General features: G+C 40.0%; 2 protein-coding genes across 3 annotated transcripts in view; one reads left to right on the top strand and one right to left on the bottom strand.

Moving 5' to 3' along the window:
- Nucleotides 1-728: 728 nt before the first annotated feature.
- On the bottom strand, nucleotides 729-38705 carry KCTD20 (potassium channel tetramerization domain containing 20). Of its 2 annotated transcripts, XM_065912488.1 has the most exons (9): nucleotides 38552-38705; nucleotides 18091-18144; nucleotides 14930-15135; nucleotides 11709-11982; nucleotides 8763-8865; nucleotides 8276-8396; nucleotides 7026-7223; nucleotides 5551-5661; nucleotides 729-4273 (listed from the first exon to the last, which is right to left on the bottom strand). In XM_065912488.1, exons 3-9 carry the CDS (start codon nucleotides 15087-15089, stop codon nucleotides 3981-3983), a joined length of 1260 nt encoding a protein of 419 aa, XP_065768560.1. In that variant the 5' UTR covers nucleotides 15090-15135; nucleotides 18091-18144; nucleotides 38552-38705; the 3' UTR covers nucleotides 729-3980. The 2 variants fall into 2 exon arrangements, with proteins under 2 accessions (XP_065768560.1, XP_065768561.1); XM_065912489.1 differs by lacking the exon at nucleotides 18091-18144.
- A 14771-nt stretch (nucleotides 38706-53476) lies between these two features.
- The window catches only part of PXT1 (peroxisomal testis enriched protein 1), a 17417-nt gene continuing 9813 nt past the window's right edge, over nucleotides 53477-61080 (top strand). The window contains exon 1 of the mRNA XM_065913297.1: nucleotides 53477-53648. Coding sequence (XP_065769369.1) covers nucleotides 53477-53648 — 172 coding nt within the window. The remainder of the gene's footprint in view (nucleotides 53649-61080) is intronic.

Raw genomic sequence — 61080 nt, 5'->3', positions numbered from 1 at the left:
AAGAACTGGCTATTCTACCCTTTTGGGATTCCCAGGTGACCTCAGCTATTTATGGATCCGTCTTCTCCACGCAATTATAAAAGGCCTCTGAAGGGAGGAACTGTGTCCTACACAGTGTGTCCCCATGATTAAGCAGTGTTTGCCCTCGAACATACTCAACAGGCCATGTCTTCAGAGCATGTTCTGAACCTCTGCTGCTAAGGGCAGGCCTGTCAAGGGAGGCCAGCTTGCTTAGCACCCCTTAAGTCGTCACTATCACCAATAAGCTCCAAGGCGAAGTGAGTGGGAGTCCAGGAGGCACCGGAGTGGAAGAGGCCGAGACAGAGCAGAGGAGGAGCAAGGTGCCCACAGCAGTGCTTTCCAGGGACCCGCCTTCTTACCTGCCTTTCACCCCTGCCCTGTTTCCTCACTTGCTCTAAACCAAAATTAGAGCAGAGATATGAGCTGTCTTACCTTATTTTACATTTGGCTTTGTGGGGTCCTACTTAGTTGGATTTGAGGGTTCAAGTGGTCTTGAATGCAAGTTAACCAGACACTTGAGAAGGCAGACTGTTAGGGCTCTGGACCCTACGAATTACAAGGAACCGCAGGGTGGCGAAGCAGACATGGGCTGCAGGTGAGCTCCCAGCTGCCGCAGGAAAGGAAGAGACCCTCCGGGACAGCCTGTGTGCTGCTATTGTCAGCTCCAAACCCAGTCTCTGCTAAAAACAGCAACAACAAAAACAACATGGACACAAACGATAACATTTTATTATAGAAAAAGCATCCCAAATATAAGGATTTTGTAAACACTGGTAGGTGAACAAGTGCAACTTTAAACGTAAATACAAAGTAAAGAGGCAAAACCTACAAGCATTTTGCCTTAAAGAGGAAATGTCATGTTCTGCAGAGGGTATCCCGCCAGAGCACGAACGTGGCTCCATCTCCCACAAAGGCCTCAGGTCTGCTTGCTGAACTATGCCCAGTTTAACAATTTCAAAATGATGGCAAGAAGTGGCACTGAGTAAATCACCAAGACTGACTCTTAACTTTCTATTGACTATTACTCAGTAAAGACTCCCATCACACTCTGGCTGTGTTTCCTCAGAGGAGGACCAGCTGGAACACTGTCCATCCTTCCTGGGCTTATTCCACAGTGTTTTCACAGATCTGCATACATTAGGTTACCACACAGAATTTAGTTCAAAACAGCACTGGCTATTGCATATTGTGCAATAAATAAGCTACTTTCTAGCGCCCTTACCCTTTTTTCTGTCTTTCTTTTAATACCTTTTCTCCACTTTGGAGAAACCATTAAGTCATCTCAGACACATTTTAACAGTCTCCAAGCCTGCATCCAGTTCCTTAATGGCAACTGTTTCCTAATCAGCTATATATGACCCCGATGCACACACAGACTCAGATCCTAAACCTCAATTCAGGTTTATCTGCTTGCTGACACAGATACCTCTGAATAAGACAGTCTGGGCAAAACCATTTTCTTATGAAAATGTTTCTGTACAAACAGTCTGGCTTTCTTATTTAGGCACTTAGGAAAAAAACACCAAACCTGAGTGCTACCTTTTTCATGAGAAACACCTCTTGCCCAGCTGGCCAGTAGCTGACTCCTGACAGGAGTGACTGTAACCCAGCTCTTGGCCCTGCGAGAACTGTGAGGTCCTGCCACTGCGGAATGTCCTGGCCCTGGGGACAGCAGCTGTGGCTGAGAGGAGCCACCGAATCAGAGCGATGCTTCACTCCAGGCCGGAAGGGAGGGCCACCGAAGATACCCTCTCCACCAGAGGGAGCCTGCAGGCCCAGCTTGCCTCCCAGCCACCACCCCCTGGTGACACCTCCACGCATTTCCAGCTAGCTTACACCCCAAGTGCTGGGTCCAAAAGCACGTCAACCCAATTCTGGGGGGAAAAAGACCTAGTTTTTAAAAGCCTGAGGAAATTAAATTATTTACACAGAGCAGAGTATTAAGTACAAGCCATACTTTCATACTTAGCCTTTTACCTAAGCAAGGGCTAATTGTGTTAGCTAAGACATGTTTACCCTTAAATGTTAATATGTAAGCTATAAAACAGAAATTACACATAGTTACTACAGACTACACAAAAGTTTAACTCCAGTTTCCTTTGTGATGGCATGGAGAAGTCAACTGTAAAGGAAGCACCATTAAACAATCTGGGCTGGTCAACTACTCATGCGTGTAAATGTAGTCCCAGGAAGGTCAAAGCCAAGCCTGACCTCACATGTGAGCCAGTTCTTTTCACAGAATTAAACCTACCCTCTGGGCTACAAAATAACACTAACCCTCAACAGCAACCCTGGCCATCAGCCATACAAACAGATGCCAGTGTTCATCACAGTGACTCTGTAGCTGGGGGATGGCTCAGTTTAACCCCTTGCTACTAATTTTCCTGAATAACAACAGAGCACTGATGTGTGGTCACATGCACAGAACACACGCCTTAAGAACACTCTTGTTCATCAAGCCTGGAAAGAGTAGCTGTCGGCACACTCCTGACTTTACCTTTGGAGGACTGTGACTAGGGCAGTCATAAAATGGCATTGAGTAGCTTCCCTACTAGCATCTTATGGAAATATGAGACACAGTATCATATGGAATTAAAAAAAACAGGCCTGTTCTTAAAGAACTTGAAGGAAGCTGTGTCCCTTCTTAAATGCTCAGGCTCGGGGACTGGAAGGCCAACCTCTACCACAAAACGGGAGAAAGTCTCAAGATGTGTCTGGCTGTAAACTCTGAATCGAGCTCTTCAGTTCACAGCCCCGGGGACATCAGTACAGAGAGGAGTGACCATGCTCTGTTAACACAGAGCCGACAGCAATCAGATCACTGAGCTGGATTCCCTTCTACCCGTTCTTCCTTTGGGGTTGACACTGGTATGGTTTTCCTACCTAGTGTGTGAGCAACTGACAGGCTGTTTAAAAAATCAAAATACCTCGATACCTAAAATATTCCATGGTATGAAATGAACATACATTGAAAAACCCTACACTGGGACAAAGCCTAACCAGATGACGTTTCCCCACTCAGATTCACCCCCAGTCCTTCTTCCCAAGCTCTTACTAGTCTTTCTGTTGAGAAACTGAGCACTTTTGGAAACTTACTGCTCACATCTTAAAAGCCTGTTAAGTCATATCTGAGGTCTCCGAGACACACCCACAGCAACATGCTAGCCTAGGGTGAAGGCTACAGCTTCACACCAGATTCCAAGCCAGGAGAATCAAAGTGGTCTGATCTGGAGAGCTTCTTCAACTTGGGTTGTGAATTTCATTCCAATAATAATCTGTTTAGGCTCAAAAACCTTGCAGCTAAAAAGGTTTCATAAACACTGTTACGCATTATCCTTCCTGTCAAAGAATCTGTGAGGTTTTAGATTGTTCACTGCTATAATGAAAAACAAAACTGAATTGAAGCTCTTAAGAATTTCCTTTTGAACATTTTGAGTAAGAGCCTATTTCTTCCCAGATGCAGCCTGGGCACAGATGCCACCAGGATGGTACCTTCACTAACCTCTAATGGGCACTCTATCAGTGTGTGTTTGTAGAAGGTACAGATTGTCTCCTTTTAAGTTTGGTCCCTTGCTGCTAAGTAATTTGCCTGGTATTAAACAAAACAACAACCAAGAACAAAGTGTGAGGGACGAGAACTGCTTTGCCAAATATGAGGCAACAGGAGTCCTGACTTCCTTTTCTGCTTCCGCAGTTACGCAGACTTGGTGAACAGCACCAGACCCCAAATTTTCAAGTTTCCAGGGCTGCTGCAAAGCTGGTAGTTTAATTACCAGCGAGTGCTTTTTCATCCTCTGCCGGAGGCACAGGCTTACTGAAAAGGATACAGATTAATTATGGGAGAAGAGGAAAGGATGGGGGAGAAGCATGTCTCCTACTCAGTGAGACAAACAGGGGAGTACTGGCTGGGCATCCCACACAGAGACAAGGCCTGCAGAGGGACAGACCCACAGCCGGCCCTAATCCTGAAAGTCATTAGAAGCCATCTGAGAAAGTGGGGCATTCAGCCGGTCAAGTTCATCCACTTGGGGTGGATGGTGCATTAAGATTTCTTGGTCCTCCAAGACATCTTCTCCAGCAGCTACTAGATTTGTGAGGGATTTGCTTCTAACACACTGGAAATCCACATGGCGACTCTTTCCTTCTTCTTTTTCCCATGACATCTGGATAAAGGGGCGCTGCACATAATTATAGATTACTTCAGACCGGCCGCCAGGTCTCCTCTTAATTTTTTCTTTACAGGTAGGATAACCTGAAACGGGGGGGAAAAAAGGCCATCATAACCCCAGAAAATCGCTCACTCGAGTTCCCATACTTCCTTTTTTCTAACCACATCAGTTTCCTCCCAGGTCTCAAGACCATGTGAAAACCACAGGGAGGAGATCATATTCCCCAGCCCCAGCTGCCCAGGTTAAGTAGGTCTTGTCCCTGAAAGGGAAATAACAAAAACTGTATTCTTTCTAATGGAAGGGGGAGAACCCTCTTACTAATTTCAGAAGTCTTTCTTTTACTGGCTTCAACACTATAGAACAAAAATCTTACTGTGGCATGGCTACTATGGCCCTCTCATTCTATGGCCTAGAGGGCATCCTGTATGAATAGGTAAGGAAATGTGAAATGTTTAAGCCTAAAGGAAAAACTGGGATGCTGCCTACAGTATCTAAAAGGCTGTCACATGGAAATGGGAGAAATCTTATTCAACTTCGCAGACTAGAACTAGATGGAAGACGGAGGAGGTCATCTACTAACTGTGGAAGAATGTTCTCATGGTAGGACAGTATGATGGGCTACTCTGCGAAATGGAGTGATCCCTCTCCCTCTGGAGTCCCTATAGTTATCAAAGAGATAAAGGAGGACATAGTAGAAAGAGGTTTAATAGATGATCTCAAAAATCTCTTCCAACATTAAGTTCCAACCTAAGTCAGACACAGTGACAGGTTCTGAGGGCAACACTGAGACAGCTACAGCAGCAAAACAAGTGTCAAAGACCCACGGAGGGGAGACCAGAATGGCTTCCGCACTCTCTCAAGTCAGTCTCCAATATGCTTCCATGGAGATCACAGGTTGGGAGCCACTGCTCAAATCACTTAAAGCAGGTCTGTCAATACACCCAGACATTCCTCAGAGGTATGCAATAGAATAAAACGAGTCTCTACGTTTTCAGAAGGACCCTTTCAGATCCCAGAAAGGTCCTCACCAGACTGCTGACTAAACAGATGACCCTCCCATGTGGTGAGCCCACGAGCCCTGCATTTCCCTCCAGTGTCCTTCGCCCTGACTGCTCTGTATCTTCAGGCAGTCAACTGGAACTTATTCCTACAGCTGCTTTAAAGCATTTTCAACTGGAAATGAAAAGAAAATGTACGGGCAAAACAAAAACAGGAATTTCAAACTTGGGTAGGAATGTGGTTTCCATATGCGTCTATTCTCTAGGCCCTCAGAAACCAGGTTTTAATGACATAAGATAGCCACATATCCAACTATATCCACAAGCCATGCAAGCTGGATACTGACGGGGTTGTTCTTTACCTTCAATTCCAATGCGAATGTTTTTCAGGCCCCGTTCCTTTAACACTGTTTTAGCAACATCCCGATTCTCAATGTATTTGAAAAATCTGTAAAGCTTAGAGCTATAAAGAACTAGAAAAGAAAAAATAAGTCTGGGGTTAGTCATGGAGTGAATACCTCTGTAAGAGAAAGGAGATGAGCTAACAGATTCAGACTAATGAATGACCTGAGTCCTGATGCCAAAAAAATTCACATGGATCACAGAGTAAATGTTAAATAATAAATCAACCATAAGAAACCATGTTAAGAAATTTTTATAGTCTCAGGGTAGGAAAAGCTTTCTGGATATGACATAAAACCTAGAAGTCATAAAGGAAAAACTAAAAAATCTCTGCTTACCCAAAACCAAACAAAGCTGAGAAAAACATCTGCCACTCTTATTACAAAGGGCTAATTTCCTTGATATCTATAAAGAGAGTAGTCACAGACAGCTTTTACAAACCACTAAATAAAAGACTAACAATCCAACTTTGCAATGGGCAAAAGGCATGATTACAGTTAACAGAAAAGGAAATTAACATGGCTTTTAAAAAGACGTTCAGTCTCATTCATGGACTAGGAAATGCAAATTAAAACTCCAGCAAGATGCCGTCTTTCACGTGCCAGAGTGGCAAATATAAAATTTCAGTAAAACTGTGTCTTGGTGAAAAATGGAAAATAAACTCATCATATATTGTTTTGTGAGTTATAAACTGGCTCAACCTTTAGAGAAAATAATTTGGCAAATTCTATTAAAATCATAAAAGCACAAAGGTTTTGATACAGAAATTCTATTTCTAGGAATATTATTCTACAGAGATGTACATGTGTGAAAAGACTTTCTTTAAAAAGATAATTCACTGGAGCATCAGTCATAATTTATAGCTTAAATGGTCATCAAAAGGGCTGGTTAAATCAATTATGGCAATCATGTAATAAAATACTATACAGTCATTAAAGAGATGGTAGAAGCTTTTTAATATAAGACATGATATAGAATAGCCTCTACAATATGGGGAAAAAAACATGTACATAATTGCTTATGTATGTGCACTGAATAAATCTGGAAGGATATAAAAGAAACTGAAGAGGAAAACTACGTGGATGAGGCAGGGTGGGAAGAAAACTTCTCAATGTATATCCTTTTGTATTTTCTGAATTTTGAATCACTACCAATTCAAAAGGATTTAAAAATGAAACAAGTGGAGAAAAGAATGACAGCACCACTTAACGTGTGGCCTCGGTGTGACCCAGCAGGGACATCAGGGGCAGGCGCGGGAAGCAGGCACGCTCACACACTCCCCAGCATGGAAGACCTGCGTCACCAGACTGACCATCCAGGTGAGTGTGCTGACCACCAGCTCCCCAGTGACAGCCCACCGGTTCTAAGATCTAGCTCTGACTCTGGGCAGCACGTTTCTTGCTGAAAACATTGACATCATGCAGGGGGCTCCTACTTTGAGAATATTCCTCTCCCATGGGTGGGGGGTGGTCTTCGTCCCAGTCCACAGAATCCTCATCCGTCAGCACGACAATGTGGCATTCTCTCTCCCCTTTCTTGGCACAGCCCACCATGATGGGCAGGATCAGCTCTTCGAGGTAGTGATCAAACTGCTTGTGAGCACCATCATTAGACAGTTCATGCAGTAAAGCACCTGGGAGACAAAATGCAAGTGAACATCCTCTCTGCTCAAATGCAGGTATTACTGGAGTGAAAAGATTATGAGGTAAACGGCTATTATCATTGGTAAGGTCCAGAAAAGTGGCTCATTTCAAGGCAGAGAATGTTTCCTGCTCTGAGGTGATAATTAAGCTGAATTTGTTACATGCTTTACATATTCTACCAATCTCCTGTTTAATAAACCCTGAGCATTCTGAACAGTTGAGGTTGTTTCAACATGCAATGTCAGAACATAAGCATTAATTCTATAAGAGATAAAACCATCATTTGGGGATGACTCTTTATAGCACCTCTTCTGAAGATGCTCTGGACTACAATTTAGAGTACCATAGGAGAGGAATAATCTAAGGTTTGGAGACACCAAAGGACTTTCTCTAAGTGGGTACTAGACTCAGTGGAGAAACCACACATCCAGAGAACGTCATGGAATATGAAGGAAAATGTATCATGAATTTTAAAGAATTTTAAAATCATTTTACAAAGCTTAGATAATGATAAGAGCATTCAGACAATCAATTATCCCAGCTTTAAAGTTTACAGCTTTGAACAAGCCAACTTCTCCATTTTTTCATTTGTTAAGTGAGATTATCACCCGTCTTTCAAGGGTTAATTGTGAAAATTAATGCAAGTTCACATCTATAAAGCACTTCACAAACACTAAGTTAATGATAAACTGTAAGACGTACCAGCCCATTTATGTCCTGTGACTATCAGCGAACCTTCCCTCACATCTGAGGATGAGCATCCTTATTTGTTAAAGAGTTGAGATACCAAGGTCCCAAGAGAAGAAGCAATTAGCTTGGTGACTCACGGGGTCAAGCTAGCCCTAGAACCCACTCATGTTCTTGTGTTTACTTCCTCACAGTTTTGAAGCAAGAGAGGGGATGGTTAGCACCATGTCTCTTTTCTGCAGATGATCTCCAACCCACACTTGAAATGCTTTCTGTTTAGTAATAAAAATGTCAATTCTAAGCAAATTCAAAGTTTAGCTCCTCAAATGCAGTTGGCAGCTTGTCCTGTACTCACTCAGATCTTGACATCGGATAGTGTTGAAGTCAAAGTTAATGCAGAGATAATCACACGTATCTCTAAGGTCTGGTATAGAGATGCCATCAGGACAATTGATGATACCAGTTTTGTAATAATCCTATAAAGAGATTAAAAAGAGGAAATGTAGTCAAAAAACAAGATGAAAGCATCCCTCTTCAACCCTGACTCATTCACTCCTGGTTCAGGTAAAGTGCTGGGTTACTAGAGCTACCACCAAGTTGGTGATTCATGAGACAGTAAAGTGGCTCCCGGCCATCTTGACAGGTTTAATCACAACTTGATACCTGACTGAGCTCACACAAGCAAGAAGGACTTTAGAATTACAGGAAGAGAAAACAAAGCAGGAAAGGCAATAACTAGAAACGACAAACCCTGAAGTCAGAGCACAGTCTGATGGAGCTCTGAAGGCTTCTGACTACACACGCCCCCAGGGAAGGGGAGGGAACAAGAGGTCGCTACGCACCAGCACCGTCCGGAATACAGTCGCACTGATTCCTTCTGCAATCTCATACTCGCCCTTCTCGTTGGGACGTGTGAAGTTGTACTCTCTTCCTGGTCCAAACATCCTGAAAGATACCCAGGCAACGGTGTTACCCTCTCCAGCAGGATTCTCCACAGATGAAACTTCGCCCTTCTTCACCTTATCCTGGAAGACTCCATTCCCCTCTTACAATATAACTTTAAAACCGAGCACCAGGACTCAACCCCTGTAAGACACACTTAAGTCTTAGGAAACTCCCTTCAGACAGAGAAAGAAGGCAGCAGTTGCTTTTAGTGTTTGACTGCAACGAGGAACAAAGCGGCCTCCACAGGTCACCGGCAGTGAGCTTCTGACACACAGCGGCACCCGTGGAGCTGGTGCCTGGAAAGTCTCCGGAGCACCGGGCTCCTGGGTGACAGTGTCTCCTGCCCCGAGGCTTCCTGCTCCTCCTCCTCACCCACCAGCATGCACCCATCCAGCACGCCAGCCTCGACGTTTCTGAGTTTTGCTTTTCAACATCTAATCTGATGGACGAATCTGTATTAGTACATGCAAATGCTAGTGCTGTCCCTTTCCTGGTACATTTTAACAGCCGAGCTCTGGGAAAAATGCCCTTCTTCAATCCAAGGAGTAACTCATGATGGGAATTTCAGGTCAAGCCGAAAAGGAGAGGAAGAACTGGATCATCAGCAGTTTGACATGTTTCAGAGAGGCAGGCCTGCTCAGGCCATGGAGGTACGGGGAGGAAGCCCTGCTTTTATACTCGTCTGTCCCATCCCTCCTCCCTCTCTCAGATCCCTTCCAGAAAAACTGGCCCCATGACTCCTCCGCCCCTGCGGCGTGTCTGCGCAGGAGCCGTGGAAGGAGAAGCCAGCACAGAGGACAGGGCGGGCGGGTGGGCTCGTCAGTCCGCCCATGGGGACTCACTGCCTTTCCCTTCCTTAACCTGATGGGAAGCCCTGCTGTCCGGCTGTTCAAAACTGTTATGCTCCACCCTGAACTGGCTGCTTTCCAAGGTCTGAAAAAAAGTCACATGCTCTCCAAATCTCTAAACTGTACATAAAAAATCCATCTGATAAAAGTAGTCTTCAAAGAATGCTGACTTTTTTCTCGAATGTTTTGGGTGAAGTGTAGCTGAGACAGCAATGAATCAAAATAGTAAACAACATGCCATAAATATAACCCCACCTCAGAGCCATTCATCCAGGAGTGGCATGAATCTCCATTAATCATTCTGTTTCTCAGCTTGCCCCCTGTGACTAGTGGGCCACATCTGATGCTGAGTGGCCAGGGATATGAATACTTTATGTAGCCACAGGACAGAACAAACCCAAGAAACTCTCAGAACTCATGGCCTCGGCTGACTCACTGATGAGCCACCTAGATAAAGGCATCTATTATCCAGAAAACGCTTGCCTTTCTTTTCTTGAGCACTACTTTTGGAGGCAGCCTACTTCAGACAGACAGCCTACCCTAAGGAGCACTTTTTTGGGGGGACCTGGGGAGAAGTGGTGGTGGAGATACCAAGACTGAAGACATGAAGTCAAGTCTGATGGGCCAATTTAGAAAATGTTTTAATGTTCTAGCTTAATCTTCAGTTCAGTTCAGTCGCTCTGTCATGTCCGACTCTGCGACCCCATGAATCGCAGCATGCCAGGCCTTCCTGTCCATCACAAACTCCCGGAGTTTACTCAAACTCATGCCCATCAAGTTGGTGAAGACATCCAGCCATCTCATCTTCTGTCGTCCCCTTCTCCTCCTGCCCCCAATCCCTCCCAGCATCAGGGTCTTTTCCAATGAGTCAACTATTCGCATCAGGTGGCCAAAGTGTTGGAGTTTCAGCTTCAGCATCAGTCCTTCCAATGAACACCCAGGACTTATCTCCTTCAGGATGGACTGGTTGGATCTCCTTGCAGTCCAAGGGACTCTCAAGAGTCTTCTCCAACACCACAGTTCAAAAGCATCAATTTTTCAGCGCTCATCTTTCTTCACAGTCCAACTCTCACATCCATACATGACCACTGGAAAAACCATAGCCTTGACCAGACGGACCTTTGTTGGCAAAGTAATGTCTCTGCTTAATCTTAAGTCATATGTTTAAGAAATATATAGGTTTGACTCCCGTTAAAACTGGCTGGTTCATCATGAATTTGTATATATGTAAGTAGACACGTATTTGAATAGCTAGATTTCACTTAGCCTAAAATTCAGCAAATGGTGTGGTCCATTCTGATTTCTAAATCAGTTAAAATCAGTTCAAAGTCTGGAGAGAGGTTAAATCTTTAGATAAGATCCACTATTAAGTACTAGATGAAAAGTCAAATGTTTGTATGCGTATACACTCAAATTATTTTACTCTTATCCCAGTCTGCTCTACACTGGGCAGAGCTTAAGTTAAGGTGTGTAGAGCTGGCTAGAAGGAGAGCTCCTCACTCCCAGCCCAGGCTCTAAGAATACTTCTGGGACGGTAATCCTCCTCAACAGATGCTTTCCTTTTCTTAAACTCGGGTCATAAAAAGCTGGAGGCAGGAGATGCTGAGGGGAGAATAAGACTACATTCTGAATGAAGCAGCACAGAGAATGGAACATGAAGAAGGGAGAGAGCCATTATCACACAAAACAGTCAGCTACAAAGGTCTAGTTTCAGAAAACTTGATTAGTGATGGAGGTCTTAGAAACTGATGCCACCTGGACCTTTTGCACTCCCCTTTGTGGGGGCTCATTTCTCTATATTGGCTCTGTAAATGAAACTACCTACCCCCCAAAATCACCAACACATGTAAGGTTTTTATGCTGTTTCACAAAAGTATCAAGGTAGCAAAGTAAGCAATTCAGTGTTTTCATTCTCACATCTAATGCAAGGCAAACAGCAGGTATTTCTATTCATAGAGAACAGAGTGAATTTGGAAGGAAATTATTATCAATTACCTGCCCAACATGGTATCCGGATGAGCAGTGAAAATTTGTGGGTTGACAACAAAACGTGTGCCGTCTACAAGAAGTGTCACTTTCTCTGGCGCCTGAGAGTGAACGTTACAGCCAAAGCCCACAGTGCTATTTCCAAATCGCTCTGGAGCAATGAAGGGTTCATGGTTCCGTTTATTCCCACTTTGGAAGCAAGAGCCTTTGACATCTTCGGGAAGTGACATCATGTGAGGGAACGGAAGATTTGCTGGCTGAGAGGCAGAGTCAAGTGGAAGGTCTAAAAGATCAAAGGACACAAACAAACCAAAATAACTTGACAGCCAGCAAAAAGCCTCGGGAGAAAAACAAACCTTGTCCTTTTAAAACAACAAGAACAAAAAACATTAAACAAAAAAATCCCCAAACTTTTAGGTATCCAAAGACAAAAACTCTTGTCTAGAGCACTTAAAGAAAAAACAAACTAGAAACTCATACTGGATGCCCATCAGCTTTTTCTTGTGTTGTGTGTGTTTCTGTGTGCTGGGGAGAGTGCAATGAAGGCAGCAATGCCCACCCTCTAAAAATGTAACTATCAGGGAATTCCCTGGAGGTCCAGTGGTTGGGACTCGCTGCTTCCACTGCTGGGGGCCCAAGTTTGATCCCCGGTTGGGGAAGGAAGATCTTGCAAGCCATGGGGCATGGCCAAAAAATAAAATCACTGAACACTGGAAAAGAATTTCTATGGGAAGCAAGCAATCCTCTGCCATATTTTTAAACTTCAGCTAGTCTTGTTTCAGAGGCACTTTATTTTCATTTTCACTTCTATCTCTAAATACCACCCATATTTCCTGCATTTTATTTAAGAAACTTGATAACTTCATTAGCCAACACTATTAGTTTCCCACATTCTTAAAAACATTTCTAAGTTTTATTTTCCAAAAAGGATAGTGATAGTCTCTAATTACTCCACTTTTCCTAGAAATTCATTGAAAAATGCATTTTTCATTATGCATAGGGGAATCGTAACATTACCAACACCATTTTATGAACAGACAGATCTTGCTCTCAATGGAAAAGTTCCAATGCAAATGGTCTTGGATTAGAATTCATTCATGGAATCAAAGTTTTTGTTCTAGTGTCACCAAAGAGCCATTTCCTTAAAGAATCTGACTTTTCTAAACCTGATTCATTATCTGTAAAGTGGAAATAACGTTCACTCCATCTACCTCACAGGATTGGTTTGACTATCAACTGAAATAAAGTATGCAACAGCACTTAAAAATGTATAATACCACATCATGCAAACAGGCTGAAAACTAGATATCTGAAATCTGGCTGTATACAGAAGACGATAAGGAGAAAATATTTTTTTTTTTCAGAAAATATTTTCAAAAGGATTACCAGAAGATTCTTTAAAAAATTTTTTTGGCGACACCATGCAGCATTTGAGATCTTCGTTTCCTGACCAGGTATTGAACCCACAGTCCCTGCAGTGGGGGTGTGGCGTTTTAACCACTGGATGGCTGGGGAAGTCCCAGAAAATTCTTTTAAATAGGGAGCTCTCCTAGTATATTTTATGTTAATGAAAAATAATGTGTTTTTTTAATGAAAAATTTCAAATATATCAAAACCTAGAGTTAATACAGTATGTATACATCACTTGGATTTGGCTAGTTAACATTTTCCTAAATTTTCTTCAACTTTTTTAGAAAGAAATGTTATGTTATAGGTAGAATTTAATGTCTCATTCCCACTTCACGTCTTGTAAATTTGTTTACAATAATTCATGAACAGGGTTACTGCCCATGACCTCTGAGAAATTAGTTTTATTTCAGGCACTGAAGATAACCAAATAAACTGTTAGCTAGAGTATACTTGATTTTTCCCCATTTACTTCTAGAGAAAAGGAAACCAAAATTTAGACCAAAAGCCTGTTTAGGGTTCACATCCTATAGCCTCTGGTAAATTTTCAATGTGGCCCTCTGTTTGGATACCAAGAGCTAAGTTTCTACGCAATCCTTGGGCAAGCTTGTAGCAAGAAAAACTTTAATCACCAAGACAGGCTTTCAACACTGTAAGTGCTGTTTTTAAAAATGAAACTAGGTACCTAATTTAACTCAGTTCTGCAGAACACTGATTTTCCCCCGGCAAAGAGGCAATTAAATTGGACTGATTCCTGAAAGATGCCTCAGGTTCCGTCCTACTTAACTGGGTGAGCAGGAGGAGATTCGCTGCATAAATTGTCTGTAACGGGCACTCTAGGGTGGCAGGTACACTCTGCTTTTCTGTCAGCAAAGGCTGGCCAGAAAGACACAGGTTTAACTCCCAGTCCCCCACCTCTTAGCAGTGTGAACCTGAGCAAGTTACTAATAACCTTTGAAGCTTCAGCTTCCCCATCTGTAAAAAGATTAATCTAAGCAGGGATCAACAAACTTTCTGTGAAGAGCTAAAAAGTAATTATGTTTGGCTTTGTGGGTCAGCCTCTGCCACAACGCAGGAAAGTAGCCACAGGTAGCATGTAAACAAATGGGCACGATGGCTGTGTCTCAAATTTTATTTATAAAAATAGGCAGTGGTTCAGAGTTGGTCAGTTTGCCACCCTTGATCTAAAAAAAATAAACTTTTACTACAGTGAGTGCTCAATAAACGGTAACTGCTATTATTATTGTTGCTACTGTTTTTATTAAAAGTTAAAAAGAACCTAACAACTTATCAAGAGCCTTGACATCCATTAACTCACTAGTCTTCTAGTCTTGCGAGGTGAGGAGAATACTAACATCCTTGTTGTCTAGATTAAAAAAGCAGGGCTCAGAAAGAGTAAGGCGCTCATTCATGGTTACAGCTAGAATGTGAATCTCCAAACCCGAAACTATTTTTCTTATACTATTATCACCAAGTTAGATGTACTAAACTGATTAAGTAAATGGAGATTTTAAAGTAACTATATTCCAATTTAAAAAAGGACTTCTCTGGCTGTCCGGGGGTTATGACTCCGTGCTTCCAATCCAGGGGACACAGGTTCCATCCCTCATTAGGGAACTAAATGTGCCACATGGCACAGCCAAATAAATAAATTTTTTTTTAAGTGGAGATTTTTTGGTAATAGCTTTATATAATTGTGATATGTAAGCTAAGCCAATTAACTGGATATATTATTTAGAGTAAGAACATTTATGCCTTCTGGGAGAACAGGTGCTCAGGTGTCAGAAAGCCCTCTAGACGAAATCAGAAGCTAATCATCATACCATCATTCCTGGGACCTAGAGGATAAGTGAGATTTTGAAGACCAGAGGAAGCTGGACTATTTGCTTCTTTTTCTTGAGCTGCAGCTGAAGCTTCATCCATCAGGCAGCTGGCCTCCTGCCGCAATAACCTGTCGCTCTCAGTGCCGCGGTGAACATTCATTCTTGGACTGTGTATCCCGAACTGTCTGCTTGATCAAAGAGAAATCCTGGAAGACAGGCATATGCATGATTTAGGACTAGAGAACTCTCAGACAGTTCTTATTCTTGTTTTGAGAAGAAATACATCTTAAACATTATACTGAGAGGAACTGGGCTGACTTAAGTTATCTTTACCAAATCACTAAGAATACTGATAAACTTGTTGCTAGGGAATAATTCTCTGCATTTTAACTGGTGGCAAAATAACTTGGTGGTGTTTATACCACAGATTCACATAAGGGACAGAGTTCAATCTGCCAATTAAAGAAAACTAGTCCATATGTCTCAAAAATTGAGACATACATTCCCGCAACAGTTAAGCACTAGGATATGAGAATCACAACTACAATGGTAGTATGACAGTTGAAATCGGAAGTCATGGGTACTAAAAATAAGTTTTTTGAAATAATAAATTTACGTATGGCGCTCAAGTTCTCCTTTATAAGTTCTCTCTTTCACTTTCTGTACCTTATGCTTGACCCCTATCTCAAAATTACACCAAGATGTCACTGGTTATAAGACTAACTCTCCCGAGCAGTGCACAACCATCGTGAACACCAACTCCTGAGGGAATGCCGTGTGCCACGCATTCGCTGCTTAGGCAGAATGGCTGCCTCACACCTCTCTTCAAGGTAATCACCCTGCCCTGCAGCCTTTCCATTCTCTGGGGCTGCCCAACTGCTGAAAACATTCCTGAAATTCACCCTACTTAGCACTTTCACAGTTTATACTATACTAGGTTCCACCAGGTATTCTAGTAGAAGAAACATATTACTAGCAACTTTTATGCATATGGATTGCATGAAAACAATACAGGAGGAAGAAGTTATGTTTTAGGAAGAAGTTTTGTCACTAAGATCAGTAACATGTTTTAATAATACTCTGAATTTCCTGACATGCAAGCATGTAGAGGTGCCAATAAACACTTAAAATGTACATTCAATTTTGAATAACTTCATAATCTATATTAGTACATTTTTGAGCAAAAAGTTGATTGATCACTTAGTCCTGTTTTAACTTGCATGAATTATCAATATAATAATGAGCCCTTTTTAAAAAAGGAGCCAATACAGATGCCTGAAAGTAAATAATTTTAAAGAGACACTTTCACAGTTGATGAAATCTTAAAATTCTCAGACAAAAGCTCTTACAACATAAGGCACACTGAGGAGATAAAGTGAACGTTCTGTTGGAAAACCTGACATATGGCTACAGCTTTTTCCAGATTACCCTTTCTTAAAGAAAAATGTATTTATGTATTTACACAAAAAATGAGGCCCCTTAAAATTGATCCCTAGCAACTGGTAAAGTCAAATAGAATCACCAATGCCTTCAAGTTTGACACAGAAGATGTCAAAATGAAAATCAAGTCTAGAGAATAGGATAAAGAAGACCCATGAAAGTGGAAAAAGCATTCGTTAACGCCGGAAGGACCAAAAGGCGGTCTGCCTCTGTCAGCTTAGCTGGTTCTGAACCATGTTCCACTCTGTCCACTTGCGCTCCTTAACTCTTCATTAGCTGCTCCAGAACCAAGTTCAAACTTCTTTCTGTTGCTCTCCAAAATATCTCTTGGAACAGAACAACTTTGAATAACCTTATTTCTTGAGAATTTGCACAGACTAGACCATTATTTAAGTTACTTCACTGATTCCTTACAATGTGTGAGAAAGTTTCATTATAATAGACTATAATGAAAATCTTTTCTTCCCAGTCTGTAAATACCAGGGGCTCAAAATTCAGTTTAACTTACAACAATGAATTAATAAACAAAAAGATATGCTTGAAAATTATCAGAGGCAGATATATCTCCAGTGAGGAAAAAGAAAGTAACCTGCTAAGCACTCAACAAGCATTTTATTTGTATTTCAGTTCAGTTCAGTTGCGTCCAACTCTTTGTGACACCATGAACCGCAGCACACCAGGCCTCCCTGTCCGTCACCAACTGCCGGAATCCACCCAAACCGTGTTCATTGAGTCAGTGATGCCATCTAACCATCTCATCCTCTGTTGTCCCCTTCTCCTCCTGCTCTCAATCTTTCCCAGCATCAGGGTCTTTTCAAATGAGTCAGCTCTTCGCATGAGGTGGCCAAAGTACTGGAGTTTCAGGTTTAACATCAGTTCCTCCAATGAACACCCAGGACTGATCTCCTTTAGGATGGACTGGTTGGGTCTCCTTGCAGTCCAAGGGACTCTCAAGAGTCTTCTCCAAAAAAAAAAAAAAACAAAAAAAAAACAAAAAAGAGTCTTCTCCAACACCACAGTTCAAAAGCATCAATTCTTCTGCGCTCAGCTTTCTTTATAGTCCAACTCTCACATCCATACATGATCACTGGAAAAACCCTAGCCTTGACTAGACAGACCTTTGTTGGCAAAGTAATGTCTCTGCTTTTAAATATGCAGTCTAGGTTGGTTATAACTTTCCTTCCAAGGAGTAAGCATCTATAGTTAACTTTTATTATAAATAAAACATGAAAATTTTCCCTCTTAAAAATCCATCCATGTTACAAGACACATCTATCCAGTTCACTCTTTTTAACTGTTGTGTAATATTCTATGATTCTGCTCTCCTATCTCTGAATTAAGTTGTTTCTAACCATTACAATGTTTCAATAAATAGGATCAGAGTGTACCATGGAATTCCAAGAGAGGACCTAATTTGCAGCTTCCCCAAAAGAATCTGGCCTAGAAACATTTTTCCCCCAAGAAATCTCAGGATTAATGCTAAAGGGTACGTACTTTAAGAAACCACCATCATTTCTCAAAGTCCCTTATAAACTAATTCTTCTATAATCCTAGAATGATAGAAGGAAACTGTTGATCTATGAAACCTAAGAAGCAAACTGACAGACACTGAATTCTTCAACAAATAATGGGGCAATGAGTTTCAACATTATGGTAAGGGTCTGCTCCCCTTCCAGGATAGATGTTTCATTCAACTTTGAATGAATATTTTTATTGCCTACCATGGCTCATTTCTGTAACCATCCCCCAAATGCATCTTGGTCCTCAGAACAGATCTAAGGAAAAAAGAAAAGAAAGAAAGAAATAAGCAAAGCACTTGAACAGTATAGTTCTCCATTGCTACAAAACTATTTGTGGCCAACAGAGATCTAAAAGTCATAGCACTGTACAACGACAAGAACCGAAGGATCATGACACATCCCTGGTACACCTAACAGAAACTGAGGAGACTGCTTCAGAAAAGAACTAGGAATTAGAGATATATAAATAATGGAACTCTGACTGTATACCTATGAAACAAAACAAACATCCAGCAAGCCAGCTCAAGCATCACTTCCACACAGTATGTGAAAGCATTTTTTAAACACTCTAAAGAGCTACACAAATATATATATTATTTATCTATTCCATAGGTCTCCTGTAAAGGCCCCTATTTTGTTAAGTGTTGCTCTAGCTGACCCGGAACAGCAAAACCTTTATTATAATCTCCCCACCTTGGAAAATTTGCGTACAATCTTTGATGGTGGAATTTTCTCCATATAGTCTTTGCACATAAAAAAATGACATGTTGGTTTCTCCCTAGAACATAGTCATCTCAAGTATTAATCCATAGTAAGTATGTACTTTCTTCTTTTTACTTGCAATTCCCTCTAATCAATTATTTATGATGAAAACAAGATTATGGAAATGTGATTTGTGTATGTGAGTTCAGATCTTGCAACTGAACTATTCAGATTTTGAATATGTAGTTAGAATGCCTATGGGGCCAAATTTCACATGGATATATCTCAAAAGCATAATGCTTTCAGACTGCTAATGATACAAGGGTTGCTAATGATACAGACTGCTAATGATCTTTTACAAAATAGGATCCTTTTATACTTCAGGACCATGCCTCCTCTCTGTGTAAAAGCTGGATGGTAAAGATGAGGCAAGATGCCACAGAATTTGGTAAACGAACCAATCTACCCTTCATCTATACTCCACACTTAAATTCAGAAAGTAATTACATCTTTACCAAACCTTCATTCCAGACTGACAAATCCTAGTCCTTTCAGTCTGCTCTTATGTGAAAACCACTACATTTGCTTAACTATGTTAGCTGCTTATCATTGACTTTGTTCTAGTTCCATTATGCTTTTTTCTTACTTCACAGTAAGGAGAACTCTGCTAGTGTGTTTTATTAAAGGGGAATAGGTTTTCCAGTCTTGCTTCACATATGTTCTTTGGTGATGACACCCAGGATCTCTGGGAATAGGTTAAAAGGGGTGAAGGTGAGAGGAGAGACAACAGAAGTGATAGAGAATGATCTAAAATGTCCACATGATCTCCTTCTAGGATGTTACTGATGGCTAAGAGCCTGCCATCTTCAAGATGGACTCTGGGTGGATATATGTTTAACCCAACTCCACTGAAGATTTTCTGTTCACTTCCTCTGCATGTGTATTCTTAATGTTCAAATCTCAGAAGAAATTCTGTCTTCTGGTTTTTCTTTTTCTAGATTATTTCTAAAAATATTGATACCACTCCAGTATTAATAAGCCCATATAAAATCTATCCGTATGATTTCTAAATCCTACAGTTTCCCTACAGTATGTTCCCAAACCCATAATAATTTAACAAAGAAAAGAGACCTTTGTTGCTAAGTTATTTCCACTGGGTTCTCCCTTCCCTCATACTTGCTGTCTTCATCAAAGAAGTCTAGCAGACTGCTGAGATGAACACTTCTTAGAGACCTCTTGCTACACTGCTCCCCAAATATGATTCTCTATCATGGCTCCACTTCTTACAGCTGTTGCCCTGGGCAGGCTTCTAGGTCTATGTCTCAATTTCCTCACTTGTAGGAGAGGATGATAACCATTAACCACACAGGGCTGATACAAGGCATGAAATGAGGCAATTTCTTATAGTGCTTAGTACAATGCATGGCACATAATACTCAATAAAGTTGACTATCGTTATTCCCAAGCCACAGAATCTGCAAAGAAACTTTCAGAAATCTAATCTTCTTTGAAACGGAAACAACCCTCGGAGAAAGACAGTAATTATCTTCACTTCACTGCTGGAAAAAAAAACAACAGGCTTTAGAAAAGTTAGCAGCTTTGCCTAAATCACAACTGCAGCTAAGAAGCAGGGAAAGATTCCAAATCTAGGTCTTTTGATTCCCATATTCTTTTCATCTAATCATACCGCTTCCCCCAAATCATCCTGCCTTTCATCCAGTAATGATTCTAGAAGTTTTTCCTTCTATAGCTTGTCAGAAATTAAAGAGAAAATCAGTAGTTTCCAGGGTCATTGTTGGCTGTAGTTCTTATCAAATAGGAGTTATAGTCATAATGCAAGAATCCTGTGATAGAAAGATTATATTTTTCCATAAATAAAATAGCATCAGTGTTTCACTGCTTATAAAAGCAATCTATGCTCAATAAAAAAAGTCAATTAGAAAGATATAAATACTTTAAAAATCAAAGCTGTGGTAAAATACATGCACATATATCTTTGGGCACATATTCCATTATATCCTTAGAATAAACTCCTAGAAATAAAATTGCTATGGAAAAAGGTAAATAAGTTTTGATGTATACTGTCAGACTGTCCTTTATAAACAGCAATTTATACTCCTTCTGGCAGCATGGAACATCCAATCTCCAGAACTCTGGCTAACAGTATATCAATCTTCCTCATCTTTGCTAGTTAGAGTGAAATATGATAGCTCATTTTAGCATGGTCATTTAAAAGTCATTCATTCTCTTTAAAATTTTAAAGATCACTGCTTTACAATATTGGGCTGGCTTCTGCCATACATCAACATAAACCAGCCAGAGGTATACACATATCCCCTCCCTCTTGGACTTCCCTCCCACCTCCCACCCCATCCCACCCCTCTAGGTTGTCACAAAGCAAAAAGGATTCAATTTCATCAACACTTGGAAATTTTCACCTTGAAGAGCCTTAAAAGATTTCAGTAGGCAGGGGAAAAAAATCCCATGCTGGGTAAACACTGGGTAATAGTGATTTATTCATGTCAAGTTTGTCAGGCTTGATGAGAATCACTGGATGTTTCCATGGCTTGCTCTCATCTCCCTGGAAGTATAAATGACAAGGTGTGATGACAAGACCACCCACTTGATTGAGGCAAAGCGGTCTCTGGCTTTGGTGTTGTTACTATTGATAATTAAGCCTCACCACCAAGAAAATGTTCTTTAAGCGTCAGTGTTTTCATCCATAAAAATGGAATGATATCAGCCACTACAAAGCTAGATAATCTTTTCTCAATTAAGATGTATGGGGGAAAAAAAGCATGAAGTGCTATACAAAAGCAAGAGACACATTTGTTATATGAATCTCCCTTATACAACTGCTTAGTTACCATTTTTTGGGCTCTTTAAGCACATCACACCCATCCTCCACTTTTGAATATACTTTTTATGTTCTACTGTATAGTCCTACTGATTTCAGCTACATTTCTCTTTCTGATTCAGCAAAATGACACATGGTACTGCTTTGGGGGCTTCCCTAGGGGCTCAGCAGAAAAGAATCCCCCTGTAATGCAGGAGATGTGGGTTTGATCCCCAGGTTGGGAAGATCCCCTAGGGAAGAAAATGGCAACCCATTCTAGTATTCTTGCCTGGGAAATCCCATGGACATGGGAGGAGCCTGGCAGTCTATAGCCCATGGAGTTGCAAGAGTTGGACATGACAGAGATTAAACTACTACTACTTTCAGAATTCTCTGAATTATTTTTTGCCTCAGTTGCCTAACTTGCCTTTTGAACCTGACCTTTTGTGTCTTTCCACTTTCCCCTCAGGAATTTGTTATTGTTTAGTTGCTAAATCCTGTCCAACTCTTTGTGACCCCATGGACTACAGCCCACCAGGCTCCTCTGTCCATGGGATTTCCCAGGCAAGAATACTGGATTGGGTTGCCATTTCCTTCTCCAGGGGATCTCCTCCACCCAGGGACTGAACTGTTGTCTCGTACCATTGGCAGGCAGATTCTTTACCGCTGAGCCAGCAGGGAAGCCCAGTTAGTACAGATCTAACAAAATCCAAATGGCTAACCAAAATAACTGCCTTAATACATTCTGAAGAGTCTGTTTTTTCCCACACTGATTTGAGATGGCACTTTAATCAAATACTAACATAATTTATGCTTGGTCTGGTTTTTAAACTCTGTTTCACTGATTAATCTTATTTGTCAATACAATGTCTAATTTAACAATCTTGATATCATTTCTCTATGTCATTTATCTAGAATTTCTAGAATGGTTTAAAGTTGTCAACAGGGAAATTTTTTCTTTAATCTTTAAAATTATATCTTAACCACTCATTTTTTTCCTGCAGTGACTGCTAGTTTAGAATTATGAAGTTTCATAAAGCATTAAATTTAATGGAGATGGCAGTTGCACGCATACCAGTTTATTACTCATAATGTAGCCTTGTTTGCTGTCTTACTATATGGACGTAAAAATTTGCTTTACCTAAAAATATTACTGCCATAGTTCATTCCAATGAAATATTTTTTAAATGTGTGGATAATTAGAAGTATTAATACTAGAGCATTTTTGCTATTTATTTTTAAGAGTGTTTAATCAAGTTTTTAATTCAAAGTGAAAATGTTTATTTCAGCTATTTTAATATACATAAATACATTATATACTTTAAAGATGGGTTAGGTTAATATTGCAGCTATAATAGAATACTTTTCTGTGCAAGATTTTGCTTTTCTTGAATACTGGTCAAGGTTCATACACCTGCCTTTTTTTTTCTTGGGTATCATCAGACTTTTTTTTCATTTATTTTTATTAGTTGGAGGCTAATTACTTTACAACAGTGTAGTGGTTTTTGCCATACATTGACATGAATCAGCCATGGAGTTACATGTGTTCCCCATCCCGATCCCCTCTCCCGCCTCCCTCCGCATCCCATCCCTCTGGGTCTTCCCAGTGCACCAGCCCTGAGCACCTGTCTCATGCATCCAACCTGGGCTGGTGATCTGTTTCACCCTTGATAATATACATGTTTTGATGCTGTTCTCTCTGAACATCCCACCCTCGCCTTCTCCCACAGAGTCCCAAAGTCTGTTCTGTACATCTGTGTCTCTTTGTTTTGCATATTGGGTTATCATTACTATCTTTTAAAATTCCATATATATGCATTAGTATACTGTACTGGTCTTTATTTTTCTGGCTTACTTCACTCTGTGTAATGGGCTCCAGTTTCATCCATCTCATTAGAACTAATTCAAATGAATTCTTTTTAATGGCTGAGTAATATTCCATGGTGTATATGTACCACAGCTTCCTTATCCATTCGTCTGCTGATGGGCATCTAGGTTGCTTCCATGTCCTGGCTATTATAAACAGTGCTGCGATGAACATTGGGGTGCACTTGTCTCTTTCAGATCTGGTTTCCTTGGTGTGTATGCCCAGGAGTGGGATTGCTGGATCATATGGCAGTTCTATTTCCAGTTTTTTAAGGAATCTCCACACTGTTCTCCATAGCGGCTGTACTAGTTTGCATTCCTACCAACAGTGTAAGAGGGTTCCCTTTTCTCCACACCCTCTCCAGCATTTATTGCTTGTAGACTTTTGGATAGCAGCCATCCTGACTAGCGTGTAATGGTACCTCGTTGTGGTTTTGATTTGCATTTCTCTGATAATGAGTGATGTTGAGCATCTTTTCATGTGTTTGTTAGCCATCTGTATGTCTCCTTTGGAGAAATGTCTGTTTCGTTCTTTGGTCCATTTTTTGATTGGGTCATTTATTTTTCTGGAATTGAGCTGCAGGAGCTGCTTGTATATTTTTGAGATTAATCCTTTGTTTGTTGCTTCGTTTGCTATTATTTTCTCCCAATCTGAGGGCTGTCTTTTCACCTTGCTTACAGTTTCCTTTGTTGTGCAAAAGCTTTTAAGTTTAATGAGGTCCCATTTGTGTATTACCTGCCTTTTGTATATACTCTTCCTGTGGGTCTAAGCAACTGTATAATTAGTCCCTGGTAAAGATCAATTCCCTTCCCCTAACTCCTTTCTCGGTTTTTCTCCTTCTCAAAGAACTAATGCTATGACATGTCCTCCTGTTTCCCACACCACTTCCTCACTAAGTCTCAAACTAAGGGAAGCTACATTTAGTCACAAGCTACCCTGCTTCCCGTATTTACCAGCAAGCGCTCTGGAACCCACACCGCCTGGTTTGGCTCTTGATTCCACCACGTACTAGCTGTGTGAATCTAGGGACACGACAGACGTTTCTGAGAATCAATTTTCTCATCTCTACATCAATATCTACTTGGAAGACCTGTTTTAGGGATTATGGATACTTCAGCTAAAGCAATCTATGGCTTGTATAAACACTAAAAACAAAAATGTTAGCCATTATTACTTTTTATATACTCAAAACCAGCTTCAAGCCTATAAAAATCTTCAAAGACCTTATTTTTTAAATCTCTAACTGTTTCTTCTTTCGTGCATTAACCCTAACCTCAACCTTCATTCATTATCTCAATTTCAATACCAAAACCTCTCAATTATCCAATTAAAAAAATCATCTTAGCATTAAAAAAAAAAAAAAGGTACACATTTAGAGTTATAAGATAAATAAGTACTGGAGATGTACAACATGATACAGATAATTAACACTGCTTTCTTTACCTTACCTATGAAGGTCCTTAAGGGAGTAAATCCTAAGAGTTCTTATCACAAGGGAAAAAACTCTTTTTTTCTATTTTTGTAATGTTTCTATAGGAGATTTATGTTCACTAAACCTACTGTCATCATATGTATCTCTGGGTATCTGTATATTTATAGAGATCAAGAACTAGAGTCCTTATATTTGCAGAGGTAATAAAACTCAACTATGATATCACTGTTAACTCAATTCCAAACATTAGCTGGTAACAATCATGTCATTTCTATAAACCAAACCTGTAGTTTTAGAATTAAAAACTATACATCTTTCTAATGGACCTTTTGTACTGACTAAGTGCTTTTATCAGCTAGGTTTCTTCTTTTTTTAAGTCTCTCAAAACCATGGAGAAGTTTCTGGTAGTCTCTTCAGATTATCAGCAGATTAGTCCCAACATGTGTGTTATAGTCAGCATATATTTACCAAAACCTACTGTGTGGAAGGCACACCGCACTGTGCGCCAGCACTGAGCAACACAGATGACTGAGCCACGTTCTCAAGGGTCGGCCCTAGGCTCCCCCAGAGTAGGTGGGGCTATGTGAAAAAGACAAGCAACTCTAGGTAATAAATACAGAACAGGGGGTTCAAACCAGTGGTTCCAGATTCTCGGGCCTAGTCTTACAGTGCGTCTGGAATTTGTAATTAAAAATTAAAAAGTCAACTTCTTAGGCAGCTCTTATGTGGCACTCAGGTTTAGGGATTATAAAATTAACACAAAAGTTGGGAAAGCAAATCACCTCTAGACAGTGTGGTTGGGAAAAGGAAGTCTTCATATGAGATAAAATCTGAGCTGGGCTCTGAAGCAAAGATTTTCTCCTCAACTTTTTATTTTGAAACTTTTCAAATCTACAGCAAATTGAAAAAATCATTACAACCAGTAAAATCTTATATATCCTTCAGATTTACCAATGATCATCTGCTCCTCTACCACACAAGTTTTTCTGAATCACTTAAAATTTAACATTACAACACTTAACCCGAGTTACTCTAGCAAGCACGTTCTGAGAATGAGAACATTCTCTTAACACACAGCAGTATCGCTCTCACATTTAAGAAAATGAATGTTTGTATAATACTAATATATAATCAATAATCAAGTTTACTCAATTGGCCTACTATTTCCCTGCATAATCTTTTTTGGGATCCATAATTCAATCAAGGCTCATTCCTTATATTTGGCTGTTCTTTTTTTTTTTAATTAATTAATTAATTTATTTTTTATTAGTTGGAGGCTAATTACTTCACAACATTTCAGTGGGTTTTGTCATACATTGACATGAATCAGCCATATAGTTACACGTATTCCCCATCCCGATCCCCCCTCCCACCTCCCTCTCCACCCGACTCCTCTGGGTCTTCCCAGTGCACCAGGCTCGAGCACCTGTCTCATGCATCCCACCTGGGCTGGTGATCTGCTTCATCATAGATAATATACATGCTGTTCTTTCGAAACATCCCACCCTCACCTTCTCCCACAGAGTTCAAAAGTCTGTTCTGTACTTCTGTGTCTCTTTTTCTTTTTTGCATATAGGGTTATCGTTAATCTTTCATATTCTGCACCCTGCTGTCCCTACCCCCACAATTTGGGGGACTGTTGTTTTACATGAAATTGACTTTTTTTTTAAAAGTCAAGAGAAGGGAACCCTCCTACACTGTTGGTGGGAATATAAATTAGCGCAGCCAACTACGAAAAACAGTATGGAGGCTCCTTCAACTAAAAACAGAGTTATCATATGATCTAGCAATCCCACTCCTGAGCATATATCCAGAAAAGACAAAAACACTAATTCAAAAACACACACACACCCCAATGTTCACAGCAGCACTCTGTACAATAGCAAAGACACGAGAACCAAGGGCCCATCAACAGATGACTGGTTTAAGAAAATACGATATATAGATACACACACACACACACACAGAATACTACTCAGTCATAAAAAAGAGTGAAATATTACCATCTGCAGCAACACAGAGGACAGACCTAGAGAATTTCATACTAAGTCAGAGAAAGACAATGATGATACCACTTACATGTGGAATCTGAAAAATAATACAAATGAACCTATATACAAAACAGAAATAGACTGCCAGACGTGGAAAACAAACTTTGGTTATCGAAGTGGAAAGTGACAAATTAGGAGGACAGGATTAACAAATACAAACTACTATACATAAAATAGATAAGCAACAAGGATTCACTATCTAACACATAACTACATTCAATAGCTGATAATAATCAAATGGAAAATAATCTGAAAAAATACATAACTGAATCACTTTGCTGTGCACTAATATTATAAATCAACTATACTTCAATAAAAATAAAAATTATTTTAAATTAAAAAGTCTAGGTTAGTTCTAACATCCATCTCGTTGTTTCCATGTGATGAGGTACAAGTTAAATTTTCTTTAAACAAGAATACAGTTGTGTCCTTCAAACTGTCATCACATCAGAGGCACCTAATGCCAGGCTACCCCACTACAGGGAATGTCTGATTATGTGGTTAAAGCGGTGACAACAGGCCTTTCTATTGTAAAGAGAGATCTGATATCCTATCTCCCAATAACTTTTCACCCAGTGGTTTCAGCATCTATTGATGATTCTTGCCCGAACCAATTTTAATATTTGGGACTACAAAATGATGACTTTCTAATTTTATCATTCTTCCTACATTTACTGTCTAGCATTCTTCTGTTAAATAGAACTACTACTTCACTCTCCCTTTATCTTCCTTTTTAAGTATAATTATGAACTCAAAGATTTATTTTAATCTAATGTATTAAAATGATCTATTACCATCTTTCTTTTTTTTTTAACTTCTCCAGTTATGGGTTCAAATTATCCCAGGTATGGCTAGTGGGATTCCCTTCAAGCCTTCATCTGTCATTTAAACATAATTCTACTGGTTTTTTGAGGCTACTTCCTATATAAGTTTTCTAAGCTCATCTTTCACCATCTCTGACTCTGACTTACAATCAGCCAATTCTCCAGAAGCCTTGCTTCTTTTTAGTGGACAAAAGCATTTATAAATCAAGATCTGATCACCAGGTGTCTTATCTATTGGGGTGTCAGTCTACTGAAATGGTTTAGAAGCAAACCTGAAGATTTTTTAAAACACAAACTGATATTTTCACCTCAGATTTGACATTATGGTTTTTCTTTACTTATTTTATCTTAGTACTATATCTTTTCTCTCACAATGAAAATCTTGGTTCATAATTCAGTTTTAAAACTATAATATTAATGTTACTAACATTTAAACCCACTAAGTTTAAGTGTCTTTTGGGGGCTAATTTTTTTTGTCCTTGAATTACATTTCACTAGGGATGTAGAGTCAGCATACTATGTATATTTTTAGTTATATTATTTTATTCTGTATGTCCTGTAATCTAGGTTCATTTTTGTTTTTTAATCATTCAGTTATAGCTTATTTTTCATTATTTTAATTTTTGATTATGTAAAACATTTACAAGGTTCAAGTTAGTGTTACAAAAAAGGAATGCTCAGAGATGTCTCTCCCTTCCCCTTCATTATTTTCCTATCTATTCCCTACACATAACTACTTTTATTAATTTGTTTATCCTTTGTGTTTCTCTTTATAGATAATGTGTGTACATACATATAAATTCTTAATTCTTCTGTTTCTCATACAAAAGATAGAATACCATATCCAGTTCTGTACTTTGCTATTTTTCTTTATATCTCAAATTCACCCCACACGAGTGACTAGAAATCTTCCTCATTCTTTTAATTTTAATACTCAACTCTTAGATGTTAATAGGTAGAACTTTAGTTAATTAACTTTAGTTAATAGGTAGAACCTTTTAACATGCTCTTTTTTGTTTTAGTACTTCAACTGCCTACCAAGCCAATCTTAAAGTACTCAAAAAACCTTCATAAATCCTTAAACTTAGATTCATTAATTTATCTGAAGAAGTTTTTAAATACCGCAACCCCTTTCAAGATGCAAAGTTTTCTTACATCCTTAAATAACCAAATCTAAACCCAATTACTCAAGAACACATTTTACATTAGAATCACTAATTAATCAGTTGAGATTCAATATGCCAAATTACCACAGTCCATCTTAAGTCTAACTTTTGTTGATTTTAACATATATCATCTGCTACATGTTATTCTAAGTACTTTAAAAATGTCATTGAAATTAATACTAACAAAAAACCTTTATGAAGTAGCTGCTATTATTATCCTCATTTACAGATGAGGAAACTGAGAAATAAAGAAGTTAGAAGTTCTCACAGTCACACAGCTAATAAATAGTACAGCTAGGCTTCAAACACAGGCTTCTGGCTTCAGAGTCAAACCATGGTACCCTTAAACTGTGTTATCTCTGCCTATCGGAGATTTACTTCTGACTTACTTCATGAATTCTATGTTAAGTTTCCCAAGTTTGGAGATATGATCTCAAGTCAAAGATATGGAGCCAAGACATATCACCTTTCTGTGCCAGTAATGAACACTCCTAGCACCTTTTCTGTTTAAATAGTTGCTTCGAAACAACCTCTAAATCAATTAACTCCAGACAGCGGTTGATTTTACAGTCTTGAGTTCCTGAGTTCAGTTTAAGACCTTACTTAATTCTGCTATAACTCTCAACTTTATTATCTAAAAACAGAGTAGATCAAATTCTGTAATTTCCACACAGGGTGCTTCTATCTTTTGATGGATTCAACTAGTTATGCTCATTCTCATGACAACTTTAAGCTAGGAACAATCCAAGGTATATAACAGGAAGAGACACTGAAGTTAAGATTACTTAATGCAAACTTCCAGGAAATTTCCAAGAGCTATACTATTAGCAGTAATGTCTTAAAACAGTACAAGGGAGTACAATTTTTAAATTTTTAAATGTATTATTCAATATAGTAGGCCATTTGATAAGAAAGGCTGAGTTCTTGTACAGCAAGATCTGAAGGTCTTAGAGGACAGATCTGTGAAGCAGTACTGCAGCAATAGAACAAATGCTGAAAATTCTGGAGACAATCCACAGTCACTGTATCAGAAGATGATTCAAGGACCAGTATTAATCAGTGTTGAAAGTTTTCACTGACATACCAAAAATGAGGGCAATGGAGATAATGTAACACATGCACACAAACATACAAACACAATTATTATCCTAATCCTAAGACAACTGACATTGACTAAGACATCAATCTAATAACAGTGATTCAAGAAAGTACTATCATATTAATACACACATGATTTTAAGACATGGCCTGACTTAAAAAATATTAAAATGTGAACTAAAGAATTGTGGCAGATGTTAGTTTAATGCTTTCTTGGTACCTAAACTAAGTTTTACTTCATTTTTTATATTAAATGTCTTTTCTTTTATAAAATAATGGTGACAAAAAATGATAGTTAGGTGTTTTGTTTTTAAATGCTGGTCACCTGATGATGGGCTAGTTTTACCCCCATAATCATAAATCTCAAAAAAACCTGGGGTCCAAATCACCTTCCATCTAGGACTACAAAAACACTACTAGTTCAGTCCAGTCTAGCTAAAAATATTCCAAAATAAAGAATCTCTTGCTTATTATTAGCTCACCCTATTGTTGGCCACTAATGCTTGGGGGTAAAAATTTTTTTTCCCTTTGTGCCAAGCTGAAGTCTGCCTTCCTCCCTGCTCCCACCTTGACTTCCATGCACTGGTAAGTCCTATCGCCTAGAATAATGCATCCATCAGAATGGGATGGGTGAAACCAAAAAAGGAAAAAAAAAAAAAAACACAAAAAACCCACATCCGTTTGAAGGCATCAGACAACTAGCAAGAGAGCCAAGACTGTGCAGGAGCTGTGATGGTCAGTTTTATATGGCAACGCACAGGCTACAGTCCTAGTTATTCAGTCAAACGCTAATCTAGCTATTACTGTATTTAATCATTTTAGGTTAAATAAGGAAGATTATCCTAGATAATGTGGGTGAGCCTGACCCAACCAATTCCAAGGCTTTAAGAGCAGAACTGAGGTTCTCTGAGGAAGAAAAAATTTGACCAGAATGCTGCTTCAACTCCTGCCCAGAGTCCCAAGCCTGCCCTTTCCGATGTCCTAGTCCAACCTCCACATGGCATATACTAACACCCTTCAACAGATAGCTTCATATATGTGTGCCTGTATTTATATACAAATAGATGACATGGATTATTTTGATGGTATATAAATAATACATAGAACCATAATACACAATTAAAACAATCCTTTAGAGAAAAATTCCAGGACCAAGTGGCTTAACTAGCAAATTCTTCCACATCTTTTTTTTTTCCTTCCACATCTTTAAAGGAAGAAATTATATCAATCTTATCAATATAAACTCTTCCAGAGAACAGAAAAAGAGGGCATACATCCCAATTCATTTTCTGAGGCCAGCATGTAACACTGGCTCAAAACGTCACTAGGCCATTACCAAAAAGCATGATGGACCACTTTTCCTCATAAGCACAAAAATCCTATACAAATTATTTTTTTAAAAAATCAGACACCCCCCCCCCCCAAAAAAAAATCAAACCCAGATACATAAAAAAGGATAATACATTATTACAAAGGTTGGCTTAACATTCTAAAAATTAATTCATCACATGAAAAGACTAAAAAATGTTTTATAACTAAAATAGCATGAAATAGTATTGACAAACTAGATTTTAAAAAGGCAAGTTGAAACAATCTAGTCATAGAAAAAGATTAAAAATATTAATATTCTTCCTTAACTACAGGCTTATTATATGAGATTTTTCAAAAACTGTTTTATTGAATATGCCAAAGTCTCTAAAATGAATGTGTTAACTACTTTTAAAATGAGAAAAAAAAAAAGAAAACATACCTCTAAAAACAGGGAACTCTTCAAGAAAATGGTGGAATTTTTTAAAAAAATCTTAGAATACTTTAAATTTTTAAAGTTTAAGAAGTGACATATCACTACTTAAGAGATCTTGACATTTTTTCCCATCTAGATTCAAGAAGAAATATTAGGAATACCAGACAAATTAGGAATTTAGGTTAAATACATGAAACAGTTTCTCAAGCAGATTAAGCAATAGGATGACAGAATAATCTTGACAGCTTTAAATTCAACACAAGAACTTAATGTGGAGGCGTGATACGGTTCTTAGGGTACTCAAGAGCAAGTTCTAAGGAACAGGTGGAAGGTAGGAAGGTGGAAGGAAGGAACAGGTGAGTAGGCACAGGATAAAGGATGATGTTCAAGTCCCAAGGCAGAGGACGCTCAACGATAAGGACAACAGAACGTTCAGATTGTGTTAGCTGCTCAGTCGTGTCCAACTCTCTGTGAGCCCATGGACTGTAGCCCACCAGGTTCCTCTGGAATTCTCCATGGAATTCTCCAGGCAAGAATACTGGAGTGGGTTGCCATTTCCTTCTCCAGGGGCTCTCACCTACCCAGGGATCAAACCCAGGTCTCCTGCACTGCAGGCAGAGTCTTTACTGACTGAGCCACCAGGGCCAGATTACCTGGCATTTAAATTACCTAGCATTTAATTCCCTAAACAGACTGTTAGGAGCCAAATTAAATCGTGTTTCCCTAAAAATCTGTATGTTGAAGTCTGTTACCCTAAATCCTCAGAATGTGACCTTTAAAGAGGTGGTGGCTCTTTAAAAGAGTGGACATGACTGAGCGACTAACACTTTTCAAGATTAAACAAAGTCATTGAAGTGAAGTCTCTCAGTCGTGTCCGACTCTTTGCAACCCCATGGACTGCAGCCTCCCAGGCTCCTCCGTCCATGGGGTTTTCCAGGCAAGAGTACTGGAGGGGGTTGCCATTTCCTTCTCCAGGGGATCTTCCCGACTCAGGGATTGAACCCAGGTCTCCTGCATTGCAGGCAGACACTTTACCCTCTAAGCCACCAGGGAAGCCCTGACGAAGTGGGCCCTAATCCAGTACAACTGGTGTCCTTTTAAGCAGAGATGAGGACAAGAGAGGCACAGAGGGAAGACAGACCATGTGAAGACACAGGGAGAAAGCAGCCACCTACAAGCGAAGGAGCAAGTCCTAAGAAGACACCAACCTCACCAACACCTTGAACTTGAGCTTCCAGCCTCCAGAAATTCTACTGTTTAAGCCACACAGTTTGTGGTACTTTGTTATGACAGTCCCAGCAAACTAATACCGGAGAAGGCAATGGCACCCCACTCCAGTACTCTTGCCTGGAAAATCCCATGGATGGAGGAGCCTGGTAGGCTGCGGTCCATGGGGTTGCTGAGAGTCGGACACGACTGAGCAACTTCACTTTCACGCATTAGAGAAGGAAATGGCAACCCACTCCAGGGTTCTTGCCTGGAGAATCCCAGGGATGGGGGAGCCTGGTCTATGGGGTCGCACAGAGTCAGACACGACTGAAGTGACTTAGCAGAAGCAGCAGCAAATTAATACACAGATATAACTGCAGAAATTAAAATGTTATCCTTTCCCACCAAAAGCAGTTTAAGGCAAATACAATGAAGGAGTCTTACACATGGTTTTAAGGTATATACTGTGGCCTTCCTATAGAAGTATAGATCATTGGTTGTTTTATTTTAAGAGAGTTGAACTTTCTATAGTAACCTTAACCAGATCATGTCACAGATCTTTCTACTACACCCCAGGGCTTTCCAAAATTTTAGTAAGCCCTGCCTCCCCCATGTTACAGTAAGAAGAGAGATAAAGTTTAATTTATACCTACACTATAAAAGCCTTAACATTTCAACACTCAAAAGGACAATCTAAATCTAAAGAAAATACAACAGTATCTTATTTTTTAAAAACCAATTAACAGTCAGCATCTCCTGAGAACTCACAATAATCAGGTGCAGAACAAAGCATTTTACCTGAATTAAATCAATCCTAATAACCCTCTGAGGTAGTTACTATTACAACCTCTATTTCAGAGAAAGAAACTGATGACTATCCAAGCTAGTAAATGAAAGAACTAGGATTTAAACTCAGGAAAAACTGGCTCCAAAGCCCACATTCTTAACCACTGCCCAGCGAAGAATAAGGAGGGCACTATTGAGCATAAATATTAGTTGATGGAGTCAAAGTTTGAATGCTGGCTCAGCCACTTACAAGGTTTATGACTTTGGGCAAACTCAAGGCTATGGTTTTTCCAGTGGTCATGTGGATGTGAGAGTTGGACTATAAAGAAAGCTGAGTGCCGAAGAAAGGATACCTTTGAACTACGGTGTTGGAGAAGACCCTTGAGAGTCCCTTGAACTGCAAGAAGATCCAACCAGTCCATCCTAAAGGAGATCAGTCCTGGGTGTTCATTAGATGGACTGATGCTGAAGCTGAAACTCCAATACTTTGGCCACCTCATGCAAAGAGTTGACTCATTGGAAAAGACCCTAATGCTGGGAGGGATTGGGGGCAGGAGGAGAAGGGGATGACAGAGGATGAGATGGCTGGATGGCATCACCAACTTGATGGACATAAGTCTGGATAAATTCTGGGAGTTGGTGATGGACAGGGAGGCCTGGCGTGCTGCAGTTCACGGACATGACTGAGCGACTGAACTGAACTGAAGCTCTTTATGTCTTAGATTCGTTGGCTATAAAATGGAGGTAATTAAATGAGAAATGTAGACACGTTGAGTGAAGTGTCTGGTACAAAACAATGTCTACTAATTAATCGGGTACATAACAATGTCTACTAATCAATCTGGTACACAACAATGTTTACTAATTAGTAAGTCCGTATTATTTCTTTTTTTGGCCACACCCCAGTGTGAGATGAATCTTAAGTTTCCCCACCAGCGATGAAACCCTCACTCCCTGCTGGGGAAGTGAAGAGTCTTAACCACTGGACTGCCAGCAAAGTTCCAAATCCTTACTATTTCTAATTCTACTTTCATGACTATACAAGAACAATCCAAAAACGTCTACTTTGGGGACTCTAAAAAAAATAGCACGGGGTTCTTTCATCTGTACTTCTTTCATTCCTACCATTCCAGAAATGCATATACTATTCCAATAATCTCATTTTCTCCTAAGAGGTATACGGAATCAGATTAGCAGTTAGATCAGTCTTACTTTCTGTCTCCAACAGAGATACCTCATAATTTGAGTAAGGACAACAGTATAGTTACATGACAAGTTCAAAAAATTCTGGATTTTGCTCAAACATCCAACATTTAATAAAAATTCAATGTACTTATCTTAACCTTTACTGAATTTAAAAAAATACCAACTTCATAACATTTCTTACAAGATAACTCTTTGCTCATTATTTCAAGGTTCAGAATTCCTTATTTTAGTATTCCCACTCTTCCTGATTTATGTGTTTAGAACATACTCTTCTTCCACTCCATTTTTCCAAATACTGCTTTTGTATTCATGTGAAAGTCTCAGTTTTCTTCATCTACTTATAACTGAATTTCTCTAAACCTTTTCCATTTTTGAAGCATTTGTCTTGAGATGATTTAGTGGGAAGAACACTGGGCTAGGAGCCAGGGGTCCTCACTCTGCCATCTCATCTCTTAGATTCCTCATCTTAAAAGGCAAGAGGCAGGGGGAAAAAAAGCAAGAGGACTGCACCATATAAATTTTTAATAGGTTCCCTTATATCTCTAAGCCTCATAGTTCCATGACTCTAGGTCTTCCCACTAGAAATCATTCAGCATTCCAACAATTTCCCTACACTTTTTACTCCAGTTAGACAAGGAAGGTTAGGCATGTACAGATTCAAGGGCAGAGGAAGACGTGATAATCAGGAAGCCCAGGGTTATAGAAGGAAAGACAACAGTATTTTGTGAATCAACGAAAATAGGTTAGTAAGAAAATCGAGACACTAAGAAGAAACCAAAGACAAAAAAAATGTCAGAAAACAACACAGCCTAACTCTAACCTCGTCCCTATACATCTATTAATATTTGAAGGGCTAAGAAACAGAAAAAGCTTTTGGCAGCTGAGGTTACCCAGCCTTCATATTTGCCTCAAGGGAGCAATGCAACTCTGTGACATCTTTGTAATGGTGTTGCTAAAATGGCCTACTACAAAACAGGCATTACTGGGGTATCTGATGACTGAATTAATGTTCAGATGAACTGAAAGCCCTCATAAATGCTACTGGTACTGCTACATAACAGGAAGTCTGAGTTCAAGGCCATGGGAATTACACAGCATTAGCTGTCCTGTTTCTAAAGGGAAGAAGACTGAAATTAGTTGGGAGGGGGGAGATTTAGCCTAATGGCATTTCTAATGAGCTGATGATATTGGAAGCAGGCCCCTAAAAGATAAAAGGACAGATTAACAGGCACAGACTATCTCCAAGGCAGGCTTCCAATGTGGGGCTAGTGGTAAAGAACCTACCTGCCAATGCAGGAGACATCAGAGAAGCAGGTTCGATCCCTGGGTTGGGAAGATCCCCTAGAAGGCACGGCAACCCATTCCAGTATTCTTGCCTGGAGAATCCCATGAACAAGAGGAGCCTGGCGGGTTATGGCCCATCGGGTCACAGAGTTGGACATGACTGAAGCAACTTAGCACACAGTACGCATCTCTAAGGCATCAGAATATCTATTTCCTATCCCAATGTCCTGGTAGCTCAGACGGTAAAGAATCCGCCTGAAATTTGGGAGACCTGGGTTTGATCCCTGGGTTGGAAAGATCCCCTTGAGAAGAAAGAGCTACCCACTCCAGTATTCTGGCCTGGAGAATTCCATGGACTATATAGTCCATGGGGTCGCAAAGAGTCAGACACGACTGAATGACTTTCACTCACTCACCCTGATGGCAGAGTCCAAGAAAGCACTCTTTAGTTTCCTTCCAGAGACTCAGAACTTCTTGGCTTATCATTGGTTAGGTGGCAAAGGAGAATAAAAATCAACAAAACGATAAGGAAGTTGGCCAGTTCTAAAAATTCTCAGGCCAGTCTATTTTGCTGTTTCGCTAAGTGTGGTCCCTGGATCATCAATAACAGACATAGAAAGCGGGTGCTTGCTTAACATGCAGACTCAGGACCCATCACTGATTTCCAGAATCAAATTTCTGAGAGTAGTACAAAAAAAACCCACATGAGTTACCACTGCACACCTCTCAGAATGGCTATCATCAAAAAGAACACAAACAAATGTTGGCAAGGATGTGGAGAAAAGAAAATCTTCTTACACTACCGGTCGGAATGTAAATTGGTACACCCACTATGGAAAACAGTATGGAAGTTTCTCAAAAACGAAAATCAGATCTACTACGTGACCCAGCAATTCCACTCCTGGCTATACATCTGAAAAAAACAACAAAATCACTAATTGGAAAAGATACATGTACCCTAATGTTCACAGCAGCATAATTTACAATTGCTAAGATATGGAAGGAGCCTAAATGTCAATCAACAGATGAATGGATAAAGAGGTAGTAAATATATGCCATGGACTAATACTCAACTAAAAATGAAAAACAAAATTTTGCCATTTGCAACAACATGGATGGACTCGGAGGGCTTTATGCTAAGTGAAAAGTCTGACAGAGAAAGATAAATACTGTATGGTATCACTGATATGTGGAATGTAAAAAAAAATACAACCAACATGTAACAAAAAAGAAGCCAACTCATAGATATAGAGAAAAAACTAGTGATCACAGGGTAGCAGTGGGGTAACCAAGGGGTGGGGAGTGGGAAGTACAAACTACCAGGTGTAAGACAGGTTCAAGGATGTACAGTACAACACAGGAAATCTAGCCAATATTTTGTAATAACTGCAAGTGGAAAGTAATCTTTAAAATTATATAAACAATTTTAATATATACAAAAAAATAGGGAGATGGGTATTTACATTTTCAAGGCGCAAATTCATGTTTAACAACTGTCCCAGACTTTGCAGGGAGGGTGAGAATAAGTTGAGGATGAAGCTCTTTTGACTGGATTCATCAAATTCAGCTGCGATAACAACACTGTTTGGGGACCATTAAAAACTCTTAATTTCTCAGGTAACAGCTGCTGCTAGTTGTTTAACAGCTAACAGGGGGACAATTAAAGGGCCTGAAAAATGCATTTTCATAACCCGGTTTAACAGTTCATTGCCGCCTGTTTATCTTGTTAGTTTATTCAATGGTTTTTCGTTTAAAAATAAATCGGGATCAATCCCGGAATTTTCAGAAAGAATCACAAACTCCAAAAGAGAAGAGATTTTTTTTGAAAAGTGCAGAACTAATCAAACTGAAGACACTCAACGCCATAAAAAGTAAGGTTTTATTTAAAAGAAAATTACCAGTTCAGTCTCCCCCAGCTCTTCAGCACCGATGAAAGCTGGTAATTTGTGGGTGGCAGAGAAGGAAGACTTTGAAGAAGGGGTGCAAAGAGCGAGAAGTCCGACCCAACTACCTAATTTTTAGTGAATTCAATAAATTGACAGAAAAAAAAAACAAAACAAAACCACGTAGGCAAATGTTTTATAAATAAACACTCCCGGGCTCTCATTATTTCTCCTTTGGGATAAAAACACCAAGGCCTGCAGGAAAGTTAAGTTATACTTCAGCTGTCCCCCGACTGTGTAGACGTATGTCCACGCAAAGCGACCCCCCCCCCCCCCCCTTCTTCCCCGGATTACCAGGTTTTACCCTCAGCACGGAAACCGGCGCCTGGAACCCGTTTGCCTCGAGATGACTGCAGCGCCGCGGCCTTTCGATGGGGGTACGACCCGGAGGGCTGCCGCCCGAGCGCCGTCCTGAGGAGCGGGTTCCCTTACCCCCCGACACAAAGGCACCTCCCGGGGCCAGGCCCGCCGCCGCCGCACTCGCCCCGCCGGCTCTTCGCGTCGGACCACTTACCTGACGCTCCCGCCGCGCTCCGGAGCCCGGGGCCCGAATCCGCCCGGGAGGCGCGCGCGCTCACGGCGCCGCCAGCAGCAGCCGCGGGGACCGGCAGTGCCGCAGGGCGCGCACCCCGCACCCCCCTGCCCCGGCCCGCGCGGCCACGCGGCTGAGTCACCCAGCGCTTCACGTTAAGAGTCCCCCTCGCCGCGCAGGGCACGCCGGGAAGGCCGGGCTCCCGCCCGCCCCCTGGGCCGCAGGCCACCGGGTGTCCTCTTTCCTTCCGGACACGCCCCACGGCGCCAGGGAGGGCGCTCCCCCACTTGCACAGCCACGAGAGGTCAATTTTTGAGCTGCGGATGCCCTGTTTCAATTATTTAAAGTCTGAAACGGATAAGTTAGTAGTTACCTGAATTGCGAAATAAGCGCGCGCAGCCCCGGGACAGCCAACGCGTGAGTGTGAAAGTCGCTCAGTCGTGTCCGACTCTTTCTTGGGCCTATACAGTCCCTGGGATTCTCCGGTTCTGAATACTAGAGTGGGCAGCCGGTCCCTTCCCCAGGGGACCTTCCCAAACCCGGGGGTCGAACCCAGGACAGCCAATACTTTTAGAAAATTGTGGAGCCCGGATTTTTACATACATCTGGAAGGAGAAGTTTATAAGAATAATGGAGTTCCTTAAAAACGTTTTGCTTGTAAATCCCTATACTGGATATGCATTCTGACCCAAAGGAGGGTGAAAAGCTCCACGTTTTTCTCAAATCTTGAGTTTAATGAAACTACATACTATGGCAAACAAAGCTGAATTACAAATTTTTAATCACCCTGAAGCAAATTATTGGAAAATTGTGTTATGACTAAAATACTTCAACACAAAAAATCTATGTATACCCAGTGACCTATAAAGCATATAAAAGGACAGAAATAGCGTCAGCCCTTTCTGTCCTGCTCTCTACTTAGTGCATGCTGTGTGCTTCAAGTCGCTTGGGTCATGTCCGAGTCTGCGACCCCATGGACTATACAGCCCGCCAGGCTCCTCTGACCGTGGGATTATGCAGGCAAGAATACTGCAGCTGCCCCCCCCCCCCAAAAAAAGAATACTGTAGTGGGTTCCCATGCTCTACACTTTTAAAAGTTAATAGAAGTTATTATGCAAAGTATTGTTTTAAAAACCAATTAATAATAGCACGATTTCTTAAATTTTGAGTGCACTTTTTTGTTACTTAAGAGTCTTAAGAACTAGTTTAGGATTAGAGTTGCAATGGAAGAAATAAGAGAAAATATCTCATTCCAGTAGCTTGCAGTGGTTGCTGGATACCTGTATACCAAAACTGCCTCATTAAGGGCAACGACTTTAAAAAATTGAAGCTATAGTTTGTTCATTATAATTTTATCTTAGAGGTGTAGAGAGGATCATTACCGAATTCTCTTCTTTCGTTTCACTTATAATGACTGTAAAGCATCCAGCATTGTGTTTGACATTCAAAAAACTAAGATCATGGCATCCGGTTCCATCACTTCAGGGCAAATAGAAGGGGGGAATGTTGAAGCAGTGACAGATTTTATTTTCTTGGGCTCCAAAATCACTGCGGAGGGTGAGTGCAACCATGAAATTAAAAGATGTTTGCTCCTTGGAAGGAAAGCTATGATAAACCTAGACAGCATGTTAAAAAGCAGAGACTATACTTTGCCAACAAAGGTCCGTCTAGTCAAAGCTACGGTTTTTCCAGTAGTCATATACAGATGTGAGAGTTAGACCATAAAGAAGGCTGAGCACCAAAGATGCTTTTGAATTGTGGTGTTGAAGAAGATTCTTGAGAAACCCTTGGACAGCAAGGAGATCAAACCAGTCAATCCTAAAGGAAATCAACCCTGAAAATTCATTGGAAGGACTGATGCTGAAGCTGAAGCTCCAGTACTTTGGCCACCTGAAGCGAAGAGCTGACTCATTGGAAAAGACCTTGATGGTGGGAGTGATTGAAGGCAAAAGGAGAAGAGGGTGGCAGAGAATGAGGTGGTTAGATAGCATCACCAACTCAGTGGACATGAATTTGAGCAAACTCTAGGACATAGTGAAGGACAGAGGAGCCTGGCATGCTGCAGTCCCCTGGCAATGAGGTCGCACAGAGTTGGGCACGACTTAGCAACTGAACAACTGTGTTTGAATCAGGATGGGCTAGGTTATAGTACTGCACTAGTCACCCGTAGGTCAGGTGACTCTACAGGGCAGCTCACCTCCACGTGGTGGCTCATCATTTCCAGCTGCTTCCGTCTCTGGCTCTGCCAACCCAACATGAGGTTCCACATCAGAGATGGCAGAGGAGCTAGACTGGAGGATCCTGCAGAGGCTTTTCTTTGCCTCCTCCGGATATGTTCCTTTCATTTCCGCTGACCTTTCATTGGCCTGAGCTAGTCACATGGCCAAACCTGACTGACTCCAAGGCTGGGAGATACAACTTCCTGTGTGCTGGGGAAAAGGAATAAGAAAAAAAGATTTGGTAAACACAGCATTGTCTCTCTCACAATGTTCAATAGTAAAGATAAATATAAACCAATTTGAAAGTGTTACAGGATCCAGGCTTTACAACCAGAGTAACATAGAGAATTGTTCAAACTAAAGCCTTTATTTCCACTTCTATAAAGTACAGTGTTATGTCTGCTGACTTAAAAAAAAAAATCACAACCTAAAAGTTCAGGGTTATATTTTACTTGGTGAGAAGTTTTAGGACTTGAAACCCAGGAGACAGCAAGCATCTCAAGTAACCCTGAGATGTGAGGGTTACTGCTGATCGAGGAGGTGAGGGAGAGGAGCCAGGTTATACAGTGTTTGCAACAAAGGGCAGGCAGTCTGAACATCAAATGATTATTGTTAATTAAAGAAAACCAAATATTCCAAGTTAAGGAATTTAGCACTTTTCTATGTATGGGAAGATGCAAGAGTCTGGGCTTATTGAAATCATTCCTTTTATATGCACCTCAGCATCTGGGGCTAGTATCCAAGGTTTACACACATTGAGCTTCCTTTTCTCAGGGCTCATTGTGGGAAGTGGCCATTGTGTGATGGCTGCTAGACAGCAGGTATTCTCCTTCCTGAGTGTCCTCCAAGCTCACTGACTTACGCTGGAGGGCTGCAATTGCTGATTACTGTGACATCCTTGTTTACTGATATGGCAAGAAATATTTCACTTCTCATGTCCTTTGAGTGAAAAGAAAGAACTTTTTGATGTTCATGTAAGACAGTTCCTGAAACAAATTCTCCCTTTCTGGAAAGGTTTCTCTCAGCAAATTTGTAATATATTACAAAAATCTGGCCCTAGCATTGGAGAATTAGGCTAACTATTGTGTCCTTTAATTAGGAGTTAAGAGTAAATTATTCTATTTTTGCTTCTAATTTCATATACTGTTAATGAGTGTCCATGGGGGTCACAGAGAGTCAGACATGATTGAGCAAGTAAACAACAACAAAAACAAATTTCATATAATGAATAGCAAGTCAGATCTGATGTTTTGGGGGTAAGACATTAAGGAGATGGAGTATGAAAACTGTATGGTCACAGAAAGCTGATTTTTATCAATTTATTTCTAATTTAATGAGTCTCCAAAACCTGAATCTCTCAGATGTGTTTGTATCTGGAGCTGAAACCTTTCTAAGGTCAAATTGGCAGACCAGAAATTTTCTTTTTTTTTTAGACCAGAAATTTTCAATTGTCACAATGGCCAATTCAAAAGGCAATACAGTTTATTTGATTGTGTTATTTAAGTTCCTTAAATATAACATCTACTACCAGTAAATATTACAAAGCACTTTCCACAGTATTTCTCATGACAACTTATCAAAAGCCTTGTGTGAAAGAAAAATCAAAATGAAGCTGGTGTTGCTGAGAGAGCTCTCTAAAATGGAGCCAGGAGGCCACTGAGGAAATGTGACTTATGCATGCTCAGTCTGGATGGAATCTGACCTTTTGATCTGATGAAGTAATCCAGAACATTTGCCAGAAACTGCTGACAGTCTATCCACTTATTGGACTCTCATCCTAAAAAACTCATGATTCCTTAAGACAAATATTTTCTGACTTGCATTGGAGTTAATCACCATTTTTTGCCAGACAGCTTTTAACAACCTCATGACTTCTTGTGTTTATAAGCCTCTGACTCTTTTTCTCTCCAGGAACACTCCTTTGGGGTTACCCAAATCTATGTCTCCCGAGTTACAGTTCTTAAGACCTAAGTAAACTTTTCTTATTTGTAGCCTCCTGCATAATTTTTTGGTTGACACCTGGGAGATAGATTTTACTACTCAAATTCACAAACAAGGAAAACAAGACATAAACACGTAAAGTATCTAAGGTCATTTAACTACTTAGTGGTTTTGGTGGGCTGAAAACTCAGACCAGCTGACCCCAAAGTTCTTGCTTGACATTCCTAGAGTGAGTGGCAGCTCCACCTGCTTCTAGGTGAACTCCAGAGCACTTCTAGACAGCACCCTAAATGCCTTCAACTGTTAAAACCAAATAAATTAAGGTTGACTCTATCTTAGAATGAAGATATTTTAAAGTAATAGCTATTATCAATTAATCATATAAGAAACTAATTATCCTCTCTACATACTACATTGTATGTAGTAAATATAAAAACAACCCCCCAAATGCCAAGATTTTTTAACTCATTCAAGAGAATTACATTTGCAAAAACAATTTCTTTAAATGCTTTAGGTTGTATAATCTCTAGATCAGCAGACATATCAAATGAGACTTTATGAAAGAATAATCACTTTCATTTGAGAGTCCAAAACTGTGCTCAAATATAGATGTAAATGACTATTTAATTTCTGACTTTTTAGAGGGGGACAGAACCCTGCATATTGACCTAAAGTAGATTCACAAGAATCTTTTTTACTTCACTTTCATCTGTTCACCTTCATTAACAATCTCTTCATGAAAGTCAGAAAGGCTTATGACCAGCAGGAAACAGATTGGACCTTAAGTACATAATCAACCAGAGAAGCAAGAATTTTAAGTTCTTGGTGACTAGAATTTGCTACTATATCTTTATTAATGTACATATGCTTTACATACAACTTCAGTATGCCCTTTAGTCTCATTTATAGGACTACGTTTCATCTGCAAATTCAACAAACACATAGCCATAGTCCAAAGGTGTAGGACCCCAAGAGAATTACAAAGATGACAACTGCAGGGTCTTTCCTCTAAGGGAACTTTAAAAAGTTAAGTTTGGTTATTTGGGTAACCAAATAGGAGATAAAGGAAAGTGAATCTGCATCAGACTATTCCACTATGAAGTAAAAAAGAAATGACAGAATATCCTAATTTTGCAGTCCTCTGTGAATTAATGATATAGGCATTATGCATCAATAGGTCCTAAGATTATAAAAAGAGAAAATTAGATATTTATTATATGCCTCCTGAGGGAAGACCACCCTACCACCTAAAATGCTGCTAGAGGGATGGAACCTAAAGTGGTTCTAGACTTGAGATATAGTTGCGAATTTATAGGAAACAGAGAACAGAGGGACATGTTGAACTGCACCATGAATCATACAATCTGTGAAGTCCTGACTGCAGAGGACTCTACAGGTCAAAAGTCCTCTTTTCTTCAAGAAAAAACTTGTAAAGTTAAAAAAAAAAAAAAGACTTAAAAGTTCAGTTTTTTCCAAAAATGCGTGTGTGTGTGTAGGGGGAAACCTGTACTGTCTAGGGGAGAACATTTGGGTGGTCAAACCATTTTTAGAAAGGAACTGAAAGTGGTTACTGTAATGCTTACTTGTTTGTTGTTGGTGAAACGGTTGTGACTGGGAAGGAAGCGATAGACAGAAGGGACTCCTAAGGGTAGGTATTGAAGTTCTGTTTCTTGACTCAATGGCGATTACAAGGGTGTTTGCCTTAGAATTACTGATTAAGGCAAACATTTTCTTTGTCTTGTCTTTGGTTTCTGTGTTTTATTTTATGATAAAATTTTTTTTTAAAGAAAAACTGTAACTAGAGGCCAGTCCTACCCAAGAGCAGAAATAATATTTTCTTCACAATGAGCTATTTGCAAATGTATCCACTTGGTATCCTGGGAAAATATTAAGGTTAAATTACTTTAAAAAGAAAAATGCTTTTTAGAAAACTTTTGAAAGATATTCCATGTTGAATTACAATTTGGGAATTTTATTTAGATACTGTCTGTTTTTAGAAGGTAATGGACAAGTAGGTAGGAGTGTATTTTGAACATTAAAGGGGTAAAATGGAATGAGGAAACATAAAGAGACTAGAACAATTTCTTGATGCTTAATGGTTAAATTCCAATAAAGGTCAAGGGAGTATCTATTAACATTTCCCATTGAGATTTTGTTGAGGGGAAGAATTCCCTCCCTTTCCTATCCTATATTGGAAGATAATTTCATCTCAGAATTCTATGACTTTTTAAAAGTACAGAGAATGGAATGCTCAGCTTGAGAGTCAAGAATCAAATAAACCTCTTAAACAGAAGTCCTGTGGGGAGTCAGACTGAAGAGTCAAAAAATGTAGATATATGTTAGCCCAGGCTTCAGCAGAGGCTGTGTGTAAACCATTGATATGTTTATCTCTCATTACCCTTTTCACCAGTTTACGGACTCTGACCTTCCAATCCCACCCACCAGCTCTGACCACTGTCCTTGTTTACCAACAAACAAGTCTCATTCTCGAGCTCAATACTGAGAATGCTGGGAAGGTTTTTTTTTTTTAACCATATATGGGTTTTAAATAAACTGCATTTTGAAAAGAAAACAAAAAGGCAAGTCCCCAAATATACATTCTTCAAGCTAGGATTTGAACCAGTGACACTTAGGCTCACAAAATAGATTCCAGCCACGCACTGAGCCACCACATAAAACCTTGAGGTTCTTTTCCTTTGCTCAGATCACACTTTCTCCTTTCCCCAAACATTCAGTAAATGAAAAAAGGACAAAATTTGTTTACCAAAGCATGCATCCTGATCCCATTGCTGTCTGAGAAACTTTATAATGAAAAACAAACACATAACTATTTAGTATGTTTAGCTAAGAGGGAGAAATCCCAAGGGAATAGAAGGGAAGCAGAAAGAAGGAAATGTGGAGGTAATATCAGACTAAAAAGGAAAAAGAAAGAAGAAAGAAGAGGAGAGAAATATAGGGAGAAAAATAGTTGGGGAGAAGGAAAAGAGAATGATAAAGAGGTAGGGAAGGAGAAGGAGGAATCAGAGAGGCAGAGAGAAACTGGGAGTGGGAGAGGGAGGAAGCTGGTCTTAGAAGGGAAGGAAAGACAAAGAACAAAGAATTGCAGCAGAAGCCAGGAGAGGTGAGTTGAGTTCCTTTTTTCATTCTACAAATATTTATTGCCTATCCACTGTGTGCAAGGCACTCTGATATAGTCATTTCTTGAGAGAAACAAATATGAATTACTCTATTGCACAAAGAGTTCATTATTTCATTTCTTTAGTACTTTTCACCCCGCTGAGAATAAAAGTAATTTATGCTTCTTCAGAAGATTTGGATGATAAAGCTCTAATTTTCTTCCTCTAGGAGAAAGGCAGGGTAAAAAGAGAGTCTAATTCTAGCCTGTTGACATTTTGCTGCCTTTTGTATTGCATTCTTTCTGATGCTTAGTCTGAAGGGCAGCAGTTCCCCAGGGAAAACTCTTCCCTGGGGATGGCAAAGGTGCGAAAGGACAAGCAGAAACACACCAGGCCTCTTCCGGTCTAGGAACCAATCCACTGTCAGTCCTGCTTCCGTCTCATGAATTCATGGCAGAGATGTAGGATGCAGGGTAAAGAAACAAGACCAATAATCACATACATCTAATTTTATATCATATAAAAGGTAAAACTTTCTAAGTACAGCAAATTTAAATTTATACAATTTATACAATCACTTCTCCTCAACACTTTTTGTTTTTGTTGTTGTTTGGCTGCACCATGCAGTTTGCAGGATCTTAGTTCTCTGACCAGGGATCAAATTTGTGCCCTCTACAGTGGAAGTGCAGAGTCCTAACCACTGGACCACCAGGGAATTCTCTAGAACACTTTTTTTTTCATATTCAGATAAAACTTTATTATTCTGACTTTGAAATAATTATGACAATACTCAGCAAAGTCCCAGGAAGTTCAAGTTTCAAGGCTACCTTCCCAAAGTTACTAAATAAATCACTCACATGGAACATCCATGCTTTTTCCAATACAAAATAAAAGCCTATGTAATTGTTAGGCTCTGAGAAATGCTTTAAAAAGCCTCTAATTCATAATTCATTTCTATTCAATAACCATTCACTGAGCCCCTAAACACCATATGCTAAATGATGATTGTGACAATGTCTCTATTCTGAAGAAAGCTGCACACACAAAAATGTTCTGCTCAACATGAACATCTCAGGAGATGTTAAAGATGATTCTATCCTAGAGTCAAATAAGTTTAGTGTAATGTAGTATAATTTCCATTTTTAGATCCCAATTTTAATTTGTCATATTAAAGGCCAAAGTAAGTCCTATAACAAAGAAGCCCAGCTTTTCACATACTTAACTAGCAATTAATAAGCAAAACTACCTTCCAATGAACACCAAGTCCCTTCCTCATCTCTTGTTTTTCTAACTACTTTGACCTCCACAAAGAATGCATTTGACTGCATTAGAACACTTGTATAGCAGTTTTGTTTTTTTTTTCCTTTTTAAAACCAGGATCCAAAGTTCACACACAGTGTCTGGTTGTTTTCCTTCTTTAGCATCTTCTAATCTAGGGCAATGCTCCCCACCTGCCCACCATTTTATCTCCCATAATGCCAGTTTTTAAAAAGAGATCAGCCAGTTAGCTTGCAGAATGTTCTCATGACTCTTTCAGACTCATAACAATTTCCAAGGCCATTCTACTTTGAGGGTTTCTTTGTCTCTTTCATGATTTTTTACTGAATTTTAATTATTTAAGCTATTTGTAATTTCCAGCTGCTCTTAGATTATTTCTTCTAGCATCCTGTTCTTGTTTCATGGATGTAATGCTTTTCTGATGATACTATGATTTTTTTTTTTAAGTATTTTTATGCTCCTTGCTTCCTCTCTGTTTCTTGCGATTCTTTTCTCCCCCGATGCTTACGTATTGGAGATTTTAAATTATTTTATGTTGAAGTTAATCTTCAACATAAATCCAGGATTTATAGACTTCCCTGTAGCTCAAACAGTAAAGAATCTGCCTGCGATGCAGGAGACCAGGGTTCGATCTCTGGGTTGGGAAGTTCCTCTGGAGAAGGAATGGCAATCCACTCCAGTATTCTTGCCTGGAGAATTCCATGGACAGAGAAGCCTGGCGGGCTACTGTCCATGGGGTTGCAAAGAGTTGGACCTGACTGAGCGACTGACACACACACACATCCAGCATTTGGGAACTGTGACCCACTTATATTTTAAGAGAAATGGCCCCAAAGCTGATCCACGATGGCCACAAGTGTGTGTTTGAGTCTTGTCAATTGAAGGGATTCACTGTAGGCTGTTCCTCTGGGTCCCTTAAATGTCAGTATCTGTGGCTCTTTTTTCTGGCATGGTTGTTTTCTCCTGAGAAGCACCGTTTATTTTCTGCTAGAGATTAGAACGTGGCTGTGATGTTCTTTATGAGAATAAGAAGAGATCTGGTGTCTCATTTTCAAATTCAGACTCAGCTCCTCTCTTTTCATTAGGATGTCTCACTCCCACTCTGATCTATGCCTGGTTCTATGCCCCACATTAGAACTCCTTTGGTTTACTTATACCAGAGGTGACATTTCTTGTTTCACATGATGGTAAAAGTAGTAGTCTGATTATATCAGGTGGAGTCAGGACCTGGGGATCTGATCGCTTTCTTAAACATATTTTCAAACAAATCTCTCTTTCCAGTGCTACAGTCCTTCCATCTCCACTCCTCTAACTTCCTCCTGTGTTTTACCTGCTTCCAATTTTGGAGTCTTTTCAGGGTTTCTCCTGGTGATGTGCCTTGCTTCTCCGTGGTTTCTCCTTCTTCACCACTGAGATTTAACCTTCCTTGGGTCTTCTAAGTCTTTTGCCACCCTCCATCCATTTTCCATTTTCATGTGGTGTAGTTTGGGGTGATTATCAACTCTAAATATAGATGAAATTTGTGGGGTTTTTTTTTGCCCTCCTTTTTATTTTTGAGAGAAGTGGTATGGGGAAGGTCTCACCTATCTTGAATTGAAAACTTTTCACTTCTTATTTTTAGTTCTTCAAATGCCTTGAATTCTTTACCACTGCTGGGCTTTTACATTTGGTGTTCCAGCTCTCTGAGATATTCTTTTTCTCTCCCTCATCTTCCCTCCTGGCCAATTCCAAGTCATCTTTTAGGTCCCAGTTAAACATCATTCATATATGAATCCTTCCTGGGCATCCAGACTAGGTTAAGTACACTCCCTGTGGTAGATTTACATAACACCTGGCATGACTCTGATTAATGTACATGCCTAACTCCTCTGCTAACCTCCACAAGGGAAGGGACCATTTCTGTCTTGTTGACTGCTAGTGTCTAGTGTAATGCTTAGCATTCAGTAGGGGATCAGTATGTTTTTCTTACTGTTGATAACATATATTGCTCATTATAAAGATTTGTAGCTTAATTTACAGTTGCTGCTACCAATAGGTAGCTATTTTTAATTCAACAATCCTCATTATTGTAATTGTCTGGATATTAATATGAAAATACCATAATATGGACTCTTGTGTTTATTGTACAATGAATACTTTTTAAATTATCATGTGGGCTTCCCTGGTGGATCAGATGGTAAAGAATCTGCCTGCAGTGTGTGATACCTGGGTTTGATCCCTGGGTTGGGAAGATTCTCTGGAGAAGGGAATGGTGACCTACTCCTGTATTTTTGCCTGGAGAATTCCATGGACAGAGGAGCCTGGCGAGCTACAGTCCATGGATCGAAAATAGTCAGACACAACTGAGTGACTAACACACACAAATCATGTACTGGCAGTAATATAATATGCCCTCAAATCAACATACTATATAGGTTTTCTCTTCCTGCTGTTTCAAATGACCACAGATAGGATGGCCTAAAACAACACAAATTTATTATTTCATGGTTTTGGAGGTAGAAAATCTAAAATGGGTTGGCAAGGTTGCATTCCTTCTGGAGGCTCTAGGCAGGAATCAGTTTTCTTGCCCTTTTCAGCCTCTAGAGGCTGCCTGGATTCCTTCGCATATCACTCTGACCTCTGCGTCCACTGTTACATCTCCTTCTCTGACTCTCTTGCCTCCCTCTTATAAAGACCCATATGATTAGTTCAGGTTCACATAACCCAAAATAATTTCTGCTTTTCAATAGCCTTAACCACATCTGCAAAGTCCATTTTACTGTATAAAGGATAACGTTCACTGGTTCTGGGAATTAAGATGTGGACATCTTCGGGGGGACCATTTTTCAGCCTACCACACATAGACAACAAAATATGAACCCACAGATGAATTAGTTGTTGCAGGAAATGATAAAAACTTGACTCACATACGTTTAAAACATTAAATTAGATCAACCTCCAAAGTAGATAAACAATTTAAATGAAAAATATCATTACTATGCCTTGAAATAAGAAGATACCTAATGCAAACCAATGATTATTAAACAGACAGCATATATCAACTCAACAATTACTTAGACTTCCATATACCTCCCATGACTATGCTTTTGAGAATCCTTGGATTTCCTCAAGTTTTCAGGTAGTCACAGCATTTTGTAAAGGCAATTATACTGTTAGTATAGTTGTTACTAACAAGAGATTAGTGTTTTTCTTAGATATATTTAAAAATAAATTTTAGATGAAAAATATAGCTGGTGCTCTGTATTCACCGGTTCTGCATCCTTGGAGCTCAGTTGGTAAAGAATCTGCTGCAATGCAGGAGACCTGGGTTCAATTCTTGGGTCAGGAAAATTTGCTGGAGAAGGAAGTGGCACCCACTCCAGTATGCTTACCTGGAGAATCCCATGGACAGAGGAGCCTGGCAGACTACAGTCCATGGGGTCATAAGAGTCGGACACGACTTAGCAACTAAACCACCACCACCACCACATAGAAAATACTCAGAAAAGATAATTCCAGAAAGTTTCAAAAAGAAAAAAACTTGAAATTTGTTGTGGGGCAGCAACTATTTACATAGCATTTACATTATATTTACAACTATTTACATGGCATTTACATTGTATTATTTATTATAAGTAGTCTAGAGATGGAGGCCTAGCAACCTACTCCAGTATTCCTGCCTGGAGAATTCCAGGGACAGAGGAGCCTGGTTGGCTACACTCCATGGTGCTGCAAAGAGTCAGACATGACTGAGCGACTAACACTTCATTTCAGAGATAATTTAAAGTATATGGGAGGATGTGCATAGGTTATATGCAAATACTATGCCATGTTATATGAGGTACTTGAATATCTGTGGATGTAATATCCAAAGGGTATCCTAGAATCAATCCTCCATGAAAACCAAAAGATGGCTGTATAATTAGCACTGATTATGTTTCAATAAATATCTCATAGCATCCTACAGAATTACTTGGGAATAATTACTAATAAAAAGCTATTTGGGGAAAAGAAAGTCTAATATGTTCAATTATTTACTTTAACAGGCCATAATTAGATACTTTATTCTCAATTATCTAGCAATGTCATGTGAACAACCAGTACAAAAATGATGGTTTCACAATGAGCTGGTGGGTAACACTGTCAGCTGGCTCTTTCAGACAAGACTCTCACCCCGAAACTATATCTTGATTGTCAGTTTTGCCCATTTAGTAATTTAATAATTGTACCCAGGTCTGATCTGGCTCTGAGGCATTAGCTGGAGAGGATGTCCTTTTCCCAATGTAAAGTTAACTTGAGAAATCAAATAAGGTTAGAAGATTGCCTGATGAGAACAGTTAAAATGTCAGACAGCCTAAGGCATCAAAAATGACCAGGCACACACTACACTTCATCCCACAGCTCCCACACCCCAAATATGGCCCAAATTACAATAATCAAAATCTGTGATAGCATCCTACACTGGAAAATCTCACACATTTGAATAATAATGAGATCAGAATTTTACCTGATGGCATTGTCATATGGCAGAAACAAACACAACATTGTAAAGCAATTATCCTCTAATTTAAAAAAATGAGAATTTTACCTGATGATATCCCCCAACTTAGTTTTTCTAGCTGAGATTGCTGCTTACTGTCGTTCTCTCAAAGCCATTTCTTTTCAGTTCTTGCTTCTTCCTCTAAAGCTGCAATACAGCTTTATCATATTTATTATCCAATACAGTAGTCACTGTGTGACTAATTTGAACTGAGATGCACTGTAAAATATATAGCAGGTTTTGAAGACTTACACTAATGAGAATATAAAATATTTCATTAATAAGTTTTATATTGACTACCTATGGAAATGATAACACTGAAATTTACTTAGGGATACATTTGGTTAAATAAAACATATTAAAATTCATTTTATTCAGGATGGGGAACACATGTAAATCCATGGCTGATTCATGTCAATGTATGGCAAAAACCACTACAATATTGTAAAGTAATTAGCCTCCAACTAATAAAAATAATTGGGAAAAAAAATAAACTCATTAAAAAAAATTTCCAGTAAGACATAGTTATCCCATTTTAAACTAATATTAGGAAATGGATTTTACTGATTTTTAAATGTGTTTTACTAATTAATAAATTATAGGCATAGCAAATATTGATAATAGCTAAATGTACAGTAATTAAAATAGCATATTCCTTAAAGCAAATCAGCTAATTTCACTTGGTTTTCAATTAAAAAAAATAGATACACCTAAAAAATAAAATAAAATAAAATAAAATTCATTTTACCTATTCCCTTTCACTTAATGTTACATATGTGTTTCACATATTTTTATCGGACAGTACTGACCCAATGCTTCAGAAGGCCTCCTCTGCTACCTTTAGTTGTTTTTTATGGTTTGACCTCTCAGTCATTCTTTTATTTTCTGTTAACTGCTTAGATTTAGAAGGTAAAATAGCAAGTCAAACTCTGTGGCCAACCTTTAAAATAAGATAAGTAAGAACACTGATAGACAATGAAAATCATCAATTCTTCAACTTACTGGATTGGTGCTTTACTGCTGCTACTGCTGCTGCTGCTGCTGCTAAGTCGCATCAGTCGTGTCCGACTCTGTGCAACCCTATAGACGGCAGCCCACCAGGCTCCCCCATCCCTGGGATTCTCCAGGCAAGAGTACTGGAGTGGGGTGCCATTGCCTTCTCCGATTGGTGCTTTAATATTAGAAGAAAAGGGAGGAGTGTGCACAGAATAGCCTTCATTGGCATCTGCAGAGATGGACTATGTGTATATGGAGTATTAAAGCGGGAATACAAGAGAGGAAACACACACACACACACACACCCCGGAATACAAGAGCCTTTCTGGGGAGGAAACACACACACACACACACACACACACACACACACACACACACACACCACACACACACACACACACACACACACCACACACACACACACACACACCCGAAGTAGGATGAAGAATAATATTCCATCTCCAGTCTTCCCCACCTGTCTAGGTTTTTTAAATCTATTTTTCTTTTGGCTATACTATTAATAATTTGTCTCTCTTCTCTGTGTACTAATTTAAGACTGTTCCCTGGATGGAATGTAACTATTAAGATGAAAAGAAACAGTTGGGAGATGAGGATACAGGGTGATGTATCAGATCTAAAGACCAAACAACATAGATGTTTACTTCAGTTGAAAAAGAACTTACAGATCACCCTGTTCCATCTTCCACCCAAATGCAAAACCTTTTTATATATGGAATAAAGGTTGTTTGTGTTAAAATATCAGTATTCATTTATCATACCAAATATATACTGAGAAATGGGAGAAATCCTCTGAAAATATTTTTAACAGGAAAAAAACATGAAGAAGAAAAAACATGATGCCATTGTTTATGAACCTAAAGAACTTCTGAATCCCTCTCCCAAAGTAACAAATTGTTGCAAATCACTGTGGGTGAAATACAGTTTTCAGAATGCTTACATGACCCAACTTGTCAGCTCCCAGCCAGTTTCAGCCATGTCAAGGAACCCAGGTAAGATATTATTTGTATTAAACTAAGTTAAATATTCTATTTAGCTTGTATTTTTCCTGGTATTGAAGATATAAAATTGGGCACTGTAGTATTTAAACATTAAGAAGTAGTGTAAATCTATTCATCGAAGTTCTTACATAGTAAAAATCTAAAACTGACTTTGCTTCATGGTATAAATCTCCTACTTTCTATTAGCCCTGAATCACTGATGTGACAACTAATTAAGATGACCCCAAATTCACTAAAACAGATCAAATTCATCTTTTAATAAAAATATACGTTTAAATTTGACCTGAAAATGTCTGCATTGTTAAAGTAAGGAAAATTCAGTGTAGGTTCCTTCTTGATATTGTCAATATAGGAAAGAACATGAGGGAAAGAGAAACTTGAAATTTTGTTTTTCAAAAATGTATGATTCCTAAATGTCCCAAAATGTTGGAAAATTAAAGTGCTGTGTTTTGAAAAGCATTAAAAAATGTTAGAGTTAAATGCATGTGGTTTTAGACTTTTAGATTAAAAACACGCTAGACACCTGAAAGGATTTAATCTCAAACTATTTTCCACTTTAAAAGAATTACATGCCACTAAGAAAGTGGAAATTTCAAGCATCCTGATGAGACTCTGGCCACCACATCAAATATGGTATCCATTTTCTAAAATGGACCAAAATTTTGAATTTTCATCTAGACAGGTGTCAACAATGATATCTCCAAACCTGAGACTGTGTCACCTATGATTACCTTATAGAACATATATTTCGTTTTTCTAAGTTGAGATGTAACTCGTACCATAAAGTTCAAACTTTTAAAGCACACAATACAGTGAAAGAAAGAAAGTGAAGTCGCTCAGTCGTGTCCGACTCTTTGCGACCCCATGGACTGTAGCCTACCAGAATTCTCCGTCCGTGGGATTTTTCAGGCAAGAGTACTGGAGTGGGTTGCCATTTCCTTCTCCAGGCAATCTTCCCGACCCAGGGATCAAACCCGGGTCTCCTGCATTGTTGGCAGACGCTTTACTCTCTGAGTCACAATTCAGTAGCTTTTAGTATATTCACAAAGTTGTGCACTATTCTAGAACTTGTATTTTACTGCAAACCTTTTCCAAAGTTTTCACACTCACTATATCACTTAATCCTCACCGATCCTTATGAAACTGAGGTGCACTGTGGGCGGTTGCCACATTTACCCCAAAAGTTTTCCTAATTAGTTTCACCTCAAAAAAAGCAGAAGCAGGGTGAAGAATTACTAATGCTACTACGTTTGAGTTAGTGACAGCCAACAGCCTATTTTTTCTTCCATAGAGTTCTCGTTTTATTACGTATGTAAAATCTTACTTGTGTCTGGCATTTTTGTCTGGTGCGCCAACAGGGCTTGCAACGGCCGCCGGTTACCGCTCAGTCAGAGGCGGTAGCGGCCACAACCCGCACCCCACCCCCACTCCCATTTCCTTCCCTCACAGGCTGAGCAAGAAACAGCGCGTTTCTCTCCTTTTATCGCTGAAGGAATGGGGCTGAGCAGACTGAAGGGGGCAGTGTGAGGGACACTGAGTTATTATGACGTTGAGAACGCTAAAGCCAGGGTCACCGGAGGGGTAGTGTACTCCGGATACCTGGCCTCCCTCCCTCTCAATCGGGTTTGAAGCAGGTAGCGAACAAGGCGCCAGAGACCGCCGCTGGGCACAGCGCGCCGTGTGCACTTCCCATTGGTCACAGCCGCTCACGTGACCTCCACTGCCAGCCCCGCCCTAAGGGTTTTTCCGGCCGCCGACCCGGTACGGGCAGCGCGTCTGGGGAGAACAGCTGAGCGCGCAGGTCATCCAGATGTGGGAGGTCGCGTGGAGAACCCTGGGAAGCTCTCCTGCTGGGATCCTGATTGGAAGGATGGACGGATTTCAGAGGTAGATTAGATAGGTTAGATACGTGTCCGACTCTTTGCGACCCCATGGACTGTAGCCCACCAGGCTCCTCTGTCCATGGGATTCTCCAGGCAAGAATACTGGAGTGGATTGCCATTTTCTTCTCCACGGAATCTTCCCGACCCAGGGATTGAACCCAGGTCTCCCGCAATGCGGGCAGGCACTTTAACCTCTGAGCCACCAGGGAAGCCCAAGTTAGATACAGCGAACTCTTAATGAAGAAGCTGATTGAGAAGATCCCTTTCTCCTCTTAGTGCTTTTGTCCCAGGCTGTAACACAGACTGAAAATGAAAATCACAAGCCATTGTTGGCTGGAAAGTGACTGGTTGAAGCCCAAACTTATCTCTGTTACTTTGGGGGCATCTAAACTAGCCATTATGAAGAACTAGAGAGCCTCTTGATGAAAGTCAAAGAGGAGGGTGAAAAAGCTGTCTTAAAACTCAACATTCAAAAAACTGAGATCATGGCATCTGGCCCCATTACTTCATGGCAAATAGATAGGGAAACAATGGGAACAATGACAGACAATTTTCTTGGGCTCCAAAATCACTGCAGATGGTGACTGCAGCCATGAAAGTAAAAGATGCTTGCTCCTTGGAAGAAAAGCTATGACCAACCTAGATAGCATATCAAAAAGCAGAAACATTATTTTGCTGACAAAGGTCTGTCTAGTCAAAAGCTACCGTTTTCCAGTAGTCATGTATGGATGTGAGAGTTGGACTATAAAGAAAGCTGAGCACTGAAGATTAGATGCTTTTGAACTGTTGGTGTTGGAGAAGACTCTTGAGAGTCCCTTGGATTGCAAGGAGATCAAACCAGTCAATCCTAAAGGAAATCAGTCCTGAATATTCATTGGAAAGACTGATGCTGAAACTCCAATACTTTGGCCACCTGATGTGAAGAACTGATTCATTGGAAAAGACCCTGATGCTGGGAAAGATTGAAGGCAGGAGGAGAAGGGGACGACAGAGGATGCAATGGTTGGATGGCATCACCAACTCAATGGACATGAGTTTGAGCAAGCTCTGGGAGTTGGTGATGGACAGGGAAGTCTGGCCATGCCACAGTCCATGGGGTCACAAAGAGTTGGACACGACTGAGAAACTGAACTGAACACTAGCCATATGAACATATCTGTTTGGTGCTGGGGGGGAAGAACCCATAGTATTTGTATGGAGAACGTGTGTGTGTGTGCACACGCATACACCTACGCTCAGTCGTGTTCAACTCTTTGTGACCCTGACTATAGCCCACCATGCTCCTCTGTCCATGGGATTTTTCCAGGCAATAATACTGGAATAGGTTGCTATTTCCTCCTCTAGGGGATCTTCCCAGCCCAGGGATTGAACCTGCATCTCTTGGGTCTCCTGCATTGTCAGGAGGATTCTTTATCACTAGCACCACCTGGGAAGCCCATGTAGAACTAAAAGACATTTAGAAAAGTTGAGGAGGTGGGTAGGATTTGGAGAAGTCCGGAGCAACCGTCCTGATATGTTGTTTAAGATAAACTAGACACTCTTGGGAAAACAAAAATGATTAAAAGTGGAAAGAGGCCCTGCCCACCTCTAAAAATGTAATAAGTATTGATAGGAAAAGTGTGTGTGTTCAGTCATGTCCAACTCTTTGTGACCCATGGACTACAGCTCGCCAGGCTCCTCTGTTCATGGGATTTTCTAGGCAAGAATACTGGAGTGGGTTGCCATTTCCTTCTCTATTGATAGGAAAGGGCAGAATTATATACACACACACAGAAAAATTTCCTGGAAGTCCAACAGGACTCTGCACTTCCCATTGCAAGAAGCCCGGGTTCAATCCCTGATCAGAGAACATAGATCTCACAAGGTGTGGGGTGTGGCTGAAAAAGAATCTGTCAGCAATGAAAGAGACCCAGGTTCAACCCCTGGGTCAGGAAGATTCTCCCGAGAAGGGAATGGCAACCCACTTCAGTATTCTTGCCTGGAGAATACCATGGACAGAAGAGCCTGGTGATCTAAATCCATGGGGTCACAAAGAGTCGGACACAACTGAGCAACTAACACAGAGACACTCATAGATATATAAGTAGTGTAAATGGGATATATTAATTGTAGAAGTCAGAAGAGGGTCCAGTTTTCAGCTTCTTTCTGCTTTTGAGAGTGCTTGTGTTGCAGGAAGGGGGACCCCTTCCAGGGTCCCCTGGCCCTGGCAACACTTAGATGTTCATTTTATGTGTGTGTGTGTGTGTGTGTGTGTGTGTGTGTGTGTAATTATCTCTCTAGTTGTGGTGCATGGGCTTCCGGTCGCAGGGGCTGCTTCCTGTTGCCAAGCATGGGCTCCAGGGCACAAGGGCTCCGTAGTTGTGGTGCATGGGCTTAGTTGCACCATGCCATGTGGGATCTTAGTTCCCAGACCAGGGATCAACCCTTGACCCCTGCACTGGCAGACAGATTCTTAACCGCTGTACCACCAAGAAAGTCTCTTGGATGCTTTTTGCTTTTTTTTTTTTTTTTTTTTTTGGTGCTCCCAAGGCTCACCATCTCTCTCTTTCCTCCTCTAGATGGACACATTGACTTTTTTTGTTTGTTTGTTTTTTGACTTTTTTTATTCATTAAAAAAAAAAAATACTAGGGCCAACTATATTTTAGGCACTGCATTACATACTCGGGTGACAATGGTGAACAAAAACTGTAACAGCCCCTTCCTTCCTGGCACAGATGGTCAGGTAAAGAAGGCAGACAGCAGTCAATCACATATACCAATGTTAAATGTAATGTGATAGGGTGCTAAGAGGTCCAGATGCTATAAGGGGGCTTTGACCTAGGAGGGAGGTTAGAGAAGGCTTCCCTGGAGCTGTAACCCTGGACTGAGACCTGAGGGGGTTAAGGATGGTGCAAGTTGCAGGCAGAGGGAATGGCTTGTGCAAGTGAGAGCTAGTAGCCTCTCCCCTTCCCATGACTGCTCATCTCACCCATTTCCACTAAAGACACACTGATCTTGCCTCTAAGTTCTCAAAAAACACTTTTTTCTTTTAATTCCAAGTTCTTAGGGAGTAACGGTAACTCATAATTACTGACAGACAATGTGTATCCAATAGATAAGTATGCTGCTACACACATCTAATATGCAGTATCATCTCTGTTATTTTGGGCTTCCCAGATGGCACTAGTGGTAAAGAACACACCTGCCAATGCAGGAGACTCAAGAGGCGTGGGTTTGATCCCTGGGTCGGGAAGATTCCCTGGAGGAGGAAATGGCAACCCACTCCAGTATCCACACCTGGAAAATCCCGTGGACAGAGGAGCCTGGCAGGTTACAGTCCATGGGGTCAAAAAGAGTTGGACATGACTGAGCATACACGCATTTGCCACACCACAAGTGTTTCACCAGTAATTGTTCAGACATGCACGAAATACAAACAGTTGTTATGCTGAGTTCCAGAATACAAAACACACTTCTTGCTTTGAGCACAATCTTCTGTTGTGTCTTATCTCTAGGTCCTTCCTTCTCTGCCCCTTTGTCTACCCAGCTGGAATACCCAAGGCTTGTTAACATTCTCATAGTTCCATTTCTCCCAGCGTCCATTACTGAAACTTACCCAACTTGTATTCTGTCTTCATACTGCAGATGCTAGATTTTGTACTTCCCAGGTGACAGTCAGTTAAAGTGATAGTTGCAAATCATCATGCTTTTGATTGGCACAGGTAGGGCTGGTCCTAAATCCATTCTGAGGTTGATGATACTCATTTGGAAGGTCTCTCCACTCAGTTGCCCTTTCTTCTCTCCACTTGTTACGTTACAAAGGTAAAAGGTTATGCAAATACTCTTCACATTCTCTTAAGGCTCTAGGGTTCAGGAGTGGTCACTACCACCAATAAAGTCTGTAGGTACTGAAGTGATTTTCCCTGAGAATAATCATCTCCAAGTAATGAAATAGGGGATTAAAGCTGTGACTGCTTAAATCAGGTTGAATGCCAACAAAAAAAAGTTGATCAGTTGGTCTAAGAAAAAATGGAAAATTTTTTTCGAGCCAAATTATAACCCTGGAATAGCCTCTCAGAAAACTCTGTTCTGTCCATTAAAGGTCAAAGCACAGTTATGTACATTTTTGAGACAGTGTGCTGTACATTAAATGATGGATTGTTTACATAATCCAGATCTACAAGTACTGAGTCATGGAAGTGAAAGTCGCTCAGTGAGTCCGACTCTTTGCAACTCTATTCCTTCTCCAGCGGATCGTCCCGATTCTTGAATTGAACTGGAGTCTTCTGCATTGCAGGCAGATTCTTTACCAACTGAGCTATCAGGGAAGCCCCGTTTAAACAAGCCACATCTTAACTCGCTTCTCATTTGCACCATAAACTTTCTGTATTACCTTTGTTTTCTGGACTTTCTCACTGCCTCTCCTCCACTGCTCACATGATTTGTAGTTATGATATCTTCAAGTTTCCCAAATTTTCAATCATGCTATGTCTTCAATCAAATCTCCCTTTCCTCGGAGACTTCCCTTTTAGAGCTGTAGTTAACGATATCTTCAAGTTTCACAAATTTTCAGTCATGCTATGTCTTTGATCAAATCTCCCTTTCCTCGGGGACTTCCCTTCTAGAGCTGTTCTCTTGTTCCAGTCTCATCACTATCAGGCCTGTCATCCTGGGACTTCCCTTCCCAGCGTCGGATTCACCTTTTGCTGATTTTGTTTTTTTCCCCCTTGGTTTAGTCATACTCTGTTTCACTGGAAAACCTCCTCAAGAGGCTTCCTAAGAAATTGTTTATGGGAGAACAACTTCCTGAGTCCTTGCACGTCTGCAAATGTCTTTATTCACCCTTCACAAATTATCAAGAATTAGGTAGGCAGAGACTTCTAGGTTGAAAAGAATTTTTTATAAAATCCTCGAGGGTGGGAATTCCCTGGTAGTTGTGGTTAGGACTTGATGCTTTCACTGCCAAGGGCCAGGGTTCAACCTCTCTGGTCGGGGAACTAAGATCTTGGAAAGCACATGGCATGACCAAAAAAAAAAAAAAAAATTCTTGAAGGTATTAATTGTTCTACCATATTCTAGAATCCATTACTGATGGGAAGTCAGTCATCAAACTAACCCATGTTTCTCTTTGTAGATCTTTAGCATATTTAGCCAAAATGACATCTTTTGAAATGTCAGTATGGTCCAGAGATGAGGATTTTATTTCCCCTTTTGTTGTCCTGAGAATTTGGTGGGGCTTTCTTTTTTCTTGGTGAGATGTTCTAATCTGGAGTTTGTGCTGGGAAGCTGTGTTATGCTATTTAACAATTTTCCTCCTCTATTTCTTTCTGTGACTATTACTAATCACGTCCTGGTCTTTCCAGATTGGTTCTGTATATCACCTATCTTATCTCGCCTATTTAAAAATTCTGATTTTTTTTTCTGAGTGATTTTCTTTTCTCAGACAATCAATTGTATTTTTAATTTTAGCAATCATATTTTTAAAAACTGAAAGATTTTGTTGTAGGTTTAGTCTTTTTTCATAGCATTTTCTTTTGTTTCCTAAATGTAATATTGTCTT

This window comes from Muntiacus reevesi, chromosome 20 (genome assembly GCF_963930625.1).
Source record: "Muntiacus reevesi chromosome 20, mMunRee1.1, whole genome shotgun sequence".
Classification (NCBI taxonomy): domain Eukaryota; kingdom Metazoa; phylum Chordata; class Mammalia; order Artiodactyla; family Cervidae; genus Muntiacus; species Muntiacus reevesi.
This window is presented reverse-complemented; position numbering and strand designations above follow the sequence as displayed.

Coding starts and splice junctions, on each gene's coding strand:
- KCTD20 (XM_065912488.1), bottom strand. CDS start 15,089: ATGAATGTTCACCGCGGCACTGAGAGCGACAGGTTATTGCGGCAGGAG. Junction 7,224..8,275: donor TATCCGATGTCAAGATCTGA/GTGAGTACAGGA, acceptor TTTGTCTCCCAG/GTGCTTTACTGCATGAACTG. Junction 4,274..5,550: donor CATTCGCATTGGAATTGAAG/GTAAAGAACAAC, acceptor CCCCCGTTTCAG/GTTATCCTACCTGTAAAGAA.